General features: G+C 36.5%; 3 protein-coding genes and 1 pseudogene across 4 annotated transcripts; all 4 read left to right on the top strand.

Moving 5' to 3' along the window:
* The first annotated feature begins 5,865 nt into the window (after positions 1–5,865).
* LOC143612925 (ethylene-responsive transcription factor ERF024 pseudogene) lies at positions 5,866–6,825 on the top strand (annotated as a pseudogene).
* Positions 6,826–28,193: 21,368 nt separating this feature from the next.
* On the top strand, positions 28,194–31,393 carry LOC143612922 (DNA-directed RNA polymerase IV subunit 1-like). Its single transcript, XM_077086780.1, has 8 exons — positions 28,194–28,309; positions 28,384–28,504; positions 28,598–28,719; positions 29,337–29,387; positions 29,460–29,672; positions 29,758–29,895; positions 29,972–30,067; positions 30,552–31,393. Exons 1-5 carry the CDS (start codon positions 28,223–28,225, stop codon positions 29,670–29,672), a joined length of 594 nt encoding a protein of 197 aa, XP_076942895.1. The 5' UTR covers positions 28,194–28,222; the 3' UTR covers positions 29,758–29,895; positions 29,972–30,067; positions 30,552–31,393.
* On the top strand, positions 30,546–34,939 carry LOC143612921 (DNA-directed RNA polymerase IV subunit 1-like). The gene is made up of 7 exons (XM_077086779.1): positions 30,546–32,372; positions 32,466–32,635; positions 32,720–32,786; positions 33,479–33,603; positions 33,694–33,833; positions 34,391–34,650; positions 34,742–34,939. The coding sequence occupies exons 1-7, from the start codon at positions 30,546–30,548 to the stop codon at positions 34,937–34,939; spliced, it is 2,787 nt and encodes a 928-aa protein (XP_076942894.1).
* Positions 34,940–45,367: 10,428 nt separating this feature from the next.
* On the top strand, positions 45,368–46,611 carry LOC143612923 (protein DCL, chloroplastic-like). 2 transcript variants are annotated; one of them, XM_077086782.1, is made up of 4 exons: positions 45,368–45,497; positions 45,584–45,695; positions 46,243–46,416; positions 46,566–46,611. In XM_077086782.1, the coding sequence occupies exons 1-3, from the start codon at positions 45,409–45,411 to the stop codon at positions 46,408–46,410; spliced, it is 369 nt and encodes a 122-aa protein (XP_076942897.1). In that variant the 5' UTR covers positions 45,368–45,408; the 3' UTR covers positions 46,411–46,416; positions 46,566–46,611. The 2 variants fall into 2 exon arrangements, with proteins under 2 accessions (XP_076942897.1, XP_076942896.1); XM_077086781.1 differs by lacking the exon at positions 46,566–46,611 and having other exon boundaries at positions 46,243–46,473.
* Positions 46,612–55,871: the final 9,260 nt, after the last annotated feature.

Genomic DNA, 55,871 nt, shown 5'->3' with positions numbered 1-55,871 from the left:
ATTCTTTGTATTTCATAGGTTGTGAAGCACATATATAAAAATTATAATGATATTATTTATTTATTGTCACACTTTTATATATGGAGTGCATTATATTTAATTTTAATAAACCTAATGCTTTATATACCAATTTATTATTATTATTATTATTATTATTATTATTATTATTATTATTCGAAACCACTTGAATATTCTTTTTATCATTCCGACTTAGCGTTCTTTTCTATGTTTTACACTCTTTATTGTTTCGCCTTTGTTATTATTTTCTATGTTTTATGTTTCGATCTAATTGTCGTGAGTTAAAGCGTGTGTGTGGTTTAACGTTTTTGCGTCTATTGTGTTTGGTTTAACAAACCAGCCGTAACGCAACGCGCGGATACTAATTACTACTTTAATATTACAAGTCAAATTTTAAAATGACCTCCCTCACTTTTAATAAAGTTATAAATTAAAGCATTTAGTTTGATTTTAGTATTAAACAAACCCAAGAGTTAAACGCTCTATATTTTATATATGAGTTATAACTAGATAAGTGATCATGTGTATTATTGTAAGATTAGTCGATTGATTTGCAAGTGTCTTTACGTTTTGGTTTTAAAATGTTTTCGTTTTCTTCTTTGTGGTATATTATGTAGGTTGAAGTTTTAACCCAAGAAAATTATCTAATTTATCGTATTATAAAAAAATAAGTATAGAGTCTTACAATATCATTAAGTACATAAGTACTATTTGAATTGGTTTTATCGAATCTTTTTTGACCCGACTTGTATTGACTCGTCTTGTTTTAACCCAACCAATTTGTACAGCTAGCCGTTGTCAAAATTTTCTGGATCCATTATTGTGTACAAATATGAAATATGGTACGTATAATATAATAATTTAAACTTACTTGCGTATGTAGCCTAAGTTTTGGGACCGTTTGGTTATGATATTAATTTTGGATTATGCCAGATTTCACGCTTTGGAAATAAGTACGACCTGACTCGACTCAAACAGAAAAAATATGTAATAATATTGATAACTAGATATCCGAGTATTGAAATCTAACGACACCATTTTAAACCTTTCTGGGTCCGTCCCTATACATAAGTCACTTTCTATGATTCACTGTGTATATAACTTTTTGATTATATATTCACTTATTAAAGTTAAAATGGTGTCGTTAGATTTCAATACACAAATAATGAAACATAATTATAGTTTAACCATTAAGCATAACCCTAATTTCGAGCTATGATTGTTGTTCTATTATTTATTATATTTATCTTAAAAATTCTTTTTATATTTCTCTGGAAAATGTTTTGATACCTTTGGTTATCTTTTACGATTAAACTATTCACATGTTATTTTAAAGAAAACTGCTTTGTCATATTATATACAAGACATGTTGATACTACTGATTTCTTTAAATAAATTGTTATTAAAGAAATAAAAGAAGAATAAAAAAGATTACAAGGTCCACTTTAGGGTTGAAAGTGGAAACGTTCACGCACCTTTAGCATATTCTTCATCCTCCGGTCACCGGTAGATCTTACCTACCACCATTATAACCTCAAACCCTAATTCATAATCGATGTCAGAAAGAAGTTAACGGAGTTTTGAGTCAGATATATTATAATATAATATCACTTCAACGTATTCTAAGGAACAAAGCGGCGTGGAAGCGAATCAACACACAAACGAGCAAAGACGGTTGATGGTGAGAACCAAGAGGGTTGCTCGACTGGTGGATCTATGTACTGTCGGAAACCTTGGTTGGAGTCTCAAGTTGGTCAAGAGGTTATAGATGACCTGACCTAGCTACCTTAGGGTTTGCATAGACACAAACCCCTAAAAAGGTTATTGTTTTATTATTTGGTGTTTCTAAAAATGGTGTCCCTATGCAAGGTTTTATGCATGCACTTAAATCTATTTAAGATCATTGTTCACATTACTAAGTGGTCAAGAAAATGCCACCAAGACTGATACTATTGAAAATTTTGAATGTTTTCTCAACAGTTGGAATATAATTATGACAATATTTTTTTGTTTTATATATAAATTGTTAATTAATACATATAATTATTCATATATGATTAGGGGTTGGTGTTTGGGGTTGATGTCAATTAGTAAGTTTTGGCTTGTGATCAATAGCTGTTTAACACTTTTAACATATATCTTGATTTCTTAGTTACCACTAATTAAATTAAAGAAGATGATGTTTATCGTTTAAGGTCATCATCCATGTTTTCTGTAGTACTTAGAACAATAGCAGAAAAAAAAAGGCACATCATCAACAAAAGTGTTAAACAATCATATGATCGATTTTGATGTTAATAGGTGTTGTGAAACACTAAGGTGCTGTTTGTTTTTCCTCAAAAGCACTTCTCCACCTCTTTTGTCTGCACTGAGAAGAGGGCGCGCAGACGTTGGGCTCTGCAGTGTGTTTGTTTTTCCGAAGACGTTTCATTAAAAAACGGTCTGCGCGCCCTCTTCTCCCAGAAGTGTTGGTATTGTTACTTCTCACCTCTTCTAACCAATTTCTTTCCATCTTTCTTATTCCATCAGACACTCCCAAACCCTAATCCCCTCATCCTCTCCACCGCCACCCAACTCACCCACCATCAACCTGTCGCTCCACTGCCGCCCAACTCTCCCACCGCTGCAACCCCATCTCTCCACTGCTCCAGCGCCGCCGCCCCACCGCCGCAACCTGCCGCTGCCGCTCTACTGCTCCAGTGCCGCCCCACCGCTGCAACCCCGCCGTCCTCTATTCCCCCATATCAGGTTTAATTTCATACCTTTTGTTACTATTGATGTTTGGTGTGTAGGTTCTGTTATTATTGAGTTTGGTGATTTTAGGGTTTATTGAACCAGATTATGCTATCTCGTAGTGGTTAATACATGTTTTGATTGATTTTGGTGATTGTTAGGGCTTATTGAACCAGAGTGTGTGTTTGTTTGTCTCGTGATAATGAATACGTGTTTTGATTGTTATTTTTATGCTATAAACATTTTCATGATTTTACTTGATAATTGTTGCTATGTTAGGCGTTAGTTTGTGGAAAAGATAATTACTTTGATGTTACTTGAACTGTGAATGCTAGCTAATATATCAAACATTAACTTGTTATATGTCTTATGAGATTAGATTAGATTAGATTTAGAATAGTTTTGGTAGTCTGTAGTTATTAAAAAACAAACAGTCTTCTTGTTGCAGACTGCAGAGTTTTGGTCCACCTCTTCTGCTACAGATGTTGGCAGATGTGGTTTCGCAGTCTTCTGACATTTTACCTCTGAAAAACAAACAGCACCTAACATTTGTAATTGGAGTGTCAAAAAATCGGGAAATTTAAAAATATTGTTGTGTCAATTTGCGAAGTACTAGTTAATTAGTGTATTAAGGAACAATATATTTCATTGCCAAATTAAATCACCAATATTTCTTTTGTTGTTCCTTGCTCTACCTAGTATTGGGTTCTACTGGTTTGTTATTTTATACAAATATATATACTGGCTAATATTATATTTTTGATAATCAATATACTTCTTTAAAAATTAGTAATAATTATAGAACTTAACAAATATGCAAACAAAATATGAAGGTCAGTAAATTCAGTAAATTATAGAATTAAGCCAACTATAACTATAAATATTTAAACATAAGAATTAATATCATTTAATTATATTGTGGTGGTGCAATATTAAAAGTATATATTTTACAAATTTATACAATTCAAAATAAACTTTTTTTATGTACATAGTTGTTGCCTTGTTGGTTGTGTAGGAAATTGGTATTCCCATGTGATGAACTTGCTACAGAAGCCCACTCCCTATGCACTAAGGAGTTGAAAACCAACATACTAATTAATTTGGTATTTCTGTAAAGTCACCCAGAACATTATATGGTGAACAGTAGTTATCTTTTTAAATGTCTGCTCTCCTTAAATAATAGTTGTTGCCATGTATATATTTTGACCTACATAATATTTTTCAGTAAAATAATAATACCCTTTATGTAAAAAAATGTTTGAAACCAAAGGGATATAGCTTGACAGTACCATGCATTATGATCTTATTACAGGATAAACACTACAAGAAAATTGTTCTGTTCATACCGCCTTTACCGACCACATGTGGTCGGCACAGGTTTTTACCGACCACATGTGGTCGGTATAGGTTGGTCAGTACAAGAAAAATAGTCGTAGCTACAAGTTATGGCTGTTATTAATGGCCGGGTTAATATCAACAACCCTGAGAGTTTAATCAAAGGTTGAAAATTACCCATACATTTTCGCTAGAATAACAAGACATATAACCATAATAAAATATTGTTAAGATATTTAAAACTACCAATAAAGCGTCACAATAAGTTTGGTCTAAATATGGAAATGTGTCCTGAACAATTTGTTAGAAGCTTTGTAGGAAAAAATGCTAGCTAGAACAGTTTTTTGACTAAATTTGTTGTCAAAAAGTGTCGTTAAAGATCGTTTCTACGCAATTAATTCTAATAACCTTTTCCATTGCAAAGGACAGTTTTCAAACGTAGCTCATTCAATTTGTAGGAAAGTAGTTATAGTTAAATAATATGGCGACAAAATAGGTAGTTATAGTTTACATTCATTTTCAAAAGCTACTTAAAACATCTTGTTTTTAGAAAACAAAGTTTTTAAAGGCTAAAAATCTTTTCATCCAAAGTTGATTTTTTTTTTCTTTTAGAGCTAAAATTTATAACACAAATAAAATAGCATTCCAAATGACCTCAGCTACTAATATATTCTTATAGCATCAATGTATTTAAATAACTTTTTAAAAATTTTCTTATAAAACTTAAAAATAATAATTTTCTAACGTTACAAAAGATAGATAAACTAAATATAATAAATAGTTGACGGCAAATAATGTAACTATTGTATGTATATACTAGATATTACAGTAACTAATAATCATATGCGTATGCCATACACATATAATTTTAAATACTTTTCCAACAACCGTTTGAGGTTGCATGAAAGCGGTTATTTGAAGGTTTGGGCTGCTTCATATGGCACCCAACTTTAAAATGTTTAGGATTCGTTGAACGGTCATTTGAAGGGTGGAACTTGCGCCACACTACATACACGCGTGTTTTTGTCAATGCACGTTTTGAGTTTTGAGGGTGCTACTATTCATATACTTAACCTTTCATCTCTCAGTTGTATGTTTTTTACGGCTACATCCGAAAAAAGAAGCCAACAAGAATAATCTATTTAAATCAAACATATATAATCACTAAATCTTTATCTTATAAGAACTTCACATTTAATATCAACTAACTAACAAAGCAAGTGTAACCGTTCAATGCATATATAAAATTTAAAATATGAGTAGCTTTCCAAATGTGTTAGAATATTTGGTAAGAAACTTAAGAAAACATGATACTCTATATATACATAAATACAAAATTTTCTAATAATAAATGTAGTTAAATAAATGAACAAAAGAATCTGAATTTATTTCCAACGGATAAAAACCACACTAAAATAAAAGTTTCCCGAAAGAGACATCGACTTAGAAAATTGACCAATAAACTAATAACAATAAAATAATCATAGTAATATTATATTCAGAAGGTGCATTATTTCTATTATTTAAAAATAAAACAAATAATTATATATCCAAATGTTCCAGCTAATACCCTGTTAAACTTATAATACATCACAATCAGTACTTCAATTCTCGACACAAAAAACCTAGACATGTCGTTCATAGAACACTCGGTGCCCACGAGTTCCCCACGGTTTTATCGTATCGATTTCACACTTACATAGTCTCATATATATCTTTACCTCATTTACATCAAGTGATCAAACACACCACATTATTAATTTATATATAGTGGATATATTCATATATATATATATATAAACATATATAGATCATGTCTAACCCTCCACCACCACAAAATCCTATTCTTGAACTCCAAATATCACCCAAAACCAATGTCATGACCCTCCTCTTCTTCATCTTCGGGTTACCCGACCCGCCGAAGCCCAACCGCGACCGGGAAACACCCAATTTACCGCGGGATTCGCAGTCGAAGTGGAAAATGGGTCTCGGAGATACGCGAGCCACGTAAAAGCAAGCGAATTTGGCTCGGGACGTACCCGAGACCCGAGATGGCGGCCGCAGCGTATGATGTGGCCGCTTTATCGCTTAAAGGAAGCGATGCGGTGTTGAATTTCCCGGATTATATTGGTTTGTACACTGTACCGGCTGTCCCGGATCCTGCTCTGATTAGTGAGCGCGGCCGGGGCAGCCGCAGCGTTGATGAAGGATTATAATTCGGATCTAGTTTCATTAACATCAAATGATCATAATATTAATAATATTAATATTGTTAACCAACCGGTGACTAGGAATGAGTTTATGGATGAAGAAGAGATTTTGGTATGCCGAATTTGTTGATGGATATGGCGGAAGGAATGCTGATGAGTCCGCCGCGGCAGCCGCTTAACGATTATCATATTCCTGGGGATTCTTCGGATTGTGACAAGTTGTGGAGCTACTAGGTTTTTTTTTTTTGAGTTTGTTCATAAAGTTTTTATAACTAAAATCATTTATAAGATGAAGAAATGTGTGACTAAGGAAAATGGTGTCAAGAAACAAACGTGCAAACAAGTAGTTTGCATGCATGATCATCAAATTACATGAGATTTGTTTCAAGTATTATGGTTGAAATGAAGATCATGTGTGACAAATGTAAAGAGTGTTTAGGAAAGTTTTTGATGCAAATCTATTGTTACCCTCTGAATCTATTCTCAAATCTATAGCAGCGGAAACATAATGAGGGTTAATGTACATTGTTGGTTATCTTAACTTACAATATATATATTTTTATGTTCTTAGTTATTCATTGTTTGATACTTGTAAGGAATTGATACTTGTATGTTCTTAGTTATTCTAGAAGTTTGAGAGGACAAAAAATTGATGTTGGATCCACAGTGTTGGTTCCCCAGTTTCATCCCATCATGATAGGTTCTGAGATGTTAAGTCAATTTGATGTTGATGTAGATTATGATTATTACCTTATAACCAAAAGCATTTTCAAATTTTTCATTGCAATTGATCTAGAGAGCTGGTAATAGAAAATTTTCTTGAAATATAATCAGTGGCGAAGCTTGGGCGAGTTCGACAGGGGGGGCCGGACTCAAAATGTAATAAAAATCATAAATGGGGGGCTCAAATTTTCGATATAAACGGGTAAATTTACAATACGTAAACAAATTTTCGAACGAAAAAATGTCAATTTACACTACCGCGCAAAAAACGGGGGGGGGGGGGGGGGGGGAGGGGACCCCTGGCCCTAATGAAGCTTCGTCCCTGAATATGAAAGTTATGTACCCGGTTAATTTGTTAAACACACCCTAAATCCGCTCAACATATAAATATAACCCTCTTTTCAACGGTAAATTGGTGAAATAGTCGATACAACGTATACGTAACCTTCTTTTCCACGGTGAATTGAAGAAATAGTTACGTCGGTAACATCATGCGCTAGTTTGTATGGCACGATTTCGTAGTACCATGTTTTCATTTTGCCTTAGTTAGGTACTAACTACTAAGGCTTTGAAATAGAGAGAAAAGTTTTGCACAACAAATGACATTTTTTGTATGATCAATGATGAATTGAAGAGGGCCATAATATATTACTCTAGTGAGTTCTATAATATACTCATAAAGTCAAGCGAACATCATGGAAACAATATCTTGGAATTTGACAAAAAGAATATGACTGATAAATGATGTGCTATGGTGGTCACAAAACATATATATAAATTAGGCTGAGGGGTGTGGGGGGGCTCTAATGGAGGCGCGAGTGGGAGCTCCAGCCAATAATATTATGACGTGTGACAAAGAGAGAAACTGGATAAGGGGGGTGGTGGAGCCCCCGTTGGAGCCCCTGGCCCTGGTGTGGAGGGGCTCCAGCAGGGGCTCCAGCGGATTTTTTTTTATTTTTTTTATAAATATATTCAAAAAAACGTAGGTTTTGGGTACCAATTTTCCAGCCATGTTTTTAAAAAAAAGTTTGGAAGATGGGTTGATTTTGGGTTTTTTTTGAAGTTGTGGTAATTGTTTTATGTGAAATGGGTTATATATAGGAAGAAAAAACTTTTTTTTTTTATTAAATAAGAGCCCAACGGGCTCATTTTAAATGTCCAACGGCTAGATCACACATTCCCATGCATCTTTACGCCCATCCTCAGCCGCTAAGGGGCTTGCGCTGCTTTGTTTTTCGTGCTCGCGCCCCTCTCGCGCCCCGGAGGTGTGGTGCTAGCGCCCGTGGGGGCGCGAGCGGAGGGGCTCTAGCGCCCCCGTTAAAGCCCCACACCCCTCAGCCTTTACATTTTTAAAAGTTAAGTGTCAAATTTTGTTTTCATGAAAGATTATGGGATGAAGTATCAAAACCTTAAATGTCTCATGTTGTTCTTTTTACCCACCCACCAAGGACCACCAATCAAAGGGTTTGCAAATGTATGCTAGCGGCCCATCTTAATATATAATACATTCTTTACTTTTCTTTTTTTAGTTTAGTACTTTTTTAGTACTAATATCATTAAATAACAGTGGAACTGTACCCGTTTTAAATCATTATAATTGTTTTCTATCCAATTTAAAGTTGTAATTATAAAAATATACGCTAAAAAACCTGCAGTTATCAAAACATATAATTAAAAGATTAATACAAACTACCGTTAAAATATATTAATTTCTTGTGACCTTTATTAACCTTAAAGTTAGAGGACAACTATTAATAAACAAAAAGAATAAACCTCACTGAGCAAAAACCCAGATAAGAAAGAAAGTTTAAAAATGAGTAACTTTAATTCAACTTTAGCCAAAAAATGAGTACGCTTTTTGTTGGTCAATCATGGTATCACGTCTACTTAACCAATCAAAATAATATTTCCCACATTAGAACTAATTTATTATTTTGCTGTAAACATAATTCTACCAAAAACATTAAACTAGTTATAATTTCGTCCTTCACACATGCATTCAACTAGATTTAGTTGATAGAGTTTCTTTATGTAATTTTAGTTACGTACAATTATAATTATTTCATATGATCAATTTGATCTTGGACCATAACATCGTACCTTAATTTCAATTAACATTTGTTTACAAATTAACTAGATTAGACAATCAACAAATAAATTAATTTGTTTAGATATTCTTTGAAAACGTAATTCTTTTTTTTCATTCTTGTTATTAAATATATAGGGTGATCTAAGAAAACTTTTAAAATTAAGAACTTTAAAAACTATTTTGGGTCAAAAACAACTTTTTAAAAATATGAAAAATACATTATAAAACGAAAAAAAAAATTAAAGTAAAAAAATTAAAATAATATATTTTTCATCCCAGTTTCATAAAAAAAACTAATTACACACACACACACACACACACATATATATATATTTATTCTCGATTTACATAATGTACATATGTATATTATCATTTATCTTAATTGTACATATGTGTATAAAAAATAATATGTATAAAACTAAAAATAAGTATTATACACATGTGTTAATTTTTGCTAAACCGATATTTTTTTTAATTTTTTTATGAAATTTGGATGAAAAATAAATTTTTTGGTTTTTTTTACTTTTTTCATTTTCGTGTTTTTTTTGTTTTATAAATTTTTTTATTTTTCTTAAAAGAGTTTTTTTTGTCCAAAACGGTTTTTTCGAAGTTCTTAATTTCAAAATGGTTCTCATATGATCTCAATTATATATATATATATATATATATATATATATATATATATATTAGTATCATGTTTATAAATATAATTGTAATAATAATTGTTATAACTACTTTAGTATTTATAACTATCATTTGCAATGGTAAAAATAAATAATAATAGTTATAACAATGCTAATAGTAATAATAATAATAATAGCTGAAAACGATAAAGGTTTTATAAAAAAAAATCTTTAGCTTACTTATTTTTAATATGACAATAATAGCAAAAATTCATTATTTCTAGCAAATAGGTAAAACAAAAGTTACTAAAAACAATAAAAGGGTAACTTGGGAGACAAAACAGGCCACAGCTTTAACCATTAGACAAGAATATTTATTTGCTGATAATATCTTTTTTTACTTATTACTTAATAACTGAATTGAAAAAAATAGTTGATCACTTAAATTATTTAGCTTTTCTAATTCTAAATGATACAATCAAACTATTCCGTACAAAACACTACCAAATGATACGCAGGGACAATTGTTATCTAGTACTCCTGAATAACTTGAATTTACCCTTCTCTTATGACAAACGATATATCAATCTCTCATATACATATACATAGTAACATATACTAGGTCTTTTAGCTAATTACAACGACCCCTTCTGTAGTATCGATTTTTCTGACTTGTAATCGATATTGTTACGTTAGTCGTTTGTTTGTTATGCAATGGCCTCCTATGTGGTCGGCTGTCTCCTTTCATTTGAGGGATTAACTTATGTGCTGTTTGTTTTTTCAGTGACAAAATGTATGTAGTCTGTGGAACACATCTGCAGGCATCTACAACAGAAGAGATGGACCAAACCTATGCGGACTACAAGAAGAAGACTGTATATTTTTTAACGTCTGCAGGCTGCTAACAATTGCACTAATAACAATTGAACTATTATGCAAACTAATCAAACAAACATTCAAATCAGTTTCTACAAACAACTTAATTTCATCATTTAGATCTCATTATCATATATATATATATATATATATATATATAGTCTAACATGCTAGGTTTAAAATTCATGTCTACACAAGAACAACTATTGGCAGCTTCACTAATATAAATCATTTCCAACATGAGTTGTTTGTGTTCCGTCCCAAGCATTTGATCATGAGTCTTCATTTATGCATAAGCTTTACCTAGGACATATAAAGCCAAATTTTGGTACTCATGTATAAAATCATATTAAATCATATTTTCAATAAACACAAAAGCCATGAAACAAAGAATATTTCAACACACATTATTATACGCATCAACAAAATCCAACATGATCAATGTCCTACTAAGCAACCCGTTTTGGCCCGTTAGTGCAAATTTCTTGCGTAACCCATTTGCTACTATTTAAAACCCATAGAACACCTTCTAACAAACGAATACAACCAATTAATAATAATATTCATTAAACCCAAACTTTCTACAAACTAATAATTATCTAACAAAAAACTTTAACAATTAACAAAAAACTACAAAATTTATTTAACAACAAACTAATAACAATATTCATCAAACCTAAACTTTCTAAAAACTAATAACAATTTAACAAAAAAACTTTAACAGTTAACAAAAAAACTACAAACTTTATTCAACAACAAACTAATAACAAAACTCATCAAACCCAAACTTTCTACAAACTTTATTAAACAACAAACTAATAATAATATAATTCATCAAACATAAAACTTTCTACAAATTACTAATAACAATCTAACAAAATTAACAAAAAACTTTAACAATTAACAAAAAACTACAAACTAGTAATAACATAACAATTACAATAATGGTAAAGAAACAAACATACCAAGATAGATGGAGATGGTATGGTGGTGGTGGCAGGAGGTGGTGGCGGCGGCGTATAGGGTTTGAGGTGGCTGGGTTTGAGAGACTGGCGCTAGTATGGTGGTGGAGGTGCAGGTATGGTGGTGGAGGGGCTGGTATGGTGGTGGAGGTGGCTGGGTTTGAGAGAGAAGAGCATAGGAGATTAGGGTTTGAGAGAAAAGTCTGATGAGAATGTGTTAGTAGATGTTTTAGAAGATGCCAGAAATGGTTGGACCATGTCTGCACCAGGAAGTGGACGTGCAGACGTTTTTTAATGAAACGTCTTCGGAAAAACAAACACTCTGCAGAGAGCAATGCATGCGCGTGGTCTGCGAACCGCAGACAGAAGAAACCAAAAAGCTCTTTTGGGATAAAACAAACACCACCTTAATACCCGAGCTACTACCTTCCTTATATTCTTCACCAACGTACTGTCGAAGTTACATATATGAGTTGCTTATGTGGTGGACCCCATTTAGTTATGAGAAGATGCGCCATTTGTCTTTTAGGCTATCCGTAGTTGGGCGACAAATGCCCAAAAAGTGGGCAATTTTTTGGGTGACCCCCCCCCCCCCCGGCAATAAATGGGGCGATAGGGGCGGTGTTTTTTGTCACCTGTGCATGTTTGATTAATATTATTATATTCTTTTGTGTGTGGTGTGTATACATATGTGTATATGTATTGGGTTACAACACCACTACACTCTAAAACAAAAACTCACCATTGCTGATTGAGCGTCACATGGCGTAAGTCACCCCATTGTGTAGCCTCTCCACTACACATAGACTTGGTAACTTTGCTATTAGTGGCCGCACCAATCCGATATTGGTTTCGCATATCCATCTTGTTTTTGTTCGTACCAACTTAATTCGAGGTTTAATATCTATTCAAGTTTAATGTAACATCCTAAAATTTATAATGTTGAATAAAGAAAGTTACGTTTAGTGTTTTCGCGTTATTAATTAATTAATATCGAGTAAAGAACGGATCATGGATTTAGATTAATTGAGATGGGTTAAATGAGAATGGGCCTTAGGTCCATGGGCTTTAAGGGATATAAATATCCCCTAAACCAACCTAAAACCCTAAACCCTCATTTCATTTCCATCTTATTCTCTAACACACTCCAAACACACACACACACACCATATTTCGGCCGAGAGAGAGAGAGAGAAGTCCAAGACCAAAATCGAGCCAACCATTATTAGATCTTCTATATACGAGATAACCAAGCAAACCGCGACCACACCGAACGTATAAAAGGTATGTTCTTGACCTTTAAAGTTTACGTTTTATTGAACGTTTAGCCTTTTGAATGTCCTTAAGCTTAAAGATCCAAGCTTTATAGTATATACGGGATATATATACGACCGAAAATGGTTAGGGAACGTTAGTGGGTGATGTCGAACCATAACAAGGGTATTAAAATCGCCAAAATGCTTGATAAAAACCAAACCCGTAGCTGAACTGGGCAACTTCGCCTGCGAACTGGGCAACTTCGCCTGCAAAATGATAACTTCGCCTGCAAAAGCTTAACTTCGCCTTCAAAGCTTAACTTCGCCTACGGCCAAGTTCGCCTAACTGGTAACTTCGCCTAAGGCCAAGTTCGCCTAATTGACAACTTCGCCTAAGGCCAAGTTCGCTTAACTGACAACTTCGCCTAAGGCCAAGTTCGCTTAACTGATAACTTCGCCTAAAGTTAAGTTCGATTAGAAAATAAATTAAAAACCTAATGAAAAATGTGTTAAGACAGTTAATGAAAATAAAATTTTTCCAAGCTGACCTGGCAGCTCGACCCCAGCCAGGGGCTCTGCCCCTTGGACCCTGCTAGGGGCTGCCGCCCCTAGACCCCGCTGCCAGGGGCGCTGCCCCCCGGACCCCCGTTCGTTGTGGGTCATATAAAGATAGAAATACAACATGAGTAGTAGTAGTTAATTGATACGTGTAAATATTATACAGTTAGCCGTGCACAACTCAAGAAGGGAATAACTATTAACGGAGAGCGTAACAGGATTCAGGTGAGTTTCTAGCCCCATTTATGTGTTATGTTTTCGGGGCTGTGTGCATACTCAATATGTTTGTTAATACGCTTATCCTAAGAGATAAATGTATGCCTTATGTGAATAATGTGAAATGTATGAATGATTGCTTGATGGTACGTGAACGATCTTCGAATATTGCACGTACTGTCAGGTTGTAACGCTATGTATAAGGTAAGTATGATATGTATGCTTATGTGTATGAACGTGATAAAGTTAATAAAAGAAGGAAATGATGGTTGTATGGTTGTATGGTTACGAAAAGAGTACCGAGCCCTAATAATACTCGAGGTATGATGTATGGTTGTATGGTAACGAAGAGGGAATCGAACCCTACTAATATTCGAGAACTAGGGAACCTAACCCTACTAATATTCGAGGAAAGAGGGTACCGAGCCCTAATAATACTCGAGGAAGGAGGGTACCGAGCCCTAATAATACTCGAGGAAGGAGGGTACCGAGCCCTAATAATACTCGAGGAAGAAGGGTACCGAGCCCTAATAATACTCGAGGAATGTAGGGCGTAATGCTCTTTATAACGTAAGATATGAAAGCAAGTTAATACAAAAAAGGAAAGTAAGAAAGTATGAAATTATGAATGAAAGAATATAAGTTTATGTGTATTGTATAATGTATGATTAACTAGAACTCACTCAGCGTAGCTGACTTTTAGTATGCACGCAGGTGAGTAGGATGAGGCAGCTCGCTTGAGGAGACACGTGGCACTGAATAAGAGGCTGGCATCCGAAGACTCAAGAAGTTTAAGTCTAATGTTTGTTTATTTTGAAAGACAAAATGATGTTTTAAGACAAGATGTGTTTTGTTATGAAATGTTTTATGAAAGCTTTTATATTCCGCGAATGTTTTAATTAACTCTGATATTTAGAACTGCGTTTATAAGTAAATCCAACACGAAAGTAGGGCTACCGATAACGGGGCCTTACATTTAATTTTCCACTTTATATGTAAATACACAATTCCAGATTTTCAAATTGCTTTTGATTTTCTTTTAAAAAATTGTTTTTAATGGTAGATGAATACCATAACGCTTCCCACTGGCCAGAAACTAGAAGAAAATAAAAAGTGAAAATTCTCAAAATAAGCGTTTATGAAAACGTTTTTCAGGTTTTAGGTGTCATTTGTAAGAAATTTCTAAAATAGGTATTATAATCTAGTCGTGACGATTAGTTTGTATAACCAATTAAAACTTGACACGTGTCTTTAAACTAACCGTAACGAGCAAATTTACTAACCATTTACTCGTCACGACTAAATAAGTTTTATATCTCGTAATCAACGCCAACGAGTAATTCATAAGTTCTTTAGTCGCGACGAGTAGATTGTAAGGTTAAACTACCAATAAACTACTCGTGTAGAGAATGTAAACCAGGTAAACTAGTCGTCGCGATAAAATGACTTATGAATTACTCGGGGGCGTTTATTACGAGGCATAATACTTATTTAGTCGTGACGAGTAAATGATTAGTGAACCTACTCGCTACGATTAGTTTAGGGGCACATGACAAGTTTTAACTGGTTCTAAAAACTACTCGTGTAAAATCATAAACTACTCGTCACGACTAGTTTATAATACATATTTTAAGAATTTCTTGCAAATGACTCATAAAACCTGAAAAACATTTTCAAAAACGCTTAGTTTGGTAATTTTCTCAAATAAAAAACATTACATGTACATACATAAGTGGACTTTGTAGCCACTCAATCATATTGACTTTTAAGTTTGTCTTCGTATTAAAAAATCACACACTCGAAAAATTAATGATAGATGCAAATAAAGACTCCTTCCCCAAGCTGAAGTTTGTGTCATGGATCACCTCATTCTAGTGCTTTCAAATAACCCACCAAAAGTCATAATTATAGCTTAAAACACCTATATATAACTTTGATATTAATTATTAAATTATATAAAAATAACAACACGCATAACAATTACTAGTAAATAGTGGTAGTAGTAATAATAATAACAACGTTGATAAATAGTAGTATTTAGTATAGAATATAACTCTCATCAAAATTTTAAACTAACCATGTAAAAGTAAAAAGTCAAGAGAAAAAATGAAAGGAAACAATGAATTCAAAGTGCTAATACATGACTTCTTGACTTCAAATTTCGATCTAATTAGTCCATAATGTGAAAGAGAGACAATCAAGCACACCCTAATCTAATATAAAATTATATCAACATCATACGTTAAAGCGAGATCATTATCAAAGTATTAGGGCTTCAGGTTTCAGACCCTCGTACTCCAGGACATGTATATCACAAAAACGCGATTATTGGGGATATATTGTCAAAATGGCCAGCACGATTTATATTAATTACCGTCTTTTAGGATTTTGGTTTAGCAGCCTACGTCGAGTTATTCCAACATTATGGTTCTTTAATCTAACAATATTATCTTGTGAATTTTTAACCGAGTTATATTCTGAAGCATCTAATAATACGCTTATAACCGTTATTTTGTATGTACATGTACATATATATAGCGGATCATGAAAAAGTCGGCCATACCTATTTACCAAATTAAAAGAATATATATATATATATATATATATATATATATATATATATATATATATATCATAGTATTCAAATGGTACCTTTTTGTCTGATAAAACAAATTCTTGGTGGGGCTTTTCGTCTCATATCAGAATCTCTCAAAATATACCCACAAGATTTCATGTCACTTTACTCCACAATCTTTGAACAATATTTCACCCTTTGACTTGCCAAAATACGGCCGACATCTATTATACATCAACTGAATCTGGTCCAACGTATAAATTTATACAAATATATTCATAATTAAATGTTATAGCTAGCTGAAATTAATGTTCATGTAGTTTTTTTATTTTAACAACTCAGCCCTTTGGAGGGAAATGTCTTTAGCAATAATGAGTTTTTTTATCTTAATTAGCATGTGTTCTAAGATCACTAATTAGAAATTAAATTCATTGTTTAAACTATGAGTTTATGTGTTTTCGATCTCTTTTGAGTCCCAACTAATGTTTTGTCCTCCACACCACCACAACTAGCTTAGAAGGCTTTAGAGTAGATATATGTTTGACAAGATTTTTGCCTTTTGGAGAATGATTCTATTTCGTTTGTCAGCTCTATACGTGTACGGTTCAACATATTAGGAATAAAGTGGCGATGTGAAAGCGTTGTTAACATGGTTCAGTCAGGGAGACCTATATTCACGACTGCAATTAAGGTTTCTTCTTTATTAGCTCAGACATTATTACGGTTACGCGATTAGGATGTTTATAAAGCGAGATTAGGGTTAATAACTTGCATAACAAGAAAACTAAGATGGCCTTGAAATTTAATCAAAACAAGCTAGCCCCATGGTCTCCATCTTGTCACAATGTCATGTTTAGCCCGACATGGACTTCAAACCCAACATGATATTATTCGCCCTGTTTGCGGTGCGCGCATATAATGCATATATGTGTGAACCCTCGGGTGGGCAAGAGTGAAATTGCACTAATTTTGACGTTGTTTTACTAGTCTCGTGAAAATAACGTTAAAAGTGGCGGAAGGTTAATCATACATCATGTGGTAGCGTTGATGGCCGAAAGACAATGGTACATGCACCAATCGGCGGTGTCCCGATGGTTGACTTTTATGCGCCTTATGCCCAAGGCTTGATGCAAAACTATTATCGAGTACGAGATCTCACCAGAAGCAACCTCTCTATTCCTAAATAGTAGAGGTAAGGTTGTCTACATCTTACGTACGTACCCTCCTCAGACCTTATCATATCTAGCTTTGCTATTTGTGGAATATACTGAGTACGATGATGATGATGATGATGATGATGATGGTTCAGAGAATAACACTTAATTTCATTTGCCTTGTATGATATTTATTTCAGCGCAACTTGTTGCTCGTTTATCTGTCGATTTGTTCTAATAACTTTGTATGATATTTGTATGATATTTATTTGTTCCAACTCCCAAACTGGTTCTATATAACTTGGGAATAAAATAGTGAGGTATTCTGTTTGTCAATTATTTACGTGTTTTGTTTAGAATTGCCCCTTTCATCACTGATTCCAAGAAAACGAAAATAAAACGAGAGAAAACTAGAGAAAAAATGTGTTTCATAAATAAGATATTTCAAATGGTGACAGGTATCTATCATATGTAAAATTCAACTATGTAAATTTCATGTGTACTTTTGTGTTTTAGTAAGACCTATATTCATATGAGGGACTGTTGAATAAAAATAATGTTTTTTCACTATAATTAAATGCATTATAAGTAGCGTTTTTTTAGTACATTCTTCACCAAAGTCCCACTCATGTTTGCACTTCCACACAACTCACAAATGTACTTGGGGAAGGATTCTTTTGTGATCAATTCTTTACTTTATACGCATGATTCAACATTACTGCCTACAAGAAAATGAGAGAAAGTACAGAAAGAAATATGTTTTACAAAGGAAGTTCAAAGGATATATATATATATATATATATATATATATATATATCATTCAACTATTAGGATTTCGTTTGTACTTATATGTATTTTAGTGCATATATGAACAGTTTAGAGCTAACATGAATGACATATCAAGCCTAAAATTATGACCAACTTTGGTGGATGTTGTTGGAAGGACGAACATGCCTTTTAAGTTACCAATCTCTAACCCCTATGTGCGTTGGTGGGTGCTAATTTTAGGTCAGAATGGTTTTGGGCAAATGAATTCGTCCATACTCGCTACATACGAAAATGAATGTCACAGCAAAATCTTGAGCTCGTGGAAGTGGGACTTTACTTCATCATGTAATCCTTTAATAGTTGTAGTTTTGTTTTTAAGTACGTTTTCTTTTGTCAAATAGTAAATTAACTACTCCATCCGTCTCATTTTAAGTGTCCTAATTTGAATTTTCAAGTCTTTCTTGTTTAACTTTGACCGACAATATTTTTGTTTGTGTTATATGATACTTGATGTAAAATATATGAATGGATTGGGTTTTAAATGTATTTTACATTGATATAATTTTCATCAAGTATTATATGACACGAACAAAAATATTTGCGGTCAAAGTTGCAAAAGAAAGACTTGAAAAGAAAGCGGGTAGGTACTACGGCCTATAATCAAGATCGAAAAAAGGCTTTCTTTACTGCGCCTTCCTTGCTTGACAGTTTTCTTTCTTTGTAGAAGAAAGAAAATATAGATAGATCTTTGAAGGGGTCGTACGATCGATTGCTTTTTCACTGTCGGGCAGGCATAACTAGTAACTTTACTCTTTCTAAACCCCACCCCCGACCCCTTAGATGAGCTGTATGAGGCAGAAACTCGTCCCACGTACGGTTCGGGGGCCGAGCCCCCTCCCAGCAGTAAGGGTGCAGCTTAGGTTAACTAACACAAAGAAGATACAGTTCACTCAACGATTGCCTTTGGGTTCCGAACTCCATATGGGGAAGGAGCGTTGTTGTTTGCAAGGTCTACTTTTTTTATGCCAATGTTGGTGACCCGAGATAACTCTCTTCAATTATTCCTGGGATGGGAGGGAGTAGGTCTTGCTTCATATTTGTTAATTCATTTCTGGTTTACACGACTTCAGGCAGATAAAGCAGCTATAAAAGCTATGCTTGTCAATCGAGTAGGTGATTTTGGATTAGCTCCTGGGATTTCGGGTTGTTTTACTCTCTTTCAAACAGTAGACTTTTCCACCATTTTTGCTTGTGCTAGTGTCCCCATAAATAAACATGCTGTGCCGGGTGACTGGAATCCTCTGAGGTCAGCTGAACAGGCTGACAATCGGCAGAAGATGCTGAGCAAAGCTGCTTGAAGCGTGAGGCTAATCCGTAACATCAACTGCAGAAGAATGCGGTTAGAGTTGATGAACAGGAGAAGGCCGCAATACATCTCCATCATCATTCTCCCCCGGGGCTTATTAATTAGGTTAAGGAAAAGATGAAGCGCCCCCATTAAAGAGAACATTCAAACTAGGACATTTAAATTGGGACGGAGGGAGTATTTCATGTGGAATTTATGGTCAATAGAAAACTTTCAAGATAACATTCTTAATTATTGACTATATAAAAACATATGCATATGTTTCATTCTCGACAAAGACAACAAATCATATAATCATATTTGAAATAACATGAAAAGTTTCAATGAATTTACACGCAAGTCCGTCACTTTCAGTGGTTCAACTAGTCAAATCATTACAAATTAGAGACAAATTACGAATAAATTTTAAACAAGTCATGTCACTAATATTCGTCTCTATTCATGTTATTTAATTATATCTATTTTATGTTATGTAATTAACTTTATTAATCATTTGTTATGGATATTCCTTAGGCTGAGGGGTGTGGGGCTTCAGCGGGGGCGCGAGAGCCCCTCCGCAGGCGCGAGCACCACACCACCAGGGCGCGAGAGGGGCGCGAGCGCGGAATTCAAAGCAGGCGCAAGGGGGGTCGCGGGAGAAAGGTGGCGTAAAGGAGCATTGGGGTGCGTGACATAGCCGTTGGAGTGTACACAAATGAGCCGTTGGGCTCTTTAATTTAATAAAAAAAAAATTATTCTTCCTATATATAAACCCAATATCACCTAAAACAATTACCACACCCAAAATCACATAAAACAATTACCACAACTTCAAAAAAAAACCCAAAATCAACCCATCTTTCAAACTTTTTTTTAAAAACATGTCTGGAAATTGGTACCTAAACCTAGATTCAGGTTATAGTTACGACGATTTATGGTCGTCACCAGACCAATCGATGTTTTTTTCGGGGTCGCAAGAAACATCCGGCTTTCAACAATCCAACATACAACCGTCTCCTAACTTTGTTGTTCCGGAGACACAAGAATCACACGGTGATGCTACGGGAGCAAGAAGACGCGTCCACCGAAAAAAACAACTTGCAACGGACGGGCCGGGACCGGCTTCGACTCCGAGGATGAAACGGAAAACCACTCCGTGGTCATCGGATGAGAAGGAAGCCTTGTGTCGGGCTTGGATAGTCAATTCTGAGGATCGGCGTTGCGGTAATTGTTTTAACGTTTTTAATAATGATTTTTAAAAAAAAAGTTAATTAAAAAAGTTAACTGGAAATCTAATTTAATTATTCATTTTGCACCCGACTACCAAAAAAGCAAGGTTTTTTGGACAAAGGTTAGGGAGACGTTCTATACGCTCGTTGGGAGTACAGAGCGAAACGCCGATATGATTTCGGGTCGGTGGTCCGAAATCAGAAAATTTGTCGGCTTGTTTACTAATCTTTTCAACAGGAACGCCGGTCGTATGAGACCAAGTGGCAATGATGATTTGGCGGTTTACAATTTCACTGTCGAAGAGTGGAGGCAGGAGTGTTTGCGGAGGTATGGGACGGTGAAGACGTGGGACGATGTAAAGTTGTGGGAGAGGTTGAAAAGGTGTTCCAAGTGGGTTGAGCTGGTGGCGCTGGACACTGATGCGGAAGTAGGGCCGAAACGGTCTAAAACTAGTTCGTCTGGAGCGTATAGCACTACTGCCGGGTCGGATTGCCGCGTTGGATTCGACCTAAACATTGCGGGGGATGAAACGTCTTCACCGCCGAGGAGGCGGCCATTGGGACGGGACGCCAAAAGGAAAAAACCGGCTGAGGGGGGAGCCGTAAACATCGTCGATCTTGTTGAATCCCTCAATAAATTCAACAAAACCATGGAGGTGGTCTCTAATGACAAAAAGGAAAAAAGTCGAATGAGAGATTTGGACTTCCTTACAAGAGACTTCAGTAACCTAAATCCGGTTGATCAAATGCTGATGGAAAAGCAAAAGGAACGTATCCGAAAGAGGTTGATCGAAGAAGACCAAGCCGAATAATAAGAATAATGTTTTTTTAGTACTTTAATTTTTTTTTAATTTTTAGATATTAATGTGTTTTTTTTAATGTGTGTTTTTTTAATAATTTATGAGTTTTTTTAATAATATGTTTTTTGAATATATTTATAAAAAAATAAAAAAAAATCCGCTGGAGCCCCTCCACACCAGGGCCAGGGGCTCCAGCGGGGGCTCCATCACCCATCTTATCCAGTTTCTCTCTCTGCCACACGTCACAATATTATTGGCTGGAGCCCCCACTCGCGCCCCCGTTAGAGCCCCCCACACCCCTCAGCCTTAGGTACATAAGTTATCACATAATTAATTAGGGATAATTATTATTTTTTTATTAAATTACATAGCACTTTAAACATTATATATATGTTAATCGGATGAGTAACTTTATTAAAACCCCAATTAATCAAAATAAAGTTTTCATTACCAGGAATGGCCGACATGCCCCACTTCCAAATTTCTCCTTGTATAACTTTAGTGTTCATTAGTTGGTGGAATGTCTTTACCCTAATTGCTTGGCTTCTGGAACCAATTTATGTCTTTTAATTAGAAACCCTTTAATTAAAACAAAAAAAACTTATTATAAGAAATATTATTGAGTTCATTTTCGTCCTTGAAATTTAGCAAATAATGCGAATTTAGTCTAAAATGTTTATTTTTTGCATATGGACCACCCATGTTTCCCAGTTCTTGCCAATTACACTCAAATCACTAACACCGTTAAATTTGGCCGTTAACCCATCTATGTGCCCCTCACGTGACGACCGGTTTTGTCATTTTTCTCCCCAAATAAATCTCGATCCTAATTCGCAAGCTCCCTCACCTGAGGGGCTGGGGTGTATATGGAGATAATGGAAAAAAAAAGAATGAACAAAACGGCCTCTCACGTGAAGGGCACACTGATGGGTTTAATGACCAGACTTAACGAGATTAGCGATTTCGGGTTCAATTGCAAGTGAAATTAAATCATTGGGTAGAAAATTGTATATACGAAACTACTGGACTACAACCGCAGATTTGGACAAACCACAGGGACGAAAACCACAGTTCACTAAAATAAGTATTATAATAAAGAAAAGAGTGAAAAGACATGTATATTCATGACTTAACGATTAAATTTAACAGGGTTAGTGATTTGGATGTAATTGGCAAGAACTGGGAAACGTGGATGATCCATATGCAAAAAATAAACTTTTTGAACAAGAACGGAAATGCACTTTATTCGATATTATTTCTATATTCATAAATGTGGAGCTATAATTTTACCCCAAATTCAAATCCAAAAAGACTAAGCTCGTCATATCAATTATTTTACAAGAATATCAATTACTTAGATGTTATTTTATTTTATTTCTACAAGTTGTGATACTATCTTCTTTAAATTAAATGAAGAATGTTTATTAAGATTTAATTGTAAAACCTAATCTTTCTATAAGACTATGCGTAGTGGAGGGACTACAATTGGGGTGAATTGTGATACGTGACGGCTAGTCAACAAGTAGTGAAAATTTGTTTTTGGGTGTAATGGTGTAGGGGCTACAAGTTGGGCCCACAATGTCTTTTTTTATTATTTTATTTTTATAATTAAACTAATTAAATAAAAACCAATTTATTTAAATAATTAAATAAAAATGCATTAAAATTAAAAAGAAATACAAAAAAATACATAACTAAAAATATAAAAAAACATAACTAAAGAAAAAAATTAAAAAAACATAACTAAAAAAAAGAAACTAATATCCGTAATATTCGCGTATTTTTTCACGTCGTCGTTGAAACAATAATGCAGCTTCCTCTTGAACCGGAGGCCCGTGACGTTTGCGTCTCCGACTCCGGAGGTGTAGACCCGAACGCCGGCATTGTGTTTTGGGGCCTGAGATAGTTGGCGTACATGTTTAGGTTCGGGTCGGAAAATTGATACAGATAGCTCGGTTGGTTCGGGTTCATCGGGTTCCATTGTAAGTTCGGTTGGCTCGGTTGCGAACCATACGTTTGACCGAAACCAGGGAATTGGTAGTTCGGTTGGTTCGGTTGCGAACCATACGCTTGACCGAAACCAGGGAATTGGTAGTTCGGTTGGTTCGGGTTGTTTCTAAGATTCATTTTGTTAATTTCTTTTAAGAATTTGGGTATGATTTGTGTATAAAATAGATATAAAATGGAGAAGAATGGTGTATGTTTATATATATATATATATAAATATTGTTTAAATTAAATATTTTTTTTAATATGACCATTGTCAACGGTAATATTTATATAATATTATTATTCATTTCTCGCCGGCAACAAGTACACCTCGCACCCGTCCCAAATCGCCCAAAAATCGCCTAGGGGGCTGTGTTTGCGCCCTTCCTCGCCTCATTTCGCCCCCAACCGACGCCCACTACAGATAGCCTAAAAGAAAATCTAAATTAAAGAGAGGATAGGTACAATGATTTTAATAAAAAATTAATATCAAAAGATAAGCTCCAATGAGATATTAATTTATTTATTGTTGCAAAATCCAAGATTCTCTTTTTATATTTTACTTTCCCTAAAGGGTCGAATACTCAGTACTATATCATATTAAAAAAGATAAAATATGATTAAATGAAAGGGCTATTCCATTTTGGGTAGTACACAAACTTTAGCCACCTTATTATAATTAATTATTTTATTATTACTAATTTAAATAATACTTAAGGGTACAACAATTGCATGATTATACCCACATTTTTTGTCAATGTGTGAATTATTTATTCTTTCCTTTTTAACTTCTCTGTCGGGTAGGAACTATTTATGTTGGTAAGAATTCCAACATCATATTACTAGGGTTACATCTTGAAATAAAACAAATGTTTTTCTTAGTCCTTTTTTGATTATTAGTAGTAAAGCAAGTAAATTATATGATTAGCATTATCTTACCATTACTCATAAAAGAGTGCGTAATAATAGCGACAAATAATTCGTAGATGTCAAATGAATATATCGTTAACAACAAGGTGAAACAACTTGACATCATTCATGATGTCAAGGAATGTATTAATTTCGTGTTAAGTGTGTTTTTTTATAAACGAGCATAGTTAGCCTAATTTCTATTTCATTGATTGTACTTTTAGAATTTCAAAGGAATTTCAAAATATATTGTAAAACTTATGACGAGGCAACCCATTGGGCCAAGATGATAAAGTATGAGGCTTACAAGAAATTACGCCTTTTTTTTCTTGTCTTATTCCTTACGGACCCACTTTTTTTCTCCGTTTCTAACGAATTTCAAAATTTAAAATCAGGGTTTCATCTATATGAATGACATGTCGTTATAGATGAATTTATAGCGACAACTTTTGTTGTCCCTATAAGTGTTATGTCTAAATGCATTTTTTTTCCTTACAGTGTTAGGCCCCAAAAACTTAGGAATTCCGTTTTTGAGTTTATGAATTGTGATGTCAAATTTTGAACTTTGTTAATCTAATTTATGAATTCCGAATGGTGGCACAAATGAAATGGAGGACTATTGATCTTTGACAATTCCATTTTAGATCTCTCCAGGTTTTCCAGATCTTTATCAGAACCGTTTATACATTATATCAATTTAATATATCAATTTAATCTTGAATCTTGATTACTTGATAATCGGTTAGTTGTTGAATATCTATTTGATTCTTTTTTATCCCTAATTGTTTCAACAGATTAGATTTAGACTTTTAATGTGTTGCTATTGAGTATTAAACTTAGATACATCACATAATTGTTTGCGTATGCCCTAAGGTCAATTCATAACACAATTACTTGATAATTGATTAGTTGTTGAATATCCATTTGACTTTTAATATTTAATTGTGTATAATATTTGGATAGGATTTCTATTGTGTTGTTATTGAATTTAGTTTACTATTGTAAGTCTCATGTTTTGGATAAAAGACAAGGAGTTATATATAACATGACTTTTGGAAAGAAAAAAAATACTTTTGAGAGACAACTTAAAATGTAGCATTGAAATTAACATTTTAAACAAATAAACCAATTCTCCATGCACATTACTATAATTAAAAAATGTGAACCCAATGTATAACATCAAACACGTTCACGAGTAACAACTTATTATACTCAATGTTGTTTCTTCTATTTAAAATATTTTAATAAAAATCTTCTCGAAAAACAAAGAAAACGTTGACAAGACAGAAGAGCAAATATATGTATGTTAATTTTTCTTTTGTTTTTTAACCGTCTTTACGCTACACGACTTAGAAGATATTGTATGATACATAACGCATAATCTGGAATTACATTTTTAACATAACAAAAGTTGCAAAAAAACATATGTGATGATACATAGAGTGTAAACAATTATATATGCATATTGTACTGATTTAATATGTTTTCTATATGTACGTTCTCCTCATTCGATAATTTTGTGGTTAGATACGCTTATTTTTACGAAGAAGAGAGAGAGAGAGAGAGAGAGAGAGAGAGAGAGAGAGAGAGGTTATTGAGGTGATTATTAATACAACTTGGTGGAGTATTTGAAGGTTTCGAAATGGAGAAGTTTTCGGTCAACGGGAAGTCGGAAAAGGGAACTTATTTGATTCCATTATTTCATTGTCCTATTTGTGATGTTCTAGTTGTAGTGTTGAATTTTTTGTTGGTTGGACTGAGTGGATTAAAAATCCTCTCATTAGCATGTAAACATTTTTGTGTTGTCCCGGGTTAGCTTTTGACTAACCAGGTTTGTGTTTCTTATAAAGTTGCCTTTCAAACAAAAAGAATTTGTTTCGGCTAAAGCAAATTCTAAAATGAGATCATTTTCGTTTTTTTTTCTGTTTAAGATCCTAACATGTGAAATAGATAACACATGATACAATTTCTAATTTTTTATATATGATTTTTTGAAAGACTCACAATCACACATATTATCCGTAGAGTGAGCTTTAGTGGAAAAAAGGAAAAAAAAAACCTTCTTAATTTACTGATTTTTGCTTTTCTTGTTAAACAAAGTTAAACATTAAATCGCATATGCACATCCAGTTGTGAAAACGCAAAAGAAAAAACACGATGATAAATTGCAACCGCAACCAAAAATTCTCAAGATTAAGAACTTAGTGAGTTGTGATCATAAAAAAAGAATAGAATACAACAAATAAAATGTTATCGGGTTAAAAAAACTGAAGGCCCGTTATATATTTGGACGGAACTAAGTTATAACTTATTTTTCTTATAGTTTAGTTTGACTTTAATATCAACTAGAAGCCAACTTTAGGAGTTTGGGCCAACTACAGTCCGTCACTCTATTCTGGCCCAACTTGTAATTGGCCCAAGTAAGAAGCTCGCTTTAGCTATCCGGGTGCACAAATTGGGTTATTTTTAAGAACGGGTTTCGGGTAGGGAACCGGGTCCAGTTTTGGTCAACAAAGTCAAGAACTGAGTAGATACGGAACTGATTCCGGGTAGGTAGGGTTTTTGACCGGTTTGGCCATTTTTATCGGTTTTTAGCTGGTTCGGTCCTGTTTTGATCAACAAAATCAAGAACCGGGTGGAGATGGAACCGATTGTGGATAGGTCGAGTTTTTGACCGGGTTTTTATATCTGCTTTTTGACCGATTGTGGTTCGGTTTCAATTTTTGACCGGTTAGAGGTGGAACCGACTCCGATGATTTTTGTTCGGCTTTGGTTTCAGTTCCGTTTTGTCTGAGAAACTGGAACCATAACCAGTCTGTGTCGATTCTTAAAATTCCGATAATCACTTGAAAATCTTAATTCGCATTGTAAAAGATTCTAATGGTGATGGTTAATGTACTGAAACTATAATGTCAAAATTTATAGTAAACCCCTAGAAAAAATAATGGTTATTGCAACTAGAAGTTGACAAATAAACCAGTTAATTGAACCATCCTGAAAATGAAATCGAAACCGGACCGGTATAATCGGTTTGAAACCATATGTTAGAAACCGTTTTGTAATTTTCTCCACCAAACCAAAACAGGTCAAAACCTGAACAGAAATCAATCGTAATATAACCAAAACCGATCATAAACCGATTTTAACTTTTATTGACCAAACCAAACCGACTTCAACTCAACCGGTTTTAAGTTTAAACCAACTTATGCACCAACCGTAAAATCTTACTAATCAATTTTCTTGCATTTTTGGTTACGAGATTGTATTTTTTTTGTTTTAATAATAGCTGTTAATTTAATTTAACATATACATTATTGTTGCATACATACACTTACAAGTTACAACTGAACTGACGACACACATGGGCACAACACAAGTGTTGAAGAAACATTGACACATATAATAATATTAAAACCCCCTTCGTTTCTTGTGCTCAAAAACCCAGAAAACAAAACACATAACTCATATCCTTCAAAGTGTACTTTTAACACTCGATCAAAAAAAAGGTGAATCTTTTTACTTCTTTGGGTCATGATTCCAAACATGGTTTTTTTTTTTTTTTTTTTTTAATGTTAGCTGATTATGCTCAATGTTTATATTATGTTAACATAGACTTTAAGTGTTCTTATGAAGTGTTTTTGTATTATTATTATTATTATTATTATTATTATCAAGTAAGAATTTGACTTTGTGTTATCTAGGGTTGAAAATTATGTACCCATTATGTGTATTTGTAACATTAGTGTTGTCTTTAAGTTTTGTGCATTAGGGTTTGAAATGCCAACTCTAGAAGTCTCAATTTTGACTTTTTAACCATTTTAATAGGAAAGTCAACAAAAGTCAAACAAAGTTTGATGGACAATGAAGTGTGTGTCGAACAACCAGTGCCGTCGGCCGTCATTACAAGTATAAGATTTAAAGTTCTATCTGAGGAAGACGCAGTAAGCCGATAATCACACTTTTCTTATTATTATTTTATAACACATGATTTAGATTTTATATAATTTTGTGATAGGAGAAGGTATCTGTAAAGGAAATATTAGTAGCTAATGAAGTAACGGACCCCGCGCTAGGATTCCCGAATCTTGCATCGCAATGCAGTACATGTGGTGCTAAAGATTACAGAACTTGTGAAGGTATTTATGAAAATAGTTGTATTTTTTTTATTCTTTTTACCATGATTTGAGTATTAATTTATTATATATTTATATGATCTTTTTGTTTTGTAGGTCACATAGGTTTGATCAAATTTCCATTCACAATACTCCATCCATACTACTTACCTGAAGTTGTACAAATTCTGAATAAAATATGTCCCGGATGTAAAAAGTTAAAAAAAGATAAGAACAAGGTCAGGTATTATGTTGCGTATACGTTCGAAGGTCAGAACTAGAGGTGGCAAATGTGACCCATGGGTTGTAATAAAATGTATACAATGGGTCAAACTAAACAAAGGAAATGATTGAAACGGGTTGACATTTCTCGAGGTTTTTTTTTATTATTATTTTTTTAATGGAATGAGAAAAACGGAGGAAACTTTTTAGTACTATTATTTTTTAGTTTTTAATTTATATTTCAAGTTATGATTTTCTAATTATTTTCTTTGAATTTTTTAGTGAAGGGTTTTTGAAATCTCAACCCATTTTGACCCATTTCAAAAACCCCTCGTTAAAAAATTCAAAAAAAATAAATAAAAAATCATATCTCGAAATATAAATCAAAAACTAAAAACGTAAAGTACTGAAAAGTTACCTCCGTTTTTCTCGTTTCATAAATAAAAAAAACTCGAGAAATGTCAACCCGTTTCATTCATTTTCTTTTTTTAGTTTGACCCATTATATACATTTTATTACAACTCATTCAACCCAATGGGTCACATTTGCCACCCCTAGTCAGAACTAAAAGTAATTTAAGTTTAAATTTTTTTAAAAAGTTCACACCTTTTTGTTTTCTTTTGTTGTTTTTCAGAAAAACGAAATGTTGTTCATGCAAGGCCATAAAGTTTGCAAATATTGTGACGTAAGTATCGTTTTTAATATGTGACTAATTAGTGAAAGGATGCTTAAGTTTTCTTTTGTACTCGTTTACCAGAAAAACTATAGGGATATATATCCGCCAATGAAGTTTAAAGTTTCGACAAACGATGTCTTTGGAAAGACGGTAATCATTGCAGAAGTAAACGGTTCGAAAAAGTTTGTTTCGGATCGAATCTTACCTTACGATTATTGGGATTTTGCTCCTATCGATCCTCAACTAGAGGAACTGTTTTCGGCATTTGATCGAAAAGTTTTTACACACGCATAGGTTAGTTTAAAGAAAAGGTTTTTAATCTTTATTCGGTTTTCGGATATTATTCCCTCATTCTGTTTTGCGTATTAATGACTGTTAGGTGTATGAAATTTTGAAAGATGTTAATCCTGGCTTTCTTAAAGAATATTTAGGGAAAAAAAACAAGATCTTTCTCCAAAGTTTCCCGTTGATCCCGAACTGTCATCGCGTAACTGAGTTTGGTCAAAGTTTGACTTTTGTACGTATTTTTTAATTTTAATCTTACCGTCAAATTTATTAGTTTGAAGAAATCAAGTGTCTTACTTTTATTTCAGGATGAACGATCAAGGACGTACAAGAAAATGGTTGGCTTTCGTGGTACAGCAAACGAGCTGAGTGCATGTGTACTTAATTGCATAAAACTTTCAAAGGTTATTGAAGAATTAATATTAGAATTAGATAATCACTTAATCGAATAAGCAGTTGTTAGATTACATCATATTTGTCAAAAAGATGTCATTCTTGACACATTTATATTTGAATGTGTCAATTTGTGTTCTGTTATATTCCTAACTATGGCTGCAGATGAACCGAGCCAAGCCACTTGTTTGTCTTACCGAGCTAAAATGTTGAGCCGTAAAAAGCTTGAGCCAGCTCGTCGATCAACTTATTTTATTTTAGAAAATTATTTTTTTATTTTTTATTGATATGCAAAAAAGTAAAATAGTATTGTTAAGTAACATACACATAATGCATAACTAATAAAGTACAAATTTTGTTATTTATATATACTAAACTTTAGGTTATACTTTATATATTTTTTTTATTTTGAACTTGAACACGTTTTGACCCGTTATCCAATCTGTTCATTTTGCCACATCAAGTTTAAGTTTTGACTTTTGAACAACAATGCAGATACGAGCCGAAAAGGCTACAGTTCATGATCCCGACAGTGACGATAATCCTTTCAAGATGCACGGACTGAAGTACATGAAAGAAGTCAGTCTCGGAAAAAGAACCGATTTTTGTTTCAGAATGGTGTGTGTCGGTGACCCGTACATAAAGCTAGACGAAATCGGTGTCCCACACGAAATAGCGCAACGTATGCGAGTTTCCGAGCAACTTAATTCTTTAAACTGGGAAAAAATAAACGCTTCTTGTGGTTTAAAAATCTTCCAACGGGGTGAGTTTTTCATCAAACGACGAGGCGATTTAGTTCCCGTTAGATACGGTAATCATTTACGTATTGGCGATATGGTTTACCGACCTCTTAACGATGGCGATATCGTTTTGGTTAACAGACCACCATCAATTCACTCACACTCACTAATTGCTCTTCGGGTCAAAGTCCTTCCGGTCAACCACGTTCTTTCGGTCAATCCCGTTATTTGTTCACCTTTACGTGGCGATTTCGATGGTGACAGTCTTCATGGTTACCTTCCTCAGTCTTTGGAATGTAGAGTCGAGCTTCGGGAGCTTGTTATGTTACGAAATCAGTTGGTTGATAAACAAAGTGGCAAAAATTGGTTATCGTTAAGTCACGATAGTTTGACCGCTGCATATTTGATGTTGGCGGACGATGTTTTCTTCACTCGGTCCCGATTTCAACAGCTGCAAATGTTTTGTCCATGTCAGCAGCTGGAACTGCCAGCTGTCATGAAAAAGTTCGAGTCTTGGTTATGGACCGGGAAGCAGTTGTTTAGTCTTGTTTTGGATAAAGATTTAGACTTTATCGCGAGCGGGACTTTGATTAATAATGGTGATGATAATATATACAATTATATGATTAAAAAGTTTAAAGGCGATAAGTTTCTTGAATTTCTTCATTCGGCTCAAGAATTGCTAATCGAGTGGCTGTCAATTCGGGGTTTTACCGTCTCGTTATTGGATTTATACTTAACTTCTGATTCAAAAAATAATCTTGACGATGAAGTTGTTTACGGGTTATATGAAGCCGAAAGGAAAGCTCACGGGCAGCTGTTAATGGTGGACGGTCAACAAGATTTTCTGACCGGAAAGTTGACCGAAAACGAGGGTTTAGAATCTGATAAAATGTGTTACAAACAACAAACATCGGCTGCGTTAAGTCGAGCATCGACTTCTGCGTTTAAAGAAGCGTTTCGTGATATTCAACATCTTATTTACAATTACGCCACTAAAGAAAACTCGTTTGTTTCGATGTTGAAAGCCGGGAGTAAAGGAAACATGTTAAAGTTTACGCAACTTAGTATGTGTGTCGGTTATCAACATTCGTTAGTCGCGCTTTCGTTTCACTTCCCTCGTGAACTGTCATGTGTTTCTTGGAATAATCACAAAAGGGTAGATTTGTCTCTTTACTTGAGTGTGGATAGATATGTTCCGTATGGTGTAATAAAAAGCTCGTTTCTAACGGGTCTTAATCCGTTCGAGTTGTTGGTTCACTCGGTGACGAATCGGGATGCTTCTTTTGGTGGTCACGCGGATATCCCGGGAACGCTATTTAGAAAGCTCATGTTTTTTATGCGGGATTTGTATATCGGGTATGACGGGACAGTTAGAAACTGTTATGGGAATCAACTGGTTCAGGTTACCTATAATTTTGAAAACGGGTCGGGTCAACTAAAGTCAAATTTGGTCAAAGAGGAATGTGGGACCCCTGTTGGTTCTTTGGCTGCATGTGCCATTTCTGAAGCTGCATATGGTGCTTTGGATCAGCCAATTAGTGCGCTCGAAAACTCGCCTCTATTAAACATGAAGGTAATATTTGAAATGTTGACTTGTTGCTTAATATTGCTTAATCTTTAGAATATCATTTAATGAATGTAACGGAATTGTCGTTTAATTACGCAGGAAGTGCTTGAATGTGGCGTTAAAAGACGAAGTGGTAACAAAACCGCATCATTGTTTTTGTCATCAAAACTTAAAAGATGGAATAATGGATATGAATATGGAGCATTAGATGTCAAGAATCATTTGGAGAGGTTATTATTTCAAGATGTTGTTTCACTCATTACTATATTGTAAGTTTCTTTAACCTTGTCAAATTCTTATTCTTTTCGAAAAAAGTATTGACTTATTTTAATATATATCTTTGTGTTCACTAGCTATTCTCCACAAGCGGATAACCGTGCTCGTATTAGCCCATGGATTTGCTATTTTGGTATAAACAAGGTAATGCAAAATATATAAATAAATAAATAAATATATATATATATATATATAGGGTGAGGATCCTAAGAGAACTCTTTGGAAACTGAGAACTTTGAGAACCATTTTGAGCCACAAAAAAACCCTTTGAAAAATTTTTTTAAAAAAATTATAAAACAAAAAAAACGAAAATTTTTAAAAAGTATTAAAACCAAAAATTTTTATTTTTCATCCTGGTTTCATAAAAAAAATAAATTTAAAAAAAACCCCTTAATTATACACATATGTATATTTTTATTTAATCTCAATTTACATAATGTACACATATGTACATTATCATTTATCTTAATTGTACATATGTGTATAAAGAATAAATTGTATTAAATTAAAAATACGTATTATACATATATGATTAACTTTGCTAAACCGATATATTTTTTTATTTTTTTATGAAACCGGGATGAAAAATAAAATTTTTTGGTTTTTTTACTTTTTTTTGTTTTATAATATTTTTTATTTTTCTTAAAAAGAATTTTTTTTGTGGTCCAAAATGGTTCTCAAAGTTCTCAATTTCAAAATGGTTCTCACATGATCCTAATCATATATATATATATATTATCTCCAATTCTCCATCAAGGGTATTTTAGGCATTTTGTCTCGAGAATTGTTCGACTCTTTTTTATTATTATTTTTATTTTTTTAAATTTTTGTGGCAGGAAGCTGTTAGTAGGAAACAACTAAACGTGAAGTCAATTATGAACACGTTGAAGTTGAAATGTACCGAGTCAACCAATTTCAAGAAATTAAAACTCAGCTTACCAAAATTACTGATACTATCCAAGTAATGATTTTTTTGCTTCTTGATCATTGAATATTAGTGTTTCTACTTTCTTTATAAGAAAAAGTCACATTTTTTGTGATTAATTTTCAGAAATTACCCTGAAGATGATGCAACGAATGAGAACAATGATAATATTTTTATCACTGCTCAAATAGTTGATGGATCAAACAACTCACTCGATATACTCTACGACGTTGTGGTACCATTCCTTATGGAAACTGTCATTAAAGGTTAATATTATAAACTATAATCTCAGTTCTTTAAAAATCAAATTTTAAAGATGTAAACTTTGTGATGCTAAAAGCTTATAGTATTTTCTTGACATATTTTCTTCTTTTTTTTAAAATATGACAAAATTAGTAAAAGTTGAAAAAAAAATTAATTGTGAAAAAATGCAAAAAACAAAAAAAAAATTGAAAAATTGCATAAAAGACTTTTTATATGTATTGCGATTTTTCAGTTTTTTTGCAATTTTTCTCAATTTAAAAATTATTTTTCTCAATTTAAAAATATATTTTGCAATTTCAAACTATTTAAAAATAAAAAAAACCTACATAACCTGCTATCCAGGTAAAATATCTAAGATTAGAACAAAAAAGGACACTTTACTAACCTAATTGGAACAAAAGATTTTATAAGTGACCTGATTGGAACAATTTCAAAACTTGGTTACTATTTTATAAAATAGGTATAATTTCAGTTCTTTTATTCTTTACAATAAAGATGTAAACTTTGTGATGCTAAAAGCTTAAAGTACCATTTCTTCTATTTTTGTGATGTTTATTAGGATCTGCAAATGTAAAGAAAGTGGAGATTGCGTGGCAAGACGGTCCAAAAACATCGAAATCTTTTAAAGATTCTTCGGGTGAACTTTACTTGCGTGTTTTCATGTCGGAAAGCTGTGACAGAAGAAAGTTTTGGAGGTTAATTATGGAAGATTGCATTCAGATAATGGATATGATTGATTGGGAAAGAAGCCATCCGGATGATATTCAAGATGTGATTTTGGCAAACGGAATTGATGCAGCAAGAAACCATTTTCTTCGTGTATGTTTTACAATAAACATTTGTAAAAAAAATAATAAAAAAATATGTTTTTAAGTTTTTACATTTTGTTTAACTGTTTGGTTTAACGTAGACATTGAAATCGGCTATAGAAGATACCGGGAAAACCATACTTCCACAACATTTGGCTCTTGCTGCTGATTGTTTATCGGTTTCTGGAGAATTTGTTCCTATAAATGCTAAAGGGCTATCCTTACAGAGAAATCAAGCGTCGGTTTCTGCGCCATTCACTCAAGCTTGCTTTTCTGTGAGTCTGTGTGTGTGTGTTTAGTACGGGTCGGAACGGGCCGGTTTGACCTACAAACACCTTTTTGTAAACGAGTCTATCCAAGCCCGTGTTTTTCTATGCTCGAGTTAGGCTTATGAGTGGTTTTTCAAGCTCGAATTTGGCTTGGGTTCGGCCTGTTTATTATCTATTATTTAATTTATTTATATAAATTTATAATTATTTGTGTAATTTTAATTGTAACTTTTATGTATAACATAATGTATACTATTTAGTTATTTTTATCTTTATCATAATTTATATGTAATAATAATTTTTATATAAATACATATATAGTTAATATATTAAATTATATATATATATATAATATAATATAATAGGCTCGCAAGCATATTTTTTGCTTGATAAGTGAATCTCGGTCTCTCGGGCTCTAGCTGGTTCATTAAATGAGCCTATTTTAGTATTTTTAGGCCCTAACCTGTTTACGCTCAGCTTGAATCGATTCGAGCTTTTAGCGAGCCGATCTCGAAAACTTAATAAAGCCCCTTCTAAAGTTTAGGGACTTAATTATGAAAAAAGGAGTTTTATGTTAATAATAATAATAATAATAATAATATATATATACCACCTTTAGTTGTCTTGCATGTTAATATGGAGTATAATCTATTAACGGTTGCAGAATCCATCCGACTGCTTTGTGAAAGCTGCAAAAAGCGGGGCTGAAGAGGTAGGTCCCAGCAGAGGTGGTTAGGACCCGCAAGACTTCCTTAAAAGGAGACGTCTGCGCAGTTGAACACGCAAGACTCCTTAAACGGACGTCTGCGCAGTTGAACCCGCAGACTTCACCATAGGGACGTCTGCGCCGCGACCTACCAAACCCGCAGGACCCACCACGCTCAGAGTTGTGACGACCTCACATGCGGTACGCAAGCTGGTCCCGCAGGAAATGCCTCCCTATGGTTTCCAAGTATCCGCCTGTTCCCGCAGGTGAGGATACCCGCCATTAGGGACTGGCCACCCGCGCAGCATGGCTACACGCATAAGGCTCAGACTCGTAATAATTCAGTAGTCACCTGAAGAAGGAATGAGCAAAGCCGGGAACATTCCCGCATAAAGGCGGGAGGGGGAAAACTCCCGCCTAAATGAGCCAGTCCGTATAATAATGGAGGATCTTTTGTGTGATACCTGACGAGGTATGGACAAAAGATCTGACCAACGATACGACAGCTCACTGACAGCAGCATGGCAGACAACACGCCACAGCACTGTGACCAATAGCCGTCGCCTGCTCACCAACTCCTGCCATACCACGTGCCTAGCCTGTAGTTGGTGGAAAAGGAAAAGTGAACAGCACGCCTGGTCACTGTCAGCCGCTGCCTATCCACCAATTACCAGCAGAGCACGTGCGTAGGCCACAGTTGGCAGAGTAGTAGGCCGGCTAAACCTCCTTGGAAACCCACCTTCGGCTATAAAAGACATCAAATGGTATTATCATTTCATCATCTAATATCTTGTATAATTTACCTGATAACTGCTCTAGTATTAATAATATACTTTTATATTCAAAGAGTAATATAGACTGATTCTCACGCCGGAGGGTGGTCACAAGGAGGAACCCCCCCCCCTTTCTTAGTGACGAGCTCACGGTGTCTGTTTTGCAGGTTATCGGAAGAACCATCTTGCCGGAATTAACCCCTCGTGGGAAACGTCTATCTAACCCTCAGGTTACTCGTAATCTGTCGGGGTTCGACTGGTGTTTCTTCATTGGCGCCATCCGTGCATAAAGCTAGAACTTTATTTTTCTCCAGTTTTTTCAAAATTTCTGGAAAGATGGTTAAGGATACTCCGGTCCCAAAACCGAGTAACCAAGAGACTCCGGTAATTATGACCCCAGCTATAAGGGGGAATACCGAGTACACAAACTTTACGAACACTACCCCAGCTACCAAAGCCGGGGCAAATGAAGTAAATAATCAGACACTGGGATTCACCGATACCCAGTTAGAAAATCAACAGACGAGGCTCCCCTGCCAAACACTCGATGAGGTTAAAGCGTGGGCCGAAGCACGTCAAAAAGAGTTCCAAGCTGAGTTGGATGAACGTTTACGTTCACTCCAACAAGTGGAAGAATTCGAGTACGACGATGATTCGAAGGAATCCGAGGAAGACGCGAACCCTCGTCATAGGGCGAAAGGGAAGCGTAAAGAAACGGATTCCCAACCGAGAAGGCGTTTTGGAGAAGCATTCAGTCCAATAAACGTGGGCAACAGCCCACGGGACTTCTCCAAAACATTCACGCCAACTGCGGCAAGGGTGGGAACGTCCAAATTCGCAAGGGACATTGCGGAAGCAATCGCCCCAAGAAGTGCCAAACAAATGTCCAACATAGGCACGTACGATGGTATTTCTGACCCTGACGATCACTTGAACAGATTCATCGCGGGGGCGACCGTCAGTAACTGGACGGAACCCACGTGGTGTTATATGTTCCAAATGACGCTGGTCGGGGCAGCTAGAGCGTGGTTCGACCGTCTGCCGGTCCACCACATCTACGATTGGGCAGACTTCCAACAGAAGTTCAGCCAACACTTTAGTCAGCAAAGAAAGTACACTGAGGAGCAGTGGACAATCCTCAAGTGCATCCGAGAGGAGGAAGAATCTTTGCCTGACTTCATCACTCGCTTCAACTCAAAGAAGCTAAGCCTGGGCAACGTTAGCGAAGATCTCGTTCGCGCCGCTTTCATCCAGGGCGCAAACGACCCGGAACTCATCCGCACCCTGACGGGCAAGGATGGCATGTCATCCACATGGGATGCCATCATGACCGCAGCTAAACGCTTTGCGGAAACCGAGAGGCAACTGGGTAGAGATCTTCCACAGAGCACGAACCTCTACACCTAGAAGACGAGGGAAAACAACGTCCTTACCGCCCGATTAAACAAAAAGCGGAAGCTGGGCATTTGGCAGTCAAGGGTAAACTTTGACACCCCGTCCGGTTTCCAACATCGGTTGGGCGGAAGAGATAACGTGAAACCGGAGAAGAACTCCAGGTGGACGCCACTCACAAAGAGTGTGACCGAGATATTCGCCACGGAGGTGCTCCCGTGGCCAAAGGCTCCGTTTATCCGGCATCGCCACAACGCTGATCGGAGAAAGTATTGTGATTTTCACAAAACCAAAGGCCACAACACTGAAGAATGCTTAGACGTAAAGGACTTGGTCGAAGCATTTGTCAAGGATGGGACACTCGCGCACCTTGTGGCGAAGTGAGCGTCGAGCTGGCTGATGCGTGAACCCCAGCTGGGGAAACGCACGAATAAAAATCGCAGCTTCAACGGAGACTACATACTGCGTAAACAACGAGATCCCGAACAAGATACATGTCGGCTCGATGGTGCTCCCATCCAAGCCATGCCTAATGGGAGCTCAATTACACAGTTTATATGTAGATCAATTCCAAATTTGTAAAGAAAAGGCCTAGAGCCACTTCTAATGGAAACGATTCTCCTTCAAATTGAAGCTGATGATTTTACATTTATATTTTATGAACTTTGCAAATGGAGATGCCGGTATCCGCCGCATCAAGTGAAGAATCGTTGCGCAGGGAAGGCGGCAAAACCCGCACAAACCCAAAAGCATCAAACCTTCACGCAGGTCAGTTAAAGGGGAAAGGTTCAGCCATCCCACTATGTGAAAGTGCCGGTATATCCGCATGAATCCTGGTAGAGGAAGCTGAACACTAACCTATTAACAACCACGCGTTGAACGGTCGATTCGAACACTAATGCCGGTAGTCATCGCATCAAGAAGAGTCATTGCGTGGGGAAGGCGGCAAAACCCGCATAAACCCAAAAAACGACAGAACCTTCACGCAGGTCAGTTAAAGGGGAAAGGTTCAGCCATCCCACTATGTGAAAGTGCCGATATATCCGCATGAATCCTGGTAGCGGAAGCTGAACACTAACCTATTAACAACCGCGCGTTGAACGGTCGATTCGAACACTAATGCCGGTATCCACCGCATCAAGTGAAGAATTGTTGCGTGGGGAAGGCGGCAAAACCCGCATGAACCCAGAAAATGACAAGACCTTCATGCAGGACAGTTAAAGGGGAAGAGTTCAGCCATCCCACTATGTGAAAGTGCCGGTATACCCGCATGAATCCTGGTAGCGGAAGCTGAACACTAACTCATTAACAACCGCGCGTCGAACGGTTAAAAGTCATTCTGAAAGGATAAGGAAAAACCTACGCGCAGGTCAGACATAGGTAAAGTTTAGCCATCCTACCAAGTGCAAGTGCCGGTCCTATCCGCACACTCACAAAGGGGGAAGCAAAACTTCAACCTACTGTCAACCACATTCAAGGTTAACTTATTCTAAACACTTGGGAAATCGCTAATTTAAACTAAGTATGCAAGTCATATAGGGTTTATAAAGCAATGAACCCAAAGGAAATAACAGTCTTATCCACAAAAAGATTTGTATTTCACAAAAGATGTATTACAAGAATGGCCGGGTAACTACCCGCCTACAAAACAAAATCTAGTCTATCCTAGCAGCGGGAAGGGATCTTCAGAATCAAGCTTCAGGACCACTTCCACTTGGACCCGCCCCATCAGTAGAGCGTGGCGGTTTAAGGAAAGCCTTGAGGATAGCAAGTCCATCATCAGCAGCAGCGACTTCCTTCACCTTCTCCACCACCGGATGCGGGAAGGCGGCATATTGGTTCACCGCTTGGTCATATGCAGCTTCGGTGTCCACATCGAACAAAGGGAAGTTGGAAGGCGGGACGCCTTTCTCAACGAACCCTAGACCAAGCAGGAAGCCGGCCTTTTCCCCATCCTCATGAGAAGCGTTGAGGGCTGCGCTCATGGCATCATCGTAAGTAGTCTCTGAGAAGACCCGATGCACAACCTACAAAGAAAATACAAGTGTCAAACACCTTTTCTATGTACAAAGGAAAGCGTGAAGACGTAAAGCTAAACATACCTGAGACAACGCTTCTCGAAGAAGCCATTCCTTGGCAACCAGAGCTTCTTGAAGGGCGGCTTGAGCTTGGGTGCAGGCGCGTTCGGCTTCGCTTTTGTTAAGGTTGGCAAGTAGCACTTCCTTTGCGGCAGCCTCTTCGACGCCCTTAAGCTTCCGCTCGGTATGGTCAAGCACGCCCCTCTGGTCCAAGATCTCCTGGAGCTTCTTGGCATCTTCCATCGCCAAGGCATCATGAGCACTTTTGGAGAGCCTCTAATTTGGCCTTGAGCTCCTCATTCTCCACGCGTAAAGGCTCAGCAACGGCTTCAGCCTTGGTGGCCCTCTCGGTTGCGTTCCTCGCAGTCTCCTTAGCCAGCCGAAGCTGTTCGTTAACAGCTTGGGCAGCCTTGGAGCGGGCCTCGAGTCGCGCTTGAACCTCAACCTCGAGGGCCTTGAAGGCCTTCTCCTTCTCTGCAGCAGCTGCGGACAGCTGTTGGTTCTCCTCCCGAAGAGCCCGCGCTTGAGATACTTCCTTGGCGCGAGCTGCTTTCAACTTGTCGTTTTCACGACAAAGCAGCTCGACGCGCGGCTGCATCCGGGCCTGGAGAACCCGAAGCTCATTGGTTAGCCTACCCTCCTGGTAGCTAGCCATGGCTTCCCCCAACGCACCATGGGGAGCAGCGTGGCGAGCCCATTCCACGCACTCCACAGGGGTACGAAGGGTTGTTCCTCGGCGGATGTTCCATCGCGGAACATACACTTCATTGGAATCCGACACTGCAAAAGAAACAAAGCAGTTAGGAAAAAGATGAAGAGATATATAAGAAAGGCCAAAAGAACCATACGCACCTGTAGGGTCGATCACAGGTCGATAGCCACCAAACCCATCGCCTGAACCTAAGGGAAATCCATACAAAAGGTCGGGCAGATGGGAAGGTGACAAAGATTGGCGAGAAGCCCCGCGCGTACCTGATGGGCCGGCCGTCGTTGCCGGTGGCGGGGGCATAGTAGCGGCCGCCATGGTCGCCGCCGCAGAATCCGCAGCAATCGTAACCGCCGGCTCGGTGAAAGATGCTGTAAAAATCGCACTTACCACCGGCGGTGACGTCATCTCAGCTGGAACAGTCGGCTCAAGGGAGTGAGCAACTGATCCAGCGGAAGCAGGCGCCTGGGTCGTCGCCTCAGGTAGGCTGACCGAGCCTACCGTCATCGGCGGAGGGGTACTCCTCTGCGCTCCACCCTGGAATGCGTCAACATCCACGCCTACACAAGAAGATAAGTGTTTCAATAAATTTATAAAGTGATAAATCTACAAATATAAGGATGTTTGTACTTACGGGTTCTCTTGAGCCTGAACGTACGGACGGGCGGAGACGAGCCCGATGGAGCCGGTCTCTTGATGCCGGTCACCGTCGTCGTCGTTGGTTCTCCGGAGGTAACAGTCGTAGCCTCCGGAGCAGTGGTCTTCTCACCACCGGGGTTCCCCGCCACCTCTTCACTATCTGACTCGGTGTCAGATAGAAGCACCGGATCAGCTGTGGAGGCCACCTTCTCCTTCCCTTTCCCGCCGGCAGCCCTCTTCTTCCGCACCAACGGAGGACCATCTGCGGATTCCTCAGAAGAAGACAGGATGTCAGGAATTCCAGCAGCGGGTACAGCATTGAGGGGTTGAGGATAGAGTATCGCCTTACATGGCCGCCGGTGGCTTAGGATCTCGTGGCCCGGCGGATAGACCTCCACAAACCGATCCGCCGTTTGTTCCAGGATGGGCAACTCGTTCTCGTCTAGAGCACGAGTACCCACCCGCACGGGACCGTCAGCTTCCCGCGGGTACAGGAGCGACTCCAAATCGTTCCCCTCTGAAAGAAAAGAAACAGTTAGAAGACAAACTCATATCAGCAAGAAAGACAAGACATACCATAAGGAATAGAGTTCAAACCGTATTCGAGAAGGATGGGAAACCGAGACGCCTCCTTCCATACCCGGCTCATCCCCAGCATCACCATCCCGGACTCCGCAAACCGGTAAACCGGAGATTGGACCCGAGATATCTTCGCGAACCATTCCGCCTCCTGGTAGTTGGAAGCGTGAAGGCTCGGAAGCGCTTGCCCCTTCTTAAACTTCATGGCAATGGGGATGGCGCGGGCAGAAATGTAGAAGAACTCCTGCTTCCACGATCGGAGACTGCGCTCGGTCGCGCAAATCTTCAAACCCTTGATCCGGGTTGTCAGGGTGTACCACCCCTTGATGCACCTCCAAGTATAGAAGGTCATCAGGCGGTCCACATAGGGCTTAATGCCCAGAATTCGGCACACCCACTCGAAGTGCCGAATCTTGGCAATCGCCATCGGATGCACCTCGGTCAGGTGCACACCGTGTCTCTCCAGGACACGGTACACAAACTTTGTCAATGGGAACCTAAGGTTCCCATAAACAAAGAATGCAGCATATACCCCGATCTTGCCGCTGGGGGCATCGTACACAGTCTGCTGGGGTTCAGGAAACTCAGGCTCAAGAGACTCAAGCATGAATTTCCTGAAGACGTACTGGTACAGATCGACAGGTAGAGCACACTGGCACTCGCCAGCAGTACTCCTATCGTCGGCTACAGCTTCAGCATCATGGGAAGACATATTGCAGAGGAAGAAGAAACGATTTCGGAGGAATGCTCAACTAAATAAGGGAGTATTCACCAGAAATCGCCTTAGAGATGAAGAGAAGAAGTGAAGGTGTGAATTACAAAGGACCCTCTTCCCCTTTATATAGTGATCGCAATTAATGCGGTGAATTTAATGCGGAGGAGAGAGAAATTGAAGGTGCAATGAAACCGTGACATGTGGCACCAGGCAAGCTGGCAACAGCTGTTGAAAGGACGAGTGCCATTAATTTTGCGGCCACGCGCCCGAAAAATCGCGCCCACGCGCCGTTAAAAGCGTCTGAAACGACCATATAATGTCACGTCACCATAACTTCCAGCACGTCCTGACACAGTCAGAAGAAACCGTCGCACGACGACTGTTCTTATCCTTTCACCAACTTTTCAAATTTCAAAAATTCAAAAAGATTCGAAAAGTAAGCGGGAAAAACCCCTTACCCTGGCTATCCAGTTGACCGTAAGACGGCTGCGGGTACAGTGTTAAGGCAAAACCCTTCACATACCTAGCACCCGCGGGGAACAGAGGCCAAGAATACCCAACTATGAAGTCGGGTGCGGGTACAGTGTTAAGGCAAAACCCTTCACATACCTAGCACCCGCAGGGAACGGAAACCGGAAAAACCCAATTATGAAGCCGGGTGCGGGTACAGTGTTAAGGCAAAACCCTTCACATACCTAGCACCCGCAGGGAACGGAAACCGGAAAAACCCAATTATAAAGCCGGGTGCGGGTACAGTGTTAAGGCAAAACCCTTCACATACCTAGCACCCACAGGGAAGTGAAGCCGAGAAAATCTTGGCATTCCACCCAACTACAAAACGGGCACAGGTACAGTGTTAAGGCAAAACCCTCCACATACCTAACACCCGTAAAAAGTCATACCTCGGCACCCAATTGTAAGTCGGGCGCGGGTACAGTGTTAAGGCAAAACCCTTCACATACCTAGCGCCCGCAGGGGATTAAACGCCAGGAACACCTCGGCAACCATAAGTCAGGTGCGGGTACAGTGTTAAGGCAAAACCCTTCACGCACCTAGCCCTGCAGGGATTTAACGCCAGGGATACCTTGGGAGTAAAGTAACTAATAAGACGAAGTGCGGGTACAGCGTCAAGGCAAAACCCTTCGCATACCGAGCACTCCATGGGAATTGAAACCAAGAAGGATCTTCTGGGCCATGCTTGCAGAAACGGGATTAACATCCCCGCATAGCGGGAACGTCAAGAACTAGATTGTTTGAAACTTCAGGATGGAATTGGTGGTTATAACATGATTGATCACTATGTTCAAAACCACCAAGACCTCATGGAGAATCTACACAAAAGGTTCTAAACGCTCCTGACTTGCGGGGAGGTTACAGACCTATCCGCATCATCCCAGAGATCAAGCAGAACATTGGGAAATTCTGCGTGACATTGGGAAACCCGTGGGTAAGACTTCCCGCGGAAAACCCATAAAACTAAACCCTTTTCAAAAACCCCTTGCTTAAGTCCAAAAGTTCACCTCACTTTATTAAACATTCATGAGCAGAACATTGGACTGGGGGGACTTGAAGAGGTAGGTCCCAGCAGAGGTGGTTAGGACCCGCAAGACTTCCTTAAAAGGAGACGTCTGCGCAGTTGAACACGCAAGACTCCTTAAACGGACGTCTGCGCAGTTGAACCCGCAGACTTCACCATAGGGACGTCTGCGCCGCGACCTACCAAACCCGCAGGACCCACCACGCTCAGAGTTGTGACGACCTCACATGCGGTACGCAAGCTGGTCCCGCAGGAAATGCCTCCCTATGGTTTCCAAGTATCCGCCTGTTCCCGCAGGTGAGGATACCCGCCATTAGGGACTGGCCACCCGCGCAGCATGGCTACACGCATAAGGCTCAGACTCGTAATAATTCAGTAGTCACCTGAAGAAGGAATGAGCAAAGCCGGGAACATTCCCGCATAAAGGCGGGAGGGGGAAAACTCCCGCCTAAATGAGCCAGTCCGTATAATAATGGAGGATCTTTTGTGTGATACCTGACGAGGTATGGACAAAAGATCTGACCAACGATACGACAGCTCACTGACAGCAGCATGGCAGACAACACGCCACAGCACTGTGACCAATAGCCGCCGCCTGCTCACCAACTCCTGCCATACCACGTGCCTAGCCTGTAGTTGGTGGAAAAGGAAAAGTGAACAGCACGCCTGGTCACTGTCAGCCGCTGCCTATCCACCAATTACCAGCAGAGCACGTGCGTAGGCCACAGTTGGCAGAGTAGTAGGCCGGCTAAACCTCCTTGGAAACCCACCTTCGGCTATAAAAGACATCAAATGGTATTATCATTTCATCATCTAATATCTTGTATAATTTACCTGATAACTGCTCTAGTATTAATAATATACTTTTATATTCAAAGAGTAATATAGACTGATTCTCACGCCGGAGGGTGGTCACAAGGAGGAACCCTCCCCCCCTTTCTTAGTGACGAGCTCACGGTGTCTGTTTTGCAGGTTATCGGAAGAACCATCTTGCCGGAATTAACCCCTCGTGGGAAACGTCTATCTAACCCTCAGGTTACTCGTAATCTGTCGGGGTTCGACTGGTGTTTCTTCAGGGGCCCTCGACAAACTCGAGGGGACTATCGACGCATTATCATGGGGAAAAGTTCCCGCTCTCGGGACTGGTGGAAGATTCGACATTTTATATTCCGGAAAGGTAAACCTTATATCATGCGTTACAAAGTAACATTTATTTTGATAATTATGCATATATTTCATTCGATGATGTCATAGAAACACGAAGTTGACAAACCTGAAGACGTGTACGGTCTCTTGAACAAGAGTATCGATTCTCTCGTTGAGTGTAAAAGTCATGCTTTGTTTCGATACCCTGAATTTGATGTAAACAAGAGGATGGATATAATGAAAAGTGTGTTGAAGAAACATGTATCAGTTGAAGATATTAAAAGGTTATCTAAAGATTTGAAGCATATACTTTACAAGTAAGTTCTTACTTTGAAACATATTAGTGTTACTGTTATATAATATATACCGTGAGAATATTATTTTCGTTGTGATATAATAATAGGTATGATGTTAATCACAAGTTAACCCAAGATGACAAGCTTGTTGCATGGAATGCTTTATTTTTCCACCCGCGAAGAGACGAGAAGATTGGAGTCGGGATTCATGAAATAAAGGTAAAACGAAGAATTAGCTACGCAAATGGTCCTTGTGGCACTTTGACTCAGGCAGGGCCATCTCCGAGAATCTGTGAAAAAATTTTGGGCCAAAGGCAAAAAAAAAATTTGGGCCTTAAATTAGTTTAAGCATTAACAATACATATTTTTTTTTCTCAATAATATATATATATATATATATTATTAAAAAAAATTCGGGACTGTCATCAACCACCCAACCCTGCCTCATAGCCGTTAGACCCAGGTTACACTTTCGGGCTCTAAGTTTCAAAAGTTGCCGATTTGGGGTTTCAATTTTGTAACATGTTTGGGGTCTAAGACTAACTTTTGCTGAAGTTTGTTAAATTTAGGTAAAATGACCAAAATACCCTTGATTGTTTCATTTATGTAATTAACTTTATTAGGGAAGGACAAACTTGCAACTTTTGAAATTTAGACCCAAAGGTGTGATTTGAGCCAAACCATAGGGATCATTTGTGTAATAACTCTAAAGAACGATTAATTTTTTTATTTTTTTTAACATTTTCATGGTTATTATATGATATAGGTTGGGCATCACTCGAGTCATGAGAACGCACGATGCTTTGTTGTGCAACGAGTTGATGGAACGATTGAAGATTTCTCATATCACAAATGCATACATCATGCGTTGGAATTGATCGTGCCTCTTGAAGCAAGCGTATACGAGTCAAGATGGTTGAATGTAAAAGTGTAATTGTAGGTTTTGTCTTTTGTTTTTATAAAACTGGGAAAATGTTGTTCTTCCGCTTCTTTTTGCTGCTTTCACTAAAACTTGTTCGTCTTAGTGGAAGTAGCAACGAGAAGCTTGGAACAACCGATAATAATATGTTGTATTTTGTTTTTGTGTAGTTGAACACGAAGTTCACTAGCTATTATCATCTTTTTTCTAGTCAACGGTTACTGAAGTTGAGGGACTAAAAAGTATATATTATTAACCTATTGTGACAAAAGGCTAGTAATAGATAAATGAAAGACCGTTAAATATGTTGTATGTTCTTTTCAAACGTTTGATGATAGTGACCTGGCTAGTTTCTACACCCACAAATATATCTATTTTGAATGTGACATTCCCAGCTACCATCACTTGTGATTTACATAATGTTGATTGTGGATAGACATGTACAAAATGGGTTATACCCCAAATTGGTTCGGGTTAAAAACTGATTTGAGACGGTCAAAACCGGTTTGGAAAAAACAAGATCGGGTTTAAAACTAGTTTGGAGGCAAGAATGTTTGACCCGTTCAAACCAGTTTAGAAAAAAAAAACGGTTTTTTGACATGTTTTTTAAATCGGGTTTGGTTCAAACCGGTTTGAGAGAACTAGACTACGAACTGGTCATGACCGAGAAGATGGGTCTTACACTGAATTGGTTTGGGCCAAACCGATTTGAGCTACGACTGGGTCGGGTTAGAAATCGATTCGTCGGTCCCACCGATCAATGGTTATGATCGAGCATGTGCTTGTAATTATTTTTGGATATCTATATTCATTTTAGTACTTCTATATGGGGACACAGTGTTTTATTTCCTTTTTATTGAACCGAAAATTCTTTTTTTTTTCTTTTTTTTATCCCTTACTTGTGGTTTAGTGGGCTAGTGGTAGACTGGTAGGTACCCAAGCTCGATCGTTACTTGTGTCACTTTGGGTGAATTATTGGTAATCAACGATTTGAGCTAGGCCTTGTACACGGTTGTCAGTTCGAATTCCTAGTCCACTCGGGTTTTCTCTGTGTTACGTTAGAGTCTGCTCTTGTGACGACACGACTGTCAAGTGGCAACCCACGGTATGGTTTCCCACGAGTCCACCCAAGTTTTCTCTGTGTTACGTTAGAGTCTGCTCTTGTGCCGGCACAACGACTGTCAAGTGGCAGCCGACGGTATGGTTTCCCACGGGAATGCCCAAGCCAAACTCTGAAGTCATCTTGGGTGTGGTAGCCTAAATGCAAAAAAGTCATCGTTCTAAAAAAAACTAGTTATCACGTAACTGAATTCATCATCAATGTACAACTATGATAGCTAAAAAGATATTCCGATTGAAATTTTAAATTTGGTGCTTTAAGTTAGTTCAAATAATATATAAGATTTATCAATATAAATTCACGACATTGATACCCGCTTAATGTGATATTTTATTCATTTATCTGTTAAAATTAAAATATAAAAACATTTACTCTAAAGCTGTACCACCAATAAGTCGATGAGAGTTGAGACACCATTAATCATACTTGCTTGCACACAAGTGACACTTCTACTTCTTTACAATCCAAAGTTGTGTTGTTGATTGGTCCACGTAAGACGTGGGAAATGAACACACTTTGAAGTATATGTTTTCTATTTTTGTTCGATGTATAAACTATAAAGATCGACGTATTAGGGTTAGTGTATCGTAAATTTCAGATCAAATGGTACAATGTACGCACTATTTAGACCAAATCTACACGAAATATATACACAAACTCACTAACGCGTTCGCAACGAACACTACATATATGTACGACAATATCCAATATCGCTACAGATATAAATGACTATCGAATATGCCCCTATAAACGAACGACTATAATCTCAAGAAATTTGGACTTAAGAGTGTCAAAACGAGTAGATGACAACTCTTGGTCAAAGTAACATCCAAGTAAGTACTAGTAGAAACACATATGACAACTGGTCTTGGCAAGAATCATATCTTGAATAAAGTTTAGGTCAATCTCAAGGTGTTTTGTACGTTGATGAAATACTAGATTTACTGCAAAGTATGTGGCACCAATATTGTCACACGAACAAGTAGACAAACAAAATTTAGAAAGATGAATCTCTGCATCTATGTGTGCCAGAGCATGATACTCGGCCACTGTACTAGAACGAGAAATGGTGTGTTGCTTCTTGAAACTCCAATTGATAAGGTCGGGTCCAAGAAATATGCAATGGCATGTACATGTAGTGAAATGATGATCGTCTTGGCACCTGACCCAGTCAATATCAAATGAAGCATGGAGATTAAGACCGGTAGACGGTTGAATAACCAAACCATGGGATGTAGTGCCCTTAAGGTACCTCAAAATACATTTTACTGTATAGTGGTATCGATCGATCAATATGTTTCTCGTAGAAACTAAGAACTATTACTAACGGCATATGCAATTTTGAGGGAGTGAAGACAAGATACCATAATGTCATCCATAACCATTTTGTCAAGTTCGAAGTTTTACCAACCCATGGCTTGAGGCATACGTAGCATATTGTGGATAATGTGCTTCATTAGACAACAGATCGATTTTACCTTTTACATGTGTGCCATACTCCTTTCGGTATGGCATACCCTTAAAACGTGTATGTCGCAAATTTACCACTTAGTTTTTTACTGAGTTAAAACTTTGTATATGTTTGTTGATTTATTTAACTTTATGTTAACCTTCTATTTGAATTCATAAACCCTCTTACCTATCTACATTTGTTTTTGTTAAATTGATATTAAAGATACGTTGGAAATAGGGTAATTTGTGACATTCGTCAATTTCGAGTCTTGTTTGTATTCGTATTTGTATTCGTTTATTATGTAAACCGACCCGTTTTGTAAACCGAAGCTTATGATATAATCAAAATGATGGATTTTATGTTACAATATTGTTTCACACTTGTTGGGTCTTGAAAACATCCTTTTCGGTCCTTAAAACGCGTAAAAATCACTTAAAACGAACTTCGGGGACCATTTATGCCAATTTTGAAAAATTAAAATAATCTGTCAGCACCCCGTCGCGCGACACGACGGGGGAGGTGGTTTATGGCCGCGCGGCGCGAGCGGCGTCAGGTCAGCAAACTCGTTTTTGTTGTTTTGTGCTTTGTTTTGATCCTTTTTGCATGAAACTTCTTGTGTTTAACACCCATATTTGACCACCAACATTACCCTATATATACACCCCTTTCCCCTTCATTTTCCCCTACTACAACTCCAAAAACCCGCTCAAACTTCATAGATTCAAGATTATTTTCTTAAATGTTCTTGAAAGTTTGACTTCCAAAAATCAAACTGAGTTTAATCTTTCATTCTAATTAACTTATATAGTGTTACTAACACTTGAATATGGTGGTACAACATATATATAATACACACCCCTTGTTACATTTGGTAATTACTTCTCCGACTCCGGTTGGTTAAGTTTCAGACTTCGTAAGGCAAGGCTTCATGTAAGACTTTCGTGGTCCTTGATATATATACACTTATATAACTTGTTGCACATACTAACCATGACTAAATTCTGCACCTTTTAGTTTATTTGTCATATTTATGAAGTTCCATGTTGTGGGTTTGTAGAGACTAACCTCGGTTTAACCGTAAATTGTCCAAACCGTAAACCGAACTTGTTTACTAGTTTTGTTAAATAATTGTTTTAAACATGCTTTATTTTGATTTAAGTTTCTAAAATAATTTTTACAAGTTATTTAATATTTGGGCATGTGGAAACCATCAAGGAACATATTGTGAGATGGAACCCGAACCAAACCGAACTTTCGTTTAAAAGACTTTATTGTTAACTTTTTGGTTTTAAAACTTAAGTTTCACCATTTATAAATTATTATACAAGTTCTTTGATATTTTGGCATGTGGAAACCATCAAGGAACTTATTGTGAGATGGAAACCAACCAATCTGAACTAAACCGATTTTTACTCGCTTAAGACACACAAGTGTGTTTTTAGCTATCAAGACTTGTGTATTTCTTTAAAAATCATTTATAAACTGATTTTAATTATTTTCTTAAGTACTTGGAAATGTTGGATCCAACTTGATCTTATAACAAAGTTTGGACCGACAAAACCGAACACTCGCTTAACGTACGTTGCTAGTTCTAAAACAATAGAACTACATACTTGGTTAGGTCTTACTTGATTTTTATGGGTTATCTCATAACATTTAATATTTTGGAAAGTTGACTTTGGGTTTGACCAATTATCAAGATCCGAACCAACAACCCGAACAATCGATAAAAACCCGTTTTAGTATCTTATCATTAAGGGACTCGCATTCTGGCATTTTTACCCACCTTATTACTTAACATAGGTTGAGTAAATATTAAGGTTAGATACTTTAACCCGGTTTCGAGCAAACTTACATTTTGAAGGGTTATTATTATAAATTCTTAAATAGTTACATTTTAAACCTTTAACTTTAATTGTTTACATTTCGTATCTTGTATTTTAAAGTTTTCCTAAAAAAACCTTTCTAATTCAAGACTTTTACTTTTATTTAGGCTTTGTTCGTAAACTCATCGTTCCGGCAAATCTTCAAATTATCATCTTTCAAGTTTATTACTTGAACGTGAGTACTTTCATACCCCGTTTTTCATCTTTCGTTTTGGGGTGACATTTCATACTTATTAAATGCTTTATACTTGAATCTTAACCCACAAACGTTATTGTATACTTTACTTAAATAATTGCTCGATTTGGTGTTCAATGATTATATGCCTATGTGTTTATCGCTTTTGGTTGGTGGAACTATAAAATCCTAGTCTATTTGGCATCCCCTTATAGCAAGGTGTCGTTAACGTAATGCAATTAACGATAACTATAAAATCCTAGACTATTTGGAATCCCCTTATAGGTAGGTGTCACTAACGTAATTCTATTAGCGATTCTATCTATTTATCCAAGTTATTGCTTTTTTTATTGTTTCGTATACAAGTTTTGTGGCCTTTTTATTACTATATACTATTATGCTCAAACTTATGAATTGCTCACCAACTTTTGTGTTGATAAACATTATTTTATGAAATGTTACAGGTTTGCATCTAGGTTGATTGTGAAGTTGAAGAAAACGTCATCTGTAACATCCCCAAAATTTTGATCCAAATTTGACAACTTAGGAAAGTTGAGGGATCAAAAATAATCTCAAGACAAGTCATGAGAAAATATTAAATAAGGAAATATAAGAAAAATAAGGAAAATAAAATTTTTTCTAAAGTTAAGTTTACTTACATGAAAGAAATTCCATCCCACATTGGAAGATGTAAGAAAGTGGAAGCATTCCACTAAGGTATAAATAAGGAAAATTGAATCCATCCCACATGGAAAGTGGTAAAGAAATGGAAGCTCTTTATAAGAAAGAGATTTAGACTAGAAATGACAAGCTATCAAAGACGAGGGACTAAAAATGAAAAATAATCTCCAAGGACATATTTTTGGACAACGAGAATTAGACTAGAAATGACAAGCTATCAAAGACGAGGGACTAAAAATGAAAAATAATCTCCAAGGACCCATTGCGGTACGCGATAAGTCCAAGAAAAGGGCCATCGCGGTACGCGATGGACCGTGATGACTCACGTACCGCGATGGGACTCATTTTCGGCTATAAATAGGGAGGCATGGCACATTCATTTGACACACCCACAGTCTCTCTCTCTAGAATTACACTCTCTCTACCTCGGTTTGCGTGCCAAATACCGACGTTGCCTCGAAATGCGTGTTACCCAAATAACCCGACATTCCGTCTCGAAGTACGTGCACGACCCCGCGACATCCGAACGTTGTCTCGATTTGCGTGCCAAGAAGGGTTGATCAAGAACGCCTCGATAAACGTGCATATAGAGTAGAAATACTGGTCGTATAAACTTAGGAATATCTAACTCCGAATACCGGTGCGAGGTAAGGGGTTCTACCTAAGTTATTATATTATTATAAATGGCTTAGATCATAGTCGGAAATATAGATGGACCTTGATTATGATTAAGAATAATATAACTTTTCTTAAGCAAAGGTTATAGTTAAAGTGATATTTCTTTATGATTAAGAAATATAATATTTAAGAAAGTAATGTTTCTTCTTGAAAAAGAAACTCAGTATAGACGTTTCTTCTTGAAGAAGAAACGTAGCATATGATTGATAAAGAAAGGGACTAGAGGTCCAAATGTTTTATAAATGATTTTATCAAGGTTAAAGCTATACAAAACAGACTAGAGGTCTGAAGCTAGATCGATGATCTAGTTATTTATACAAATGTTATTCTCGTACTATAGGTCCGAGGTAACAAAACAAGAAGAAGGAATCAGAAAACAGAAATCAGTAACAGAAACTGATTATAAACAGAAAAGGTGAATATGCCCCAAACATTTTATAATGAGTCTGAATGGTTTAAAAACTTTGTGTACAATAATAAGAAACAGACACTCTGATTAAGAGTATACATGTGTCTGGATCCAAACATACATGGTGACTCGGAGTTCCCCGAGGCCATGCATATCATCAACATGCCTCTGAAGGTTTACGGTACTGTTCAGAGAAATGATATTGTGTATATAATTAATTGTACATTGTACTTAGGGTAATTTTATCCCAATTTAGTTGGGTGCCTAATGAGTAGTCACAAAGGTATTATTGTTGGTTTCACAAAGGTATTGAAAAGAGATTTTAGAGTCAGCGTTATTCACCAGCTTTGTGCTGACGTATTTTCCCCCATATTACAGGGAACAAGAAAGGTTAGACAAACAAGAAGGAATAAAAGATTGGAGTTATAGTCATTAGATGCTATCTGATGGCTCAGATATTTTATTTGAAAATATTATAAATTATGTTTTCTAAAAGAAATGTATTGTAAAGAAAGAACGGGTATTAAAACCCGACTTTTTAATAAGTTTTCAAAGTAATAATATTTTATTTAAAGACTTCCGCTGAAATAAAACCCGCAACTCTGATGAATTTACAAAAGATGTACCAACTTGTGGTCACACGACTAGGCCCTAAAGTGGGGTGTGACATCATCGATACCTTTAGGATATTAGCAAAAATGAATAATATTTTATTTGCTATATTTTGTTATATTTTGTTGAGACAATCTTATGGATAATTGTTATGTGACATTTTTGATGTTGTGAAATGAAATGAGTTTGTTTAATATTGTCGCTTTAAATAGTGTCATGCGCTTATGAGCAACCGTTACACCTCGGCATATTCCGCCGCCTTTGATCGGTGTGTGACATAATTGTTAACACCAAATAACAATAGAACCTTGATATTATTTCGTTGGAATTGAATTTCTTCACTAAGAGTAAATTATATATTTATTAAACTTTAGATGTAAATATTTATACATAACTAACTCGACACGAGAAAGCTCAAAGCAGTCTTGCTATGTTAATATAGTAATTATTTTCTAACTTGTATTAATTTTTCATGTGAGAACTTCGCAACAAGCCAAACCTTGTACAAAACATACATATATATGAGAGCACGCATAACATAATAAGACATATATATCCTTTATCTTAATTCTTTTTAATATAAAAAAAATTTATTGATATGCTATTTTATTAATCTCTCCTAAAGTAAAAAAAATAGTATATATTTTTGAATAAGAAGCACATAAATTTAGTTTAATAAGTCTTTTATGTATAACATACGTATGTATTTGTGAACAAGATGCACATAAAAATTTTAAAGAAATACGAAATTAGAGTAAAACGATGATTAAACGATTTGGATTTTACAATTTCCTTATATTCTCGCGCTAATTTTTCAACAAATGACAACCCTGTTCCATTATACGCTCTTCTAGTTACATAAACGAATGTAAAAGTGGATCACAATATCAATATTATTTAGTCGTACTTTGTACCTACCATGGATATAAAAGAGGTGGGCTAAATGAGATAGATTATGGATATTACTACATTAAGTCTACAACCAGGTTATTGTCACAATGTCACATTTCTTGACTTTTGTTGAATATATCAGAGCTAGTTATCCTAGAAATTTAATTAAGGCTATGGGTAATGGGGGTGAAGGAAGGGGCGCGATCAAGATTCAAAAACTATATTAAATACAAGAAATAAATGTGTTGTTTAGTTGAATGGTTGCTAACATATAAAGCCGTCAAGATTGTTGGTGGTTAATTCTTGTCCATAAAACCCCATCACTCTTATGTAACCTGCACCATATATAAGCTCATAACATAGTTTAAAATTAACACACTGTGGTCATGATGGTTTTAGGGTGGTGGAGAATGGTGGCTGCTGTAATTCTCAATGTAGTTCTGCTTTTCATGGGATCTTCTTCTGCTCAAACAGGTACGTACACTTTTCATTCATCTTTTTTCTGTGTTATTCTAGTACTATTGGAATTCCAAAGAAGTTGTACTAGTAATTTAACTGAACTTTAATCAAAGTAATAACTAGTACTATTGTAAGTGACAAGTATTACTGACTTCTTGTGTTGTTCTTGTTCAGTTGTTTGTACTTGTCACTTTCAATAGTACTAGTTATTACTTTGATTAAAGTTCATTTAAATTATACTAGTACAACTTCTTTGGAATTCCAAATGTTTTGTGATTCATAACCTATTAAACTAATGAATTTAAGTTACACACTTGTTTAGTTTAGAACCTGATGTCTCTAACAAGTGGGCTAGTCTAACACTGACTCGAGTCCAAGAGAATTTGAATATTATGCAAAATATGAATTTTCTATTTATTTTACTTTATGATGATAATTCATACATGTACTTGTAATGTAATAAATGAAATGCATAACTTTCATTTTTGTTTACAATGGCAAGCAAAGTCTAACGGATTAGTAACTTTGTTTGTCGTTTGCCCCTAACTCGTATTTATGTTATTTTAGAAAAATTTATGACATTATGAAGGTGATAAAAATTTGTAAATAGTTCATTCATGCATAAAAAGTTATTATTTTATTAACATGAGATCATTTAACAACGAAATTGAAAGTTATGAATGTCATTGATTATATTAACAATACCATTGATCATCTTGATAATATAGATTATTATTGGTAAGTAGGCTATATGTTAAATTAATAAAACTAGTTTTTTTCATAATATAATGATGAAATTATTCATTTTGTACATTACAGTTAACATGATAAATGTTAAAAAAAAATGTTGCAGTTTAAATCCAATTATCATTAGATCATCAAGTCTATCAATGTTATTAACTATAATAATGCCAAACAGTCAAAGTGGTCCAAATTGGTTGGAAATGAGGCTCCGATATATTTTAAAAATATATATATATATTAAACTTAATCAACAGTAACAATATTCTTTCTAGTCTTGCATCTCTAAAAGATGTAACCACTTTTTTCACTATACTAGTGTACTAATTGAAAACATATTAGTTTAGGAAATAATATTGCTGGAAAAATTA

This window comes from Bidens hawaiensis, unplaced genomic scaffold (assembly GCF_021521415.1).
Source record: "Bidens hawaiensis isolate Kalapana, Puna unplaced genomic scaffold, B.hawaiensis_p1.1 tig00036051_1, whole genome shotgun sequence".
In the NCBI taxonomy this organism is placed as follows: Eukaryota; Viridiplantae; Streptophyta; class Magnoliopsida; order Asterales; family Asteraceae; genus Bidens; species Bidens hawaiensis.
This window is presented reverse-complemented; position numbering and strand designations above follow the sequence as displayed.

What these genes read in the sequence shown, in the direction of transcription:
- LOC143612922 (XM_077086780.1), top strand. Translation starts at nt 28,223, where the DNA reads ATGGACAATGAAGTGTGTGTCGAACAACCAGTGCCGTCGGCCGTCATT. An exon ending in AGATTACAGAACTTGTGAAG is followed by an intron (nt 28,505 to 28,597) that starts GTATTTATGAAA and finishes TTTGTTTTGTAG; the next exon opens with GTCACATAGGTTTGATCAAA. An exon ending in AAGTTTGCAAATATTGTGAC is followed by an intron (nt 29,388 to 29,459) that starts GTAAGTATCGTT and finishes CTCGTTTACCAG; the next exon opens with AAAAACTATAGGGATATATA.
- LOC143612921 (XM_077086779.1), top strand. Translation starts at nt 30,546, where the DNA reads ATGCAGATACGAGCCGAAAAGGCTACAGTTCATGATCCCGACAGTGAC. An exon ending in GCTATTTTGGTATAAACAAG is followed by an intron (nt 32,787 to 33,478) that starts GTAATGCAAAAT and finishes TTTTTGTGGCAG; the next exon opens with GAAGCTGTTAGTAGGAAACA. An exon ending in CAAGAAACCATTTTCTTCGT is followed by an intron (nt 34,651 to 34,741) that starts GTATGTTTTACA and finishes GGTTTAACGTAG; the next exon opens with ACATTGAAATCGGCTATAGA.
- LOC143612923 (XM_077086782.1), top strand. Translation starts at nt 45,409, where the DNA reads ATGGATATAATGAAAAGTGTGTTGAAGAAACATGTATCAGTTGAAGAT. An exon ending in TTGAAGCATATACTTTACAA is followed by an intron (nt 45,498 to 45,583) that starts GTAAGTTCTTAC and finishes ATATAATAATAG; the next exon opens with GTATGATGTTAATCACAAGT. An exon ending in TCGGGATTCATGAAATAAAG is followed by an intron (nt 45,696 to 46,242) that starts GTAAAACGAAGA and finishes TATATGATATAG; the next exon opens with GTTGGGCATCACTCGAGTCA.